Genomic DNA, 72,089 nt, shown 5'->3' with positions numbered 1-72,089 from the left:
AGGTGTATGTTTCAGTAAAAAGCAATATTCGATAGCAGCATGCAGTTAAACAAGCTTTATACCTTAAGCCAGGTCTTGAAATTCCTGTGAAGATGGATGATATGCCAATAGTGTATGAGGATGATTCACATGTTACAGACATTTAAGAAATTTGGAGTCAGTTTAATGATGTATTTTCTGAACGTAAGGGAACAGTTGAGGGTTTCGTGAACAATATCCGTCTTCAACCACAGACCTAACCTGTTGTTCATTAAGTGTGTCCTAGGCCACTCGGGCAAGGATGGACTTAAACAGGTCTTCAAAAATGTATATGCAGAAGGAGTCATCAAATCTTGTGAGCCATCCCAATAGGTTTATACTGTTGTCTTTGCACAAAATAAATTAGGAGAGGTTAGGCTTTTTGCTTATTTGCGATCATTAGACAAACACATTCTTCTAGATTGTCTTCCCTTTCCTAAAATACATAATGTGTTAGCAAGTGTGTGTGGGGTGGCAATTTGTTTTCATTTATTGATTGCCACTCAGCTTGTCATCAGCCATCCCTTTCACCGAAATCAAAGAAATTTACTACGTTTGTGACACCATTTGGTCCTTACAATTATCTACAGCTGCTGTTTTTAGTGGCTAGTGTTTTTCAGAGATTGATGGATAATCTTTTTGATGACAGCCAGGGTGATCAAATGTATTAGGATGACATCTTGGTTTCTGCAAACTATATGGAGAAATATAATGACATTTTGAAAAAAAGCTTTAAAAATTGTATCTTGATAGGGATGACTGTAAGACATCATAAGTGTAAGTTTGGGACACAGGAGTTAGAATACTTGAAAAACATGATTTTGTCATCAGGGATTAAACCAAACTTTGTTAAATTATTGCTATCAGAGATGCAATCTCCACCTAAAGATAGGGATACATTTAATTTCTTCTTAGGGCTTGCAGATTAATAAGCTAGCTTTGTACATGATTACGCTCAAGCAGTTGAACAATTGAGATCTTTACACAGAAAAGGAATAAAATGTAATTGGTCAAAAGAACTGGATGGAGCCTTTAAAAGCGTTAAAAAATTCATTTAAAAGGCACCAGCACTAAGCATCTTTCAAGCGGGTAGGAAATGTATAATTCAGTTGACGTTAGTCTTACATTATTTGGAGCTAATGGGTGTCTGGTAGAGAGCAAACTGTAATATTTGCATCTAGGACATTAAGACATGCAGAAACCCATTGAAGTTCCATTGAATGTGAGGTGCAAGTCTTCTATGTGGGCTGTCCAAAAGTTTAGAATATACATATGGGGCTCCAAGTTTCAATTTTTTTTACTGATCACAAACCCCTAGTTCATATTCTTTGTGGCAGTGGTTCTGATAGGGCGTCAGCTATATTGAATATCAAAACTTCAAGAATACAATTTTGAAATAAACCTTCTGTCTGGAGGGAAGAACCTTCATGCCGAATGCTTGTCACACATGGCATTAGAGGATATGTTAGGTCATGATGATCTTGTCACTGGCACAGAGTGTGTGATAGCAGTTTTGGATGCTGTCAATGTGTGTGAGTTCAAAATACCTGATGAAGGGTGGAGTAATGCCTACTAGAAATGGATCTCATTTTCATAGCTCCTCAAATCATTTAGGTAAAACAAAGAATTGCAAATTTTTAAAACAGTACTATTTGTAGCCTTCTTTTGATGCCCAAGAAAAATGTGCCATTGATAGTTGTTTTGAATGTCTTCTTTCAGATAGTCATTTGAAGATCATTGATATGCTGATGCATCCTGTTCTTTTCCAGGTTCACCATGGGACAAGCTTGTATAAACTTTTTTGGTGCCTATCTAGTGTTACAATATGGCAAGAGGTATTTAATTTTGCTGATTGACTATCAAACTAAATAGATTTACTATTGTTTTATTGACACACCCGGCAAAGAAACCACCTTTATTTTTTTGGAAAATGTGTTCTTCTTAGAAAGGTCACCGAAAAAGATTCTAACATACAATCGTATGTGTAAATTTTAATCTACATGATGTGATGCATTTAAAACTAAAGCTGTATTCTCCTACTTTTAATGGTCTGGTGGAATCAACGAATAAGTTAATGAAAGAAGGTATTCAGACTAACTTGTCATCAGGTCAGAATGTTACGGAATTTATAAAACCTAAAGTATGGAGTAACAATGTTTTGCATCATACTATCACATATGTAGCTCCTTTTTACACTAGTTAGAGCTAGAAAAGTCCTTACCAACATGTATCTTGAGTGGTTAACACTTAAAGGTGATGTTAATTCAAAGAATGGTGTAGTTGCTAACAAAATGCATTCTAAATTTGTTTAAAAACAAATATTTATGAAACACAATTCTTACAAAAAGAAAATATCTCAGGACTTATATGTTAATGACTAGATGTTGATAAGGATACCAAAAATGGTTAAAAAAGGCATGTCAAATTTTTTCCTACCTTTTCAGGGGGATCAAAGTGATCAAAAGGATCAGTTCTATTTGATGGTAAATTATGGTGGAATAAAAGGAACTTACTCTGAGCTATCCAACAACAGGTGGAAATCATGTTTAAAAAGTAGCAAAGAATGTTACAGTGGGCTGTTATTAGAGGGTCGTGGATGTTAAAGTGAATGATTTACATAGGATGCTTAAAGGCTGAATCTGCATTCTGTGTTTTTATTTGGATGGTAAAAAATTGCGCCCCCTTGGGGTGATTTATTTTTTATGTAATAATATTCTAATGCTGTATTTCTTTCACAATATGAATATTTACTACTGATAGAGACGTATTTCTCTGTAATTGGGGAGCAGGGTGGTGATCCAGGGGGAAATAATTATTGGCAAACTTCAATAAAAAAATATTTAAATAAAAAAGGTAGGTCAATTTCAGTGAGTTGAGCACTCAGCTTTCTGAATCCGAATAGAGTGCATACTCTGCTTTCTAGCAGTGAAATGTGATATTGAATATTAAAGAATCCTAAATTTCCATCGCTGAAATATTTGCTAAATCCAGAACTTTAACAGGCCAGCACCCAGAAAACGAAAGAACACCTGCCTCCAAAAGGGCTATTTTTACAAGATCAGCCCACTATAGAGATGCACACACGGGAGACAAAGAACTTAATTGGATTAGAATTGAATAGCTACAATGAATGGGGGTCTGCACCCCAGCTGCAGAAGGAATGAGAGAGTAAGCTGTGTGGTTAGTAAGGGAAAGGAAAATAGCCTGTGGAACAAAGTACATATAAAACAAATGTTTTTCCATTCAATTGCAGAAAAAGTAAAAGGGTGGCAAATACCAGAGCAAGCAGTTCCAAGGACCTGAAATGCTTAGTACTGCACTTGTCTTTCTCTCCTTCCTCTCAGTTCACGAAGCTAACATCACCCAACAACATACATATTCTGTGGCACATTCTTTGTGGCGAAACTGACAAGATAAAAATTCTGACGTAAACAAGCGATTGAAGGAAGCAAGAAATCATCTTTCAAGACACATAATACATTATCGTGTTGCCCATGAGCCCACGTGCACATATCATAATTCAAAGGCTGGAAAAAGAAAATGAGGTTCCGAGAGTAATAGCTTTAAAGCAAAAAGAACCCTTGGCTCGCATTGAACCTGAAAGAGACTTAAAAGAGAGCACGCTTCTCAGAATATGTAAATTTAGAAAATAAAACGTGTTACTTATAGCGTTTCACACCTCTTGAACGAGTTTGTTTGCAAAAGCTTTTAACTGTTTTGCCTTTAGAAAGGACGTGAGCTACTTTCGTCTTACTGTATTATATGTATGTATATGAAGCCTTGAGATGCCAAGGTGAGATTCCGTAGTAAACAAAGGATTTAATCTGAATATTTTAGATGTCCTTGTTTTGGTGTGGTTTCAATCAGAAGCAGTCTGTCACTAGGCGTGTTTTCGGGATGTAATTTACTGCTGCTTTTCTGTGGTATGATTCGTGCTCAACTGAAAAATTTAGTTAAATGAACAGGTATGGCACAAGATGGAGATGCATATATTGCGTTTTTTTTGTCAGTATACTCCAGAAGTGCTTGCATGTAACTTTTGAATGTATTGCAATTATTTTTGAGAGAAAAAAAGAGATATGAACAACTAACTGTGCCTTAATTGACCGCACAACTACATGCGTTTTGTTAAAGTATATTGTGATTCATGGATAGGTGCCAGACCAAACAGACACTCTATTGCCCCTATGATCCTCATCACGAGTTGCTTCTTATTCCGATGAGGCTGGCAGCAACAGGCTCTATTGGAATGATGAAATCCGAGATGGTCACTTTATTTTCACACGAAAATTTGGGCTGTAAAAGAAGCAGAAGTCTCTGTGTGAAAATCCGTGTGGAAATGGTACATTTTCACATTGAGAATCGGAATTACCAATTTCCCCTGCAATTCCTCATTTGTATTGGGACTCTGAGAGTTAGGATAACCAGATTTTGAGAAATGAAAATAGGGACAGGCCGAGCATTGAAGTAGGACCAAGGTCTTTAGTCCTACTTCTTTGTTTAGGCCGCCTGCTTTTTGTATATCTATCCATCCATACATCCATCTATCATTCCATCCATCCATCTCTATGTGTGCACACCATCACAAGGCTAAGATTACATAACGTAGCTGAAAGGTGAACCTCCACCTGTAGCTCCTGCCCTCCTCCCAACTTGGTCTCCCATCCGATGGGCGGAGTCAGCTGGCTTCCTCCTGCTCTGCCTAAAATAAAAAGATAAATAACCTAAATTGTTTGTCTTTAGTGCCAATCAGAACATACGTTTCAATTGCTCTTTGCATGTTGACACGAGCTTTACCCCAAAAACTGGGACATATATTTAAAGTTAAGAAAAGCGTTGGGACGCTGGTACTGTTCTGGGAAAGCTAAGACATCTGATCACCTTTTTCAGAGTCCAATTTGTAATGGACCAGATTTTCCCGCACTGAGAATTGGTAACACAGAGGGTGGGGAAAATCCAGACCATTTCCTGGGCCACTCACAATGAGGGCCTTAGTGTCAGCATTGGACCAAAATGGTCCAGAGTTCATAAGAAAAATTATTATTTAGCTGCACACCCAAAGAACTAAACTGATCAGCTGTCTACTCGGTTCTTGCATGTATAAGAAATAATAAGATCCATTGTTCCTTCTTTTTTTGTGGAAATGTATTTTCTACTTTGGGATCTGAACATTCTTGACAACCAACACGTATCATTCCCTTGTACATTCTTCAAGTTTTGTTGTGAATCTTTTGTGAATTTGATATAAACAACCCTTTAGAGACTCTATGATCAGCTAAACTGAACTGTCCTGACTACTCCAGTAGTGCTATTTGCTTACTACAAAATGTAACTCATAAACCTACTGATGGATATCTCGACCTCGCCTTTAATTTCTGTTCGTAAATCTCCATCACTCTGAAAGAGATCTCTGGGCCCAAAGATAAATGTTTTTGTAGTAAATGTGGGAGGGACTGGGGAATGTTGGGAAAATGGGGAATAATTACTACAAAATGGGTGAAGTTGAGGGGAAATTTAGGAGGTATTTAGGTAGGGACATGCTAATACAGAAACACAGCCACAAAATAGTAAGACAATTGCAATTCACAAAATATACTTATAAATATTATGCCTTAATAATGGAAAAACAAGCTTAAATGTACTCCAGGTCAGCCTTGTAGTAAGTCAATAAGCATACATGACGAACCAGTGGCACTACAAACTAGTCAATTAGAAAACAATTGTTGGAATGCATAAAAAGAACACCCCATAGGAATTAATGTTAGATGAATCCTAAACTTAAAACAAATCTATATATAGATTCATTTTTGTTGACAAAAATAATTTAGAATTAATTATTCATTTAATTTGTTTATACATTTAATTATACACTTAATTTAATAATAAATTGCAAATATGCCGAAAGGCGTAGACCGTCCATATCTCTGCACTGATGGTGATTCAAAATAAATATTGCAAAAAGTCAGCACTTGCCTGGATCTCTTCTTCATGGTGCTGGTGAAGAAGCGCTGGTGAATTATATATATATGTCACCAAAATCTTCTCCTTTCGAAGCAGAGCAGAGGACACAATGGGGTTTGCATTGGTTGTTTATTTAGAAAAACTGGACTGCATGGCCGATTTCGGCTTAGCGCCTTTTTCAAATGCCACAGTTCATAGCCGAGTCACTTGAAGGTTTCTGAAATAGGCTCCTCCTTGTTGAATACTGAAGGGCTCACCTGCGCCACATTAGCCTGCAGAACGTTACATCAGCCCAATGTCTGGACTCCATGACCCATAATGCAGCGAGTTGGCAAATACCGTGTTGCAGCTGGTAGACTCTGCAAAAATACAGGCAATAAAGAACCTTGGGTCCCCTACTTCCAGCCAGTCCCATCCACCAGAACCGAGGCTTGAGACATAAGGACAGTGCCATCGCCTCTCCAAGGAGTCTTGGACCGCCAACTGGCAGCAGCGTTTTGGTCAACTAGAATGTGGGCGGCGGGTCACAATCATCCGATCCCTCTGTAAGAACAAGTTCTAATTGGCTGTGTTGTTGCGACCCAAATTGGAAGGGTCCTCTGTTGCGCACCACGAGCAGCACACCACATATGTCACCAAAATCTTCTCCTTTTGAAGCAGAGCAGAGAACACAACGGCGTTTGCATTGGTTGTTTATTTAGTAAAACTGGACTGCATGACCGGTTTTGTCTTAGCGTCTTATGCATATATATATGTCTTGACAAAGCTATACACATATTTGATCATTCAATGATGCTGCTTGACATGTTGCGATTCTGTTTGGGGATCAACTTTTTCATGTTCAATGAAGCTTGGTATCGCCAGTTAGTTGGGGCTTCTATGGGAAGTTATTTTGCTCCTGGGTATGCTTGTAATTTCATAGGGTGGTGGGAGGAACATGTGTGGGTGGAGGAAAATAAGAGGTGGACCAGACATATTGCATTCTCGACCAGCTAAATTGGTGATCTTTTTATCATTTGGGGTGGACCCAGACAATATATGCGTGACCTTCAGAGATATATTGCCCACAGCAATCTCAAACTAGCTTTCACACACAAGATCCATGCTGCTGAAATAGACTTCCTTAATGTTTCTATCAAGATAGTCAATGGGATGGGTCAAACTAGCCTTTATCACAAGATCACTGCTGGGTATAGTATTGTCCACGCGAATAGTCATCACCCACATAAACTAAAATTGAGCATCCCATGTGAGGAATTGCTCAGTGCGGGGCAAGTTTTCGAGGAAGAGGAGGGCAGATTAATCACTAAATTTGGGGCAGAGGCTACCCCCAGAAAGCCTTTAGACCTGTGAGTGAAAAGGTTGCACTAGTGACAAGGAAGAGCCTACTTACCAAGAGGAATAAGAATGAAAAGGAACCACATACACTCGGATTTATCACCTCCTACAATAGTAAATCCACTACCATAAAAAATGCTTAATAGGCACTGGCATTTGATTAAAGCTGACCCTGTTATAGGGAATAGGATGCCCCCCATCCATTGGTTACATACTGCAAGGACATCCTAGTACACACACAGCCACACAGACACACAAGTGAATACACAAAGCTGGTTACAGGAACAGCAAGGCTTCTACAAATGCCATAGGTGTAAAGCCTGTAAAGAGATCAGTAATCAGAAAATGTACAAACTACCTACGGGCAAACCACAACGCATAAATAAGTTCATCACGTGTGGAAGTAATTATTGTGTCAATGTTTTACAGTGTTAATGTGATTACATGTATGTCGCAGCACGATCTGTCCTGTGAAAAAGAGAATTTTGGATCATTACAGTGCTATAAAAAATCTTGATGTCAGTTAACCGGTTGCAAGGCACTAGGCCAGTGCACATAATCAGAATGCTGATTTATTTTAATTTTTTGGAATTAATAGAATCATTAAAAACGTATGAGGAGGAAACAGGAAGAAGAGACTCAGACTTTTAGACTCTGAGGGCTAGATGTGGGTAAATAATATTTACAGACTCTTAAATACCGAATTTTACTGATTCGGTATTTAAGAGTCGGTAAATATGAAGGGGGGAGATGTAGGACAATCCAGATGTTTTTTTACCGAATCGGTAAAAATCGGTATTTACCGATTCGGTAAATACCGACCGGTAATGCCCAATCATTCCTATGGGCTTTGAAGCCCATAGGAATGAATGGGCATTACCGATTCGGTATTTACCGAATCGGTAAATACCGAATTTCACAAGGGTGCAGGGGGTGTCACTTTGACACCCTCTAGCACCCCCAAAACAGGTTTGGGTGCCATGTGGCAGGCATACCTGCCCTAAGGGCAGGTCTGCCTGTCATATGGCACAGGTGTGCATGCACACATGTGCATGCACACCGGAATCGGTATTTTACCATCAAATTGAATTTGATGGTAAAATACCGATTCGGTAAGGCTTGTGGGACTCAGAAGAGTACCACCTACATATCAAATTTACCGATTCGGTAAAAATACCGATTCAGTATTTTACAGAATCGGTAAATTTACCGATCGGTAAATTTACCGATTCTGTAAAATGACTGGCCCTACATCTCAAAATCCAATTACCGGTCGGTAACGGCCGAATTCGGCCGTTACCGACCGGTAATTGGCCACCTACATCTGGCCCTGAGTACATTATTCTGCTTGGCAGTGATCCAGCGGGACACCAACCTGCGGACAATATTCACTATATACTCATTTGGGCCCATGAACCACACTCACTTATGATCTGGTCGATGAACCCCGCTGGGGATCAATTGTAGGGCTAATTCTACATGTGCGCTTACCTCTCAGTCTTGAGCCTATTTAATACTAAGCTCTTTTCTTTACAAATGGATCTAGTTTAGTTGATTTTATTTGGTAATTATGACAATGAAGCGTTTACCTGTTCTGCTCATTAAATAACCACAGACTCAGATAAGGCTTAAAAGTTTATCTGAATTTTACCATGCGAATCAAAGACAAATAACAGTGTTAACTCTATCATTCTGAAGAGGTAAGATTCGATTTATCTAAATGAAACTATAATTTTCAATGACAAGTACCTCAGGAAGAGAGGATAGAGAGAAAAGGCACATTGACACAATACACAGATTTATATTTACCTAGGATGGTGCAAGATCAGACCCCTCTGGCCAAGAGTTATGGGCCCCTTAGGAAATTCAGGTGATAGGTTCAGGATAGGAATAGGACAGGACAGGTAGCCTCTTCTGGATTCGACGCCTGTGTCTTAACCCATTCCTCATGCTAATTTCCTCTTCGATTCTTCTGTGATCTTCTTTCCAATTATATTTACCTCCTCGATTCTTCCGCAAACTTCTTTCTAATTCTATTTGCTTGAAAACATTTCTAAGTCTGCTTCTTTAGGTATTTTGATCAGCATTCGGACAGCATCTCTATCTCTCAGCGCTCTGGCAGCAACCACAGTGACTAATCTAACTAACTACCCCATTTATACCTTTTTAATGGCATGTTCCACCCCTAAATGTTTCAACCTTATGAAACTCCTAATTCTGATTGGACAAGCTGAGGGGATGATCATCACATCATGCTAAATTTAATACTTTTCTTAAGAGCATTGTCTTCTGTTCCCACCCATTAATTTCTTTCTCCCAAGATGTATTTCCCACCCATATTCATAATGCATTAACAACAATGTATACAGTCTTCTACAGTTGTCCATTGAGCCTTCAGGATGTTCAGCTGGTTCCCAGGACATGCAAATACTTGCGCTCATGGCTCCGGAGTTGTCCCTTCCGCGCATGCGGATGGTCTCACGTGGGTGTCAGCCCGTAGCTCTCTTTAAGACCCAAATACAAATTAATAGAGAGGTCAAAGAGACAAAGTATTAGAATCAAATAAAATGATATCACTGTATACCACTTATCTCTACTCTAATCCCATTTAATTATAAAGACTATTTATACATTAGCACTTAGTATATAACACAGTTTAGTTTCAGCGGAGCAGAGGCCTAGCATGTGAGTTCTTAAGCAACCATTTTAGCTGTTACTGCACAGAAGCAAAATGTTCCCTCCAAACGTTAAGACGTCATGCAGCTGACATATGCGCAGTTTATTTCCCGCGTTAGAAGCCATCTTTAATTCCACTCGGGTTACTGGTTAGTACAACACATAGGCAAGCTTCCCCCTTTTCTAGAAAGTGTAAAATGTTGTGTAAGATTAGTATTATGAACATTATTAATAATTTATTACATGGTTATATGAGAGGATTATATCCGAGCAAGTTGCTTATTTGCGAATCCTTGCTCCATCAATCCCCTCGCTGATGGCATTTATGCCATCAACAACTACCCATACCCAAATCAAATGCCAACATTAGCATATCTCCATTCCGTTTTCTATCTTATCCATTTCTACTTCATTCTTTTCTTTCATGTTCTTCATTTTCTTATATACTTCTCCTTTTAATTGTTCAAGCCTAATTTCTTCAAATTTCCTTTTCTTTCCCTGTTTGTTTACTTCATATTTTCTTCGTTTAACACATTTGCACCAGATCATTATCATCAAATTTGTCATAGTTATTCCAAGTATAGGTAGTATTACTTGAGCCACAACTCCTTTACCCAAAATTAGCAAACCATGACCCTATTGATGTTAGGCTATTTGTTAATTTCTTCCATACACTGTCAACTTCCAGTAGTTTTCATTCTTCTCCCAGATTTGTAATATTTTTAATGTATTTCCCAATTTCTATACTTTTATCAGGTATGTAAGTGCAACAATGTTGCACTGTTAGCATTTTACAGATTCCACCAATTTTGCCAATAATATATCAAGGGGCAAGTTGATTCTGAAAACCATTAATCTGATCGCAACCATTTCGGTATTGATCATCAAAAAGCCTCCAGCAGTATCGTTGATAAACGATCAACCACTGTGGACTATTGACAAATTCTTCGTGAATTCAGAATTACTCCCACTGAAGGTATCAATGCACTGAATATATCTCCTGCTATTTCTGCAAATCTAGCTCTCTTATTACAGATTATTTCATTATTGTTTTCATTGCTTCCAGTGATTCTTTTCACATGATAGACTTTTGGAAATACTATTCCAAAGTAGCAACTTCCATACCATCTTGCAGGTAGCTTAAAGTAAGCTTTGTTCCTACATATATATAAGTCTACATGAGCCCACTTGCGGCCATCGCACGCCAACACAACCTCAACATCATCTCTTACGCCGACGACACCCAGCTGATCCTCTCCCTCACCAACGACCCCGCCACCGCCAGAGCCAACCTACACGAGGGGATGACAGATGTAGCCGAGTGGATGATGAACAGCCGCCTGAAACTGAACTCAGACAAGACGGAAGTCCTCATCCTGGGCTCTTCACCCTCCGCCTGGGACGACTCCTGGTGGCCCCCCGCCCTGGGCAGCGCACCCAAACCAACAGACCACGCACGCAACCTGGGCTTCATCCTGGACTCCTCCCTCTCCATGACCAGACAAGTCAACGCCGTCTCCTCATCGTGCTTCAACATCCTGCGCATGCTACGTAAGATCTTCCGGTGGATCCCCACCGAGACCAGGAAGACGGTCACCCAGGCACTCATCACCAGCCGACTGGACTACGGCAACTCCCTCTACGCCGGAACCACTGCCAAACTCCAAAAGAGACTCCAGCAGATCCAGAACGCCTCAGCAAGACTCATCCTTGACATCCCCCGACACAGCCACATCTCCGGACACCTGAGAGACCTGCACTGGTTCCCGGTCAACAAGAGAATCACCTTCCGTCTCCTCACCCACGCACACAAAGCCCTACACAACCAAGGCCCAAGATACCTCAACAGCCGCCTCAACTTCTACACTCCCACACGCCAGCTTCGATCAACCAGCCACACCCTCGCCGTCGTCCCCCGCATCCGAAGAGCCACCACAGGAGGAAGGTCCTTCTCCTACCTGGCCGCCAAGACTTGGAACTCTCTCCCGACCCACCTACGCCTAACCCAAGACCACCTCGCCTTCAGGAAGCAGCTCAAGACCTGGCTGTTCGAGCAGTAGCGGACCCCCCCTCCCCAAGCGCCTTGAGACCCTCCGGGTGAGTAGTGCACTATATAAATGCATTGATTGATTGATTGATTGATTGATATAATAAATTCCAGGTAATACTGGATCAGTTCCCCCTTTTAGTCCCTATCCCCCAATAACCAAGAAATGATGTTCACATTCACTGGAACCAATAAATATATTATTAAAGTCAGTCTTTAACCTATGAAGACAGATTTTCCCTTTCTTTTCGAAATCTAGGTCCATCGCAGCTTGAGTCTTGGCAGATGTATACATTTTTTCTTTCTCTGCCCATGGTGGAATATGATTTTTCTGTACGTTGGCTTTCTTATAGAAATCCTGTCTCCTTTCTTCTATTAAATTCAAAAATATATTTTCTTCTTTTTTTAGTGAACATGTTAAATTATGCCTGTGAGCTTCTGCTATATCTATCGCATGTTGAGCTAGACAAATTTCACCCATATACTGTGCTGCTAGGCTACTAAGAACTGGATACATATTCCTTCTAACAGGAACTTCTGAAAATATCACATTTAGGTTTGAATAATAATACTGCAATTTACCTGTTTTATAGAATAGACTTGTTGGTACACTACATGAAATCCTATATGCTAGCGGGGAAATGTTGATATGTAACACCTTCTGCTACTGAAGCTGGTAATTTCATACATACATAACAATCACTAATCTCCATAGTATCTACATATTCAAACAATAACTTGGTGAAAACATTTAAGTCTGTGTTATTATCTGTTACTGTGTGATGTATTTCTAACTCATCTGATGCTTCTAGTTCTACTCTTTCTCCCTTTATGTTAGCTAGTTTCCCATTTGTGTCTGTATTATTTTTCCTTTCTATACTCATCAAATATAGTATTGCTATAGTTAAACCTAACCATATTATAATCACTAATAGGATGCTACATATACATATTCTACAACATTTCTTTAAACAATTTCATTTTGGTCTTTCAGCAACTCTATTTTTAGCCATTTTTAAGAAGATATTTCTTCGTTCTTTACCTTATCTCAGAATTATTTTTACATTTTCTAGGTTCGTTTCAAGAAGGTCTCACTTTCCCTTCGTAAATCCCGATCTGCCATTATTTCTTCATCACTTTCTTCATTTAAATCTAAATTTTCAAGTTCTTCAAGAATCACATAGGTCCATTCAGGTGCTTTGAATTTATTTTCAATATTCTTAATCTTTGACTCCTTCGCTTGTGTTTTTTGTTTGTTTGTACTGTTTGATTAGTGACTTCGTTCACATGGTCAGGTTCTTCATTAATTGTCTTTAGATGATATCTTAATCTTTTGACATATCTAGGCCAATTATCACCTTTTCTAACCCTTTTGGGTTGCACTGTACTTTCACCTTCTTCGTCACTCTCAAGTAACCTCTTATTTATAATATGTAGTGGCACAATTAGATTTTCTTCGTCTTCTGAGTCCCTCTCTAACTAACCTAGTTCAGGGCTCTTCGAAGTGGTACCATTCACCTGAACATGTTCTGCTTCGTCTGTCTGTTCCTGTTCAAGGTTTCTTCTAGTTAGCTTTTCTTCCTGAACTTGTTTTTATTTTCCTAACTGGTTCTGCTCAGGTTGTATTGCACTTGACTTGTTTGCAGCCTGAACGTGTTCTTCTACACCTATCTCTCCCTCCTCAGATTTGTGAGAAACTTTGCTCACCTCTGTCCAAGTGTACTTTTCTTTCCTTATCTGTTCCTGCTCAAGATCTCCAATAATCTCGAATTCTATCTCCTGAGCTTGTCCTTCTATACCTGTCTGGTCCTCACTAGTTTCTAGCCTTTCTAATTTTGTTATGCTTCCTGTTCTTATTTTCACATCAGGTATGTCAACTGCTGGTACCCAATCCTCCCGACTCGTGCTTGGTTGTTCTTAATCAGCTACTTCAGAGTTTGTTATTCTTGGCTCTTCAGCTGCTCAACCTTCTGCACCTACGACTTCACTTTCCTGGTGAAGATTTTCCACATCAGGGGCTGGTATTCTTTTGGTATGACTGGCATGAATCCAGTTAGGCAACCCTGCACATTTCACTGATGTTGTTGTAACCAGTATAACCTGTTTTGGGGTACTCCACTTGGGTGCTAGACCCGTCTCTCTGGTGTTATTCTTTACCACCACCCAGTCTCCAGGATTTAGATCATGTACTTGATCTGGCTGCCTGGCCTCTGTGTCTTCTCCAACCTGGTGAGAGACAGAACACACTAGGTCAGGCAATCTTTTACAATAGTCCAATACCAGATCATCAGTTATGCTTAACAGTCTGTGTCCTGGTATGAAGGCTAATCTCATTGTTCTTCCCATGAGTATTTCATGGGGGACTCATCCCTGTGTTTCTGTCAGCATTGTTTCTGAGTCCCATCAGAACAAGAGGCAGTGCATCTGGCCAACACAGTGATGTAGATGCGCACACCTTTGCCAATCTTGATTTTATTGTGCCATTCAGTTGTTCCACCACCCCAGAAGCCTCTGGGCGGTAAGCACAGTGCAATTTTTGTTCAATTTTGAATGCTTCACAGATCAATAGAATTATTTAATTATTAAAGTGAGATCCTCTATCTGATTTCACAGTTACTGGAAAACCAAAACGTGGAATAAATTCCCTTAACAGTAATTTGGCAACTGTTATGCTATCATTTCTCCTGGTCGGATAGGCCTCCACCCATCGTGAGAAAAAAATACTATGACAAGGATGTTCTTTAGTCCTCTACATGGTGGTAACTGAAGGAAATCAACCTGCAATTTACAAATGGTCCTCCTGCCTTTCCAATTCTTCCCCAGCTGACCACTGTCTTCCTACCTGGGTTATTCTGTTGACAAATTAAGCACCTCGAGCACAGGCTTCCTGCAACAATCCTAAACTTCGGGTTGAACCAGTCCTATATAAAGAGTCCGATCATAGCATCTCTACCTATGTGGGTATCTCCATGGTACATTCTTGCTAGTTGTGAGAGTAAACAGTCTGGCATGACTGGCCTGCCATCTGGATAAATCCAGACACCATCTTCTTCTCTCCTTTGACATCTTGTTTTAATCCACCCTTCCTTTTCACTTACTACTACCTCATCCTGTAAATGTGTTAAGGGGTCATTAGCATGACGGGCGGATCACCACTGCCAGGCAGGCGGTGGTCACCGCTGGCCCGGCGGTGGCGATCCGCCCGCCAGATGGCCCTCTATCACCCCTGCCATATTTGGATGGCATGTGGCACCGCAGCGGGCGGAAAGACCGTCCACTGCTTTTCTGGCGGTCAGAATGCCGATAGGGCGGAAAAGCCCCTTAATATGGCCATCCAGAATAGTCTGTGGCTATTACAATGCCTTTCCATGACGGAGACTCCGCCATGTAAAGGCATGTGGATTTTGCAGTGGGGGCCCATTTCAGGCCCCCAGAGGGGCGGGGGGCTGCACTTGGGGGACTTGGGGGGTACCTATGGTTCCCCCCAAAATTGGCATGCACAAGGTGGCAGGCACCACGCAGTGCCTGTCACTTTGTGCATGCCAATGCACAACGTGACTTTTTAACATTGTGGTGGGTGCTAAATACAGCACCGCCCGCCACAATGTTAAATATACAGGATGCGACTGCCATGGTGGTGGTCGCATCCTAATAGGCACAGCGGGACCACCGCACCTCTTGCGGTCGGTCCTGTTTACCGTTACGGTGGCGGGCGGATAATGTCCGCCCGCCATCGTACTGGGCTCCTTACTTCTTCCCATATTTCTATGGCTGAGATGAGCATAAGTTGGTATCTGATTCCTGTTCTTTCAATTTTCTTGTTTACTGCCATTTTAGTACAGTACTGAGCAACTTGGTCAGCATAACGATTACCAGCAGTCACATAGTCATTTCCTGACTGATGTGCAGCACATTTGGCCACAGCCACTTCCTTTGGCAATTGTATTGCTTTTAAAAGCTCTTTCACATACTGTCCATTTTTGATAGGGGTTCCTAAAGAAGTCCTGAAATCCCTTTGCATCCAAAGTTGGCCAAAGTCATGCACAACCCCGTAACCATGCTGGTTATCAGTGTAAATGGTTACTCTCCAATTTTTCCCAATTTTGCATGCTTTAATTAAAACAATCAATTTGGCTATTTGTGCAGACTTTACTCCAGGTAAATAGGATGCTTCGACTATTCCAGCAATTGTACAAACAGCATAAGCAGCACTCAACCCTCCTTCCTTATGCCTCATGCATGAGCCATCTACAAATATCTAGTTTTCACAACTGTTCAAGGACTCTTCCTGTATGTCTGGGCGAGGTTTGGTACAATATTCAGTAATATCAAGGCAGTCATGTTCATCATCCCTCACTTCTTCTCCATACACATCAAGTGATAAAGTAGCTGGATTTAAAACAGTATACCTGATTACTGTTACATTTTCTGCTCCTAAACTAATTATTTGATATTTTGTCATTCGACTTGGGGTAAGATACTGAGTTTGGGTTCTGGTCAAAAGAATTTCAACTGAATGAGGGACATATACCTTCACAGGATGTCCCATCACAGTAGATTCACTTTGTTCAAGACTTGTGCAAGCAGCAGCTACCGCTTTTAAACAACCAGGTAATGCAGAGGCTACAGGATCCAAAGTAGCAGAAAAATATGCCACCAACGTCGCATCGAACCATGTCTTTGGGTTAATACTGATAATGTGCAATTATCCAGTTCACAACAAAATAATGCAAATTCTTTTGTGTAATCTAGCATTCCAATAGCGGGGGCTTCACACAGACAATTTCTTAATTTTATAAAAGCTCCCATTCCACAGGGTCTGTTGCTCGTTTTCATGTCATTTGTATCAGTGGTTTAGCCAGTAAAGAAAAACCTACAATCCATTGCCTACAATATCCTACAACACCAAGAAACATTTTGATTTCTTTCTGGGTCTGAGGTAACTGCATTTGTTTTTATTATTTAAATTCTTTCAGGTGTCACTTTTCTCACTCCTCTTTCTAATTGAAGTCCCAAATATTTAACTCTGGTTTGACAAAATTGTAGTTTTTCTGGTGGCACCTTATGCCCTCCATCAGCCAAATGGTTTAACAATACAATAGAATCAAGGACACAATCTTCTCGTGTTTTGGATGCAACTAATAAATCATCTATATATTGGACCAAAACTGAACTTCTGGGCATCACTAATGTTTCTAGACACTTTTTCAAAATCTAAATAAAGATTGAAGGGCTTTCTGTGTACCCTTGAGGAACTCGAATCCACACATAGATACGATTTTCACATTTAAATGATAAGAGATACTGACTATCTGGTTATAACGGGATGGAGAAAAATGCATGACACAAATCAGTAACTGTGAACCATCCTGCATTCCATGGTATTTGATACAGAATTAATGCTGCTGGGTTTGGCACTACAAGACAACAAGGCACCACTATTTTATTTATTTTTCTCAGGTCTTGCACTATCCGAAATTTCCCGTTAGGTTTCTTAATGCCAATTATGGGTGAATTACAAGGACTGTTCATTATTTCCTTTAAGATGCCTTATTGAATTATTCGCTCTATTTCTGCTATGACACCTGATTTAATTTCTGGGCACATTTTATACTGTCTCGGAAAAATAGCACCTTCTTTTACGGTCACTTTTACTGGGTCTACATCTACATCTGCCATTAACCCTACTTCTTTTCCAGTGAAATCCCACACTTCTGGGTTTACCGTCAATTTTTAATTCATCAGGTAGGTCATCCTTTGTCATCAATGAATACATTTCATCTGCCTCCGTACCTTGTTTTGCTAGCATTCATTTGTAAATACTATCTTCATCAGGGGTCTGAATGTTTACACCATGCGGTGTACAATAAATTGTACAGTTTCTCTTACATAGTAAATCTCTGCCTAACAAATTTATGGGACGGGAATCACACACTACAAATTTGTGCATTTTTCTAAAATTGCCAATTCACAACTCCATGGGTTCTGTGACTGGCGTTCTGATCTGTCTATTTGAAACACCAACTACTTGGATTGCTTCACCTGAGAGGGGTGGGTTTGGGATGTCTGCTGTTCTCACAGGAGAATGGGTAGCACCAGTGTTCAATAAAAAAGTAATATATTTTCCTTCTACCTTTCCATCAATATGTGGACCTGACTGATCTACCGGTAAGAATGTTCCAAGTACGCATTCCTCTTCCCCCCTCCTCATGCACTGTCATATTTCACCATCCGATGAACTACTGTTCTGTAAAAGAAATTGTGAAATTATTGAATTTAGCTTACCACTTTCTCCTTGAAATCCGGTGTCCACACTACTTTGTTCACAAAATTTGGCATAGGGGCAGGTGGTAACTGACTCTGTGGATTTACAATCAGTTGTGGTTTAATATCACCTTATTCTGCGTCTGTTGATTTAAATTTTGATTTGGGCCATTATTAGGTTGAATATTTTTACACTTGTTTTTCCAATGCCCCAATTTTCCGCACCCATAGCAAGGAAACTTTTTGTTTGCTTCCTCTCTACTCATTTTCCCTCTAGGCTTTCCCCCTTTATTTTCATTCTGTCCTAATCCTCTATTTTGTTTGTTATTCTGATTATTTAATTTGAGTTGTTGTTGTTCTGCCAATTTTACTTGTGCCCACATTACTTTTTCATCTAACTTTTTCCATCTATTATCTATCTCATCTCCGCAGTATTTTGCATACTTTAAGATTTCTTATATTGGTTTCCCTTGCCAACACAACATATGTGTTTGGATCATCTGACAAATCTCTGGTCTTAATCCAGATACAAATCAATTTACAAAATGTACAATAACTTTGTCACCAATATTCTCGAATCCACTATACTGCTTGAACACCTGTAACAGATGCACAGTCTCATTCATTTATTGTTTAGTTCTCTCTGTTTTTATCCAATCTGTCTTTTTGTGGGAATTGTTCCTTCCAGGAAAGTAATCACCTGGTTATATTTCTTCATTACTTCTTCTGAAGGTGCACCTGTTTTCTCATCTCTTGGGTACTCATCACTAGGCCAATCCACTGTGATTTTACATTCTGTCCATAAATCAGCAGGTACCACTATGTCAAACAGACCATCCAAATCTTTCAATAAAACTTTAGAACCTTTCACAAGCCGTTCATCCAGTCTGTACCATTCGACTGGTTTTTCTCTTAATTTTGGGAAATCATTTGTAAATGATAGAATATCTTGCCTAGTCCATGGAACATGTACATATCCTCCTCCTGGTACTTCTCTCATGGGCCATAACCTTTCAGTCTTTTTAAGTTCTCTTAATAAGTATTCTGATGCAGTCCTGTTTGCCTGCGCTTCCTCCTTTTTTTAAGTCCACCTTGTTTTCCACCTGTCTAATTCTCCCCATTTTTGTATAATTGTCATTAGTTCTTTAATCTGTAATTTCCTTCCTGACACATTCGTATTTTCTAAATCTTTGTCAGTAAATTCTGCTCTGTAAGGTTTCTGTACTTTGGATTTCCTTATTTCAATTCCCATCTCTGAAGCAAGCTCTGTTAATTTTTCGTGAAATATGTTTACATTTCTAGTTATGCTTCTACATATGAATAATAATTCTTCTTCACAGTAAGTATTTAGTCTGTCTATTCCCACATTTCCAACTATCATTTCTTCCAATTCTACCTTTTCTATAAATGTCCAATATCTTTGGCCGTGGAACTGTTTTGTCCATTCCCTGTGCCCATCTTTCTAATTCTTCTGGTGACACAATTGTAGCACTTTTAGTTCCTGTGGAGGTTTCCATTCGTATTTCTTTTGAACAGCTAGGTGTAAATCTTCTCGGGGTTTCATTTATCTGTTCTCTTTTTGGTAGCGCCATTAGTGATATTACTGATTCATATTCACTAGCTTTATCCTCAATTAGTATGTTCTCCTTTATCAGTTCTATTACAGGAGTGGCCATAACTGGTGGTCTTCTTTTATCCCCATATAGTGGGACAACAGGACCTATAGTCACTAGTATGGTTAATGCTTCAGGGTGTACACTCAATTGGGTTATTTTCTAGATTAGTTCATCTTTATTTCTATTTATTGCTTCTCTTTCTTTTTCCTGTAATATTCATTCATTTAATTAATCATGCAAAATTTGAGGAAATAATGGGGTCTCTAAGGCAGGACCACTCTGTATATTTCTATTGGGGCCTTCCTGATATGGTTGAGGATTCTTTGTTAGAATATCTTCCATAATCTCATCTTATGATTCCCCACAAGCTGTCATATTTTTAGTCTTTCTAGAATACTTGCCACCAGACTGCTCATCTAACGTTAATACAGGGTACAGACCTGCTGTCACCATTGCCTGTCTCCCTTGCTTCATCCGTTCCTCATGTGACACACGCATTGATTTAGGATAAAATCCTCTATAACCTCTAGTACTTCTAGATCTGTCTCGATCAAATGCCTCCATTTCTCATTCCTCTAAGGCTTCATACGGTGTCAACCTAGGTCTGGGTTCTAACTCATTCATTCTATTCCTTAAATTCTGAAGGATTCTACCATTGAATGTACCATTTTCTGGGAAAGCCAATATTCCGTCATCTTTTGTATACTCAATCCAAGTTTCTAACCATACACAGGTATGATATCCCCTTTCCATCATCATAAATGAGGCAGGAGTTTTTGGAGGTGGGATAAGAATTCCTTCTCCAGTCTTAATAGGTTTATCCTTCTTGAAATAATTTTGGATTTTCTGCATAAATGACATTTTTCTTTTTTCTCCGTACATTTTATGAATTGGTCTTCTTATGTATTCTTGTCTAGCCTAACCTAAATATCTTCTATCTGGGCGATTTCCTATTAAGGTTGGATTGCATTTCCATATACAAACTCCACTGTCTATTATTATTACTGCCTCTAATTTATTAACCAATTAAAATATTTTGTTTAGACTCAATCTCCAATCGTATAGCAGCTTTTATTCTTTTATGCAATCAAGCTCTAGTTTGTAAAATTCGCTTAAGCCAATATTTGCGCGGCTCTAATGTGACGTCAGTATTCACTCCTCACTACTGACCCCTCCTTTACAATCCTCCGTAAATCACACGGCTGCTGTTTTGACCAATCCCAAGGCAGCACCTGATAAGGTCAGTGCAACAACTGGCCCCTCCTTTACAATTCCCTGTCTTGTTACCCACACCCGCTGACTCAACCAATCCCAGCGTCAGTCAGTGCAACTCCGGCAGCTGACCCTCCCTTCACAAGGTAATACTATAACTTATTTTCTTTTAATCCCTCAGCAAAGTTTTCATTAATAACAACAAAAAAGCATTTGCTACTCTGTTTGTTTTATAAAGCTAATTGTTGATTTCTTTTACTATGAGTAAAACCTTCTGCTTACTCTTCATACACTGCGAGTAAAAAATATCCTGTTTTTTACTCTTCAATGAAGCTCAGAAGAACCTGCTAATCTTCCAGTGTTACCCATTCTAGGTGATAAAACACCAACATTTTCACCAATGAACTCTTTGCTACCAATCACACTCACTTTTTCACAACTTCATTTCTAAAACCGATGAGTAACTTCACTGCAGTGTGATTTCCATTCATTACCTGCTATACACTTTCCCTGGAATTTCCAGACAACATAAAACAATATACAAACGGGTTTGTTAATACATAAATCTATAACCAATAATCATCAAACTAATCGATAAAAACCATACCTCTGCTACCAGCAAACTGATCCAGCGGGACACCAACCTGTGGACATTATTCACTAAATACTCATTTGGGCCCACGAACCACACTCACTCATGATCTGGTCAATGAACCCCGCTGTGGATAAACTTTAGGGCTAATTTTATATGTATGTTTACCTCTCAGTCTTGATCCTGTTTAATACTAAGCCCTTTTCTTTACAAATGGATCTATTTCAGTTGATTTTATTTGGAAATTATGACAATGAAGCATTTACCTGTTCTGCTCATTAAATAACTACAGACTCGGATAAGATTTAAAGGTTTCTCTTAATTTTACCATGAGAATCAAAGAAAAATTACAGTGTTAACTCCATCATTCTGAAGAGGTAAGATTTGATTTATCTAAATTAAACTATAATTTTCAATGACAAGTACCTCAGGAAGAGAGGATAGAGAGAAAAGGCACATTGAAACAGTACACAGATTTATATTTACCTAGGATGGTGGAAGATCAGACCCCTCTGGCCAAGAGGGATGGGCCCCTTAGGAAATCCAGGTGATAGGTTCAGGACAGGACAGGTAGCCTGTTCTGGATTTGACGCCTGCGTCTCACCCCTCTCTGATGCTAATTTCCTCCTCGATTCTTCTGCGATGTTCTTTCTATTTTCATTTACCTCTTCGATTCTTCCACGATCTTCTTTCTAATTCTATTTGCTTGAAAAAACTGTACAAGTCTGCTTCTTTAGGTATTGTGATCAGCATTCCAACAGTATCTCTATCTCAGTGTTCTGGCAGCGACTGCAGTAAATAATCTAACTAACTACCCCAATATACCTTTTTAATGGCATGTTCCACCCCTAAATGTTTCACCCTTATGAAACTCCTAATTCTGATTGGACAAGCTGAGGGGATAATCATCACACCATGCTAAGTTTAATACTTTTCTTAAGAGCATTGTCTTATATTCCAACCCATTAATTTGTTTCTCCCAAGATTTATTTTTCCACCCATGTTAATAATGCATTAACAAAAATGTATACAGTTTTCTACAGTTATCCATTGAGCCTTCAGGATGTTCATCTGGTTTCCAGGACATGTAGAAAGAGTGTCCTTGGCGGGTCCCAATACTTGAGCTCACGGCTCCGGAGTTGTCTCTTCCGCGCATCCGGATGGTCTTACGTGGTATCAGCCCTTAGCTCTCTTTAAGGCCCAAATACGGACTAATAGAGAGGTCAAAGAGAAAAAGTATTAGATTCAAATAAAATGATATCACTGTATACCACTTATCTCTACTCTAATCCAATTTAATTATAAAGATTATTTATGCATTTGCACTTAGTATAAAACACATTTTAGTTTCAGCGGTGCAGATGGCTATTTCCTGTGTTAGCAGCCGTCTTTAATTCCACTCAGGTTACTAGTTATTAAAAAAAATAGGCAAGCTTCCCCCTTTTCTAGAAAGTGTAAAATGTTGTGTAAAATGAGTATTACAAACATTATTAATATTTTATTACATGGTTATATGAGAGGATTATATCCGAGCAAGTTGCTTATTTGAGAATCCTTGCTCCATCAGCAGCACGTCCTCGGGAGGCCACAATGAGGATGAGGAACTGCATGTACACATCAGCTGATGAGGAAGTATTGCATATTCTGACCCAGTCCTGTTGGTGAATGCATTTCAGTTTTGTTTTGCTTTACTTGTTGTTTTATAGTTTTTGTGTCTGAGTTCTTTGAGAATTCTGCTACAATAATGTGCCCTAAATCTTGATTGGCATAAGGCTGTGAGAAATCGCAGCCTTTGGACTGTTCCCCCTCTTCCCTGATCTACCACGATTAGTTATCATTTTATATTATTTTATTTTTAGGACACCGTTAGTGCCTCATATTCTCCCAGTAGCAGCAAATTTTCATATTGTGCTAATATTAATGCTATTTGTTGTGTGTTTGAGATTTTTGCAGTTTTTCCACGTTGGGTGTGACCAAATATGCTGTCAGTATGAGTGTTAATAGTGTTTGTTTTTTCCTATAGGCAGGGATAAGAGATTTGGCAATGTGGTGTACCATGCAGACACTAGGCTTCAATTTTATTTATTTTTTCTTTTTACAACAGATTTTATTGTTGACAGACAAAAGAAAGCCCAGGAGGGACCGGGGCAGTACATCGCATACATCGTATGGCATTGGTAAAGATGTCAACTTTTTACAGTGAGTTCGTCTAGAACTTAAGGATACATAGGACAGAATCAGTAAAGAATACACATTTTAAACAAAGAACAAGTGTCACATGATCTATGTAACTAATATTTGAAAATGGCTCCAGTCACGATAGAATAGTATATGTACAATACGGCCCAGTGTGCATCCCCAACTTTAAATCATCATGGCAGATCATCAATACTTCGTGCAGGGGGTTCAGGTTCAAGGTAAAGACCGTGATAGTCGGCCCATCGCTTCCATATTCTCTGGTGTGTCTGGGGGCATCTGTGTGCTTTGAAAATTGGGATTTCTAGCCCCTTGGAAAAATCAAGCCACGCTTCCAGGCCCCAACTGAGGGGGTAGAAGCTGCTTTCCACACTCTGACAATGTTGCGCTTAGCAAAAGTAAGCCCTAAGAATAGCAAGTGCCTTCTGCATCTACTACCGCCGATCTCATCAGTAATGTGGGGCATGGTTAGGTGCAGAGATCGTGATGTCCCATCCCAGGACCTCGGAAAGGCAAGCCAGCACCCCGCGCCAGAAACGCAACAGTGCGGTACAGTCCCAAACCGTGTGAAGGAAGGTGCCCTCGGCCGACCCGCTGCACAGGCACAAGGGTGATGCAATCATCCCAGCACTCCTGAGTCTACAGCAAGTAAAATATGCCCTGAGGAGGTACTTGAATTGTATAAGTCGAAGATGCGCTGCTATGACTGCGCCGCGCGGTGATTCAAGAGCCTCCACCGAGTTGTCCTTGTCATGTGGACCCAGGTTGTCCTGCCAAGCCTCCCTAGTCTTGTGAAGTGTGTCATGACTATTAGTGACTAAGGTGCGGCATAATGCTGTGATTTTGTGTGCGCCCATCTTGCCCATGAACACCTTGGCCTCATTTGGGAGTCGGCCTGTAGTTGTTGAAATGACTTGAGGGTCTGGCCCGGGAGGATATTGCTGACTGTTGATACTCCAATAGCGTCCCAGCCCACAAACCCTGAAAGTTCAAGCAATTGCAGTAGGAGGCCATTATGCCAGAGGGGAAGTCTCCTTGGTAAGTCTGCCCCACCAATCGATCTTACGCACAGCTTGCTGCCAAATCGTAAAGACAGTCCAGGATGCGGGCGGTAGCGTTCTAAGCGCTGTGTTAGAGTATGGAATCATGTGAAGAGATTTAGGGTCCTTTAGCCAAAGTTCGAGTGCGTAGGCAGGGTCGCACCAATTGCCGCACCACCAGTCGTTTAGGACGAGGAGGTGGGACGCTGCATGATAAGTCTGGACATCTGGGGTTGTGAGACCCCCACAGTGCGCGGACTGGAAGCATGTTCGCAGGGTGACCAGCACATAGCCGCCCCCAGAGGAAATGAGTTCAGTTGTCAGAATCATGTGTGTGGTATTGGGTATGGATAGTTTTAGAGTTGGCATAGTAGATTAGGCAGCGAGACCATTTTAAAAATAGCCGATCTGCCAAGCAACATCAGGCGCAAGGGCGACCAGGAGCTCACCTGTTATCTAATCTGAGGCAGTAGGGGGCCAGATTTTTACACCAAGAGTCAGTGTTGAGACGACAACAAGAACACCCCAAGATATTTAAAGCCATCAGGGACAACCGTGACTTGTTGCGTCCAAGTCCAAGCTGATCGCTCCCATGCAGAGGCCATAGACAAGACTTGTGATTGTTCATATATAGGCCAGAGTTTGGGTCAAAAGTGTCCATTATTCGGAGCAGACGGGGCCAGATCGATTTGGATGTGTGAAGACAATAGGACGTCATCAGCGTATAGCGCTATACGATCGGACAACGCGCATGACAACTCAAAGCCATATGCCTGAGCATCGATTCGCACCCAAGCCGCAAGTGGTTCCATGGCGAGTGCGAACAAAAAGGGAGACAGAGGGCAACCCTGTCTGGTGCCCCTCCCGACATGTAGAGGCTGCGAGCTGGAGTCAATGATTCGCATCGAGGCTGTAATGTCAGTATATAGGAGATGAATATATTGAAGAAGTCTAGGGCCAATGTTTAAGGGGACGAGGAGTGCAAACAGATAGGTCCAGCTGAGGGACTCAAAGGCCTTGTCCATATCGGCAAGTAAGAGCGCGGCTGGCTCATTTAGCCAGTCTACGGAGGTGATCGGGTATGTGCACGACGAATATTGTGTCAAGTAGCACGATTGGGCATGAAGCCCGCCTGGTCAGGATGGGTGAGTGTAGTGACATGCGGGACAATACGGTTGGTGATAATTTTGCCAAGTAGTTTGGCCCTTACATTAAGGAGAGAAATCTGTCTGTAAGAGGCATGCAGCTCAGGGGGTTGACCCGGTTTTGGGAAGACCACTATCTCAGTGTCACTCCAGTAATCCGGGAGACGGCTATCGTCAACCGTGGCCTGAAGAGCTGCCAAGTAGTGCAGTGATATTTGGGACGACTACTTCTTGAAGAACCCACACGGAAATCCGTTCGGACCCGGTGATTGACCCGAGCGCATATCTGTAAGGGCATTTTGGACTGCTTCCACGATGATAGGGGCATCTAAATCGTCCCGCAGGTCATCAGATAGAACCTGTGGGTGTAGGTAGGCCAGGAATTGGTCGATGGTGTCCGCAGGGAGAGTCTCTTGCTGGGCGTATAAGTTTGCATAGTAGTCTGCAAAGCTAGCGGTGCAGCTAGCGGGGTCCGTAAGGACCTGGCCTGCCGGTCCCCGGATCCCAGGAAGGGTCACGGGGTGAAGCATCTGTTGGCACAGGTGGTGCAGGAGAGCACTGGATTTTTCCCCCCATTGATAGATACAGCTACGCGTGGCCAGCCAGTACAGCTTGGCCTCATCTAGTAGGTCACTGGCATATAGTGGTAGGCGAGGGGAGCTGGTGACGAGCTACTGTACCATCTTCTTCTCTACTCCTGCGTTCCACGTCTAGGTTTTGCGCTTCCGAGTAAACCAGATTCTCATAGCGCCGCCGACACCGTGTGGTGCAAAAGGCAATGTCTACCCCACAGAGTTGGTTTCATGGCCTCTCACAGGGTCCCTGAAGAATCCACAGTGCCAATATTATGTGAGAGATGTTCAGTAAGGGCTACATAAATCTGTTGGTGGTACAAATCGTCCTCTAGTAACCATGTAGGGAGGCGCCAGCAGTGTGGAATGCGAACCGGGCCCAGCTGCACTACTAGTGTGATGAGAGAGTGATCTGACAAGCCTCTGGGCAAGATCTCAGCCTTCTCAATCTTGTGGAAATGTGAAGCAGATATGAATATATAGTCCAGGCGTGAGCAGGAATTGTGTGTGGTCGAAAAGTAAGTATATTCGTTTGCGACAGGGTGTAGTTTCTGCCAGGTATCAACCCACCCCAATCCCTGAGCTAACGTGTGTAGTTTTGACTCGGGCAGCCAGTCGTCGGCCCTGTGCTATGCCATCTATCCAGTGAGGGACACATAACATCTTTCCAGTCACGCCTGGCTAACGGCAGGCCAGGAGGAAATTCGGCCCAAAGGGAAGTCACCCGTTCCACCAAGGATGCATACATACACCAGCATGAGAGGCTCACCATAAAGCATGCCAGATACCTCTATAAACCTGCCTTCGGGATCGGTTCAAGGACTGTCGAGGACAAATGGCAGTCTGTGATGAATCAATATCGCCACCCCCAGAACCCCCTAGTGAAGCCTGAGTGATAGGTCTGAGCAAAGCCAAAGCTTGCCAGGCAGAGCATCTTATTGCCCAACTGATGTGTTTCTTGCAGCATGACAATGTCAGTATTGTATCGCCTAGCCTGACGGAGTACTTCCCCTCTTTTAACCTTGTCCAGTATGCCCCAGACATTCAAGCCAACGATGGTTAAACACCAAGCCTGAGTGAGCGTTATGTCGGGTTAGCATCACATAAATGGACCAATGATTGGGTATTAGGATGCGTGTGAACTCTAAGCAGGAGAGAGATCAGTGTGACACTATCAAACAGCAAACAGTTCCTACAAAACCCACCCCTCCCCCCCAACACCTCAAAACCGTTGAAGCATTTGTCGCGGTATGGCGAACGTCCTGCCCCCAACGGGTGGTAGGATCCGCACCCATCCAATGAATCCTAACAAACCATAAAACATACATCAAGGCTACTGGCGTCTTGCCAAAATTTACAGAACTATGCAGCCCAGTTTAGATTGCCATCGAGATGTAGGTATCTTATCTAAAGTTCGGAAATGTTCAGTCATGTCGGGGACTGGGACTGCCGACCATCCGTTGCGTGTCTATGAGAGCTGCTGGGGGCTGGGATCTTCATTTCGAGCGTGACTGGCGCTGGTGCTTCCCAGTGGGCCTAGGCAGGTCCCGGTCAGAGCATGCCGATGTAGCATCCGAGTCCATTCCAGAGGGGGTATTGACCTTCAGTTTGACAAATTCATCTGTCCAGTTGAAAACCTCCTCCGGGGAGTCTAAGTAGTAAGTCCGTGATTTAAATGAGACATGCAAACAGGCCGGGAATAGTAAGGAATACTGGATTTTCAGGCCACGCAGACGGGCCTTGGCCTTGGTGAACAACTGTAGGCGCTGCTGGACTAGTTTGGTATAGTCTGGGAAGATCATGATAGGCTGTGAGGCATAGGTGAGAACCCCCTTGATCCGGGCCTGCTGGACAATCATATCCGGGTCCCTGTAGTTGAGAAAACGGGCAATCAGTGGACAAGGGCGAGCTCCCGGCTGTGGCTTCTGTAGCAGAACATGATGCACCCGTTCGATGACAAAGCAGGGGGACAAGGATTCAGTAGGAGGCCAATCCATAAGCCATTTGGTCAAGAAAGTGGCAGCGACGTTGCACTCACAGCCCTCGGGAAAACCCACAAAGCAGAGATTATTCCTCCAAGGTTGGCCCTCCGCGAACTCCACCCAGTCCGTGCGTCCGTGCGTCCGTCCAAGTTGGAAACTTTTTTCTGGAGGTTGGTAACGGCATCCTCCATCGCAGATAGCCGCATTTCTGTTTCAGTGATCCGTTGCACTGCATTGCGAAGGTCCTCCGAAGGAGCATGATGTCTGACCCCAGAGTGCTGATTTTGGCTTCTAGGCCATCCCTAGATTGTGTGATAGCCCCCAAAAGTGCGGCATTATCAGGGATGGCAGGCGCTGTGGCCTCCAGGCTGGGATGTTGGGCAGTGGCCCCAGTGTACTTGTCCATGGTAGATTGCTTGGGTGTGGCCCCGGTAGGCTTGCCTTAGCCATTATGACGATACTGGGGAGGGACAGTTCAATGGAGGAGATCACTGGAAGTGAGAGAATATCACAGCCCCCACCGTGGGGACACACCTCTGGTCAGCCGAAAACGGTCTCCGGGGGAGAGCCTGACACCCACAAGCTGCACCAGGTCCTAGCCCGGCCGCCTCTGCAGGTGGATACCCCCCACCTAGTGGGCAGACCCAGGTAACGGCGCCACCCAATCACAGGGAAGGGCTTATGCCACATAGGGAAGGCACCCCACTGGCTGGTGTGGCGCTACAGGTGATATGGCATTCTCCACGGTGTAATGTAGTAGAAGGTGTGCGGGGGTCAGGTCACCCACCAGGATGATGACAGGAGCAAGTAGGTCTCTTAGATCCACCACAAGGAAACAGGCTCCACTGGGATTGCAGGCGAACCAGCCACCAAAGATCAGGAGAAACCGCCCGCCCTGAGGACCACTACTGAGGCCTCAGGCCACCAGGAGTACAACAATAAGAGCAGGCAAGGAGGCAGATGGTTGCGCACGCCAGGCCTTTCACAGGCAGGAGGAAAGGGGGCAGGAGCAGTACATCTGGGTCCTTTTCGTGACTCCCCAACCAAACCTGCAGCCGCTCAGGGCGTTTCCGGGAGCCCAAGGATGTATTCCGGGTTTGGGAAGGGAGGTGGCACCGTTTCAGCCGGGTCTGACCAGCAGCACCACAGGCATTCGCAGGCAGAATCTCGTCAAGGTAGCGGAGCAGGGAGTACGACCCGACGCTTACAAAATGGCCGTTTCCAACCGCCGGTGGCTCACTCCCTCAAGAAGCTGGTCACCGGAGGACTTGGGGTGAAGGGCAGCTGCCGCAACACCCCAGGCAGTGTCCAGAGGGTCCCCAGCATGCAGGCAGGGCACAAACCCCTCCGTGACCATCGGCGGAAGGTCCACTACACCGGAGGCACAGCACGTTTAGGGAGAGTCCCGGGCCCAGCCTCACCAGCGAATATGGCAGTTCCACAAGGGCAGGAGGCACCAGGCATAGGCACAGCGGGTACCCCGTCAACTCCCCGTGACTTGTGGGAGGTCGATGTAGGGGTAGCTACGATAAGATGGCAGGATTACTGGAGGATTGATGGTGGTCAGCGAGAGCGATGTTAATGCGCATCCGCCATGTCGGACCATTTGGCCACGCCCCCTTCAATTTTGAAGTTGAAACACATTGGGAAATACACTGTTTAAAGATAGTTTTATTGCCACTTCATAATTATGTTATTTACTTTGTTTACTCACATACCCTTGTGAAAGATGTCATTAATGCTATATCAAAAGTAGGTTATTTATTTTGTTTACACATAATCTCTTATGAATCAACTAGGATAATCTAAAAACATGCATTATTTGTACTGTGAGCCACTTGGTGGGAACATATATATCAAGAGATGGACTCCCAACAGTATTAAAACGGCGCAGAAATTGCATGGGCGAATATACATAATATATACGTATTTGGGTTTTTGGACGCCTTATAGTCTCTATGAGTACGGTCATATATGCTTTGGCTATTATTTCTGAAATCCTTTTCTACACACAACATAAATGTAAGGATTTATGCCTAATAACTTGTGCACATGTGTAGATATACCGCCCGGCAGTAGGCGCACTGTACTAGCAGTGTTAGAAGTGGTTTAGCTCTGCTTCAATTTATGATTTATGATTATTTTAAATTGCTACTTTTTTACTTTAAATGACTACTCTTTCAGAATGTATTTCACAATTTTGATGCTTATGCCAAGTTACCTGATTGTGTAATACTTATATTAAGATTTAATGCTCTATGAGTGCTTGCAACAGGGACTTTTTTCTATCTCTATAGATTCTTTAATTTTAAGGGTGATTGGACATATTATGTTTGTAATAGGCCGTGACGTTACCCTGTGTGAGTGAAACACATTGCTGAATACATTTCAGTGGAAATTGAATCCTGGAGTTCGGGTTTTCTTGTGTCATTATCCTTGACGCTGGATTGTTTTCTGATTTATTTATAAATGACTGATACTTTTAATGGAGTGTATCTATATATCTTTATATCTATGTATCTATATCTATACCCTGAGAGAGTTCGAAACACATCTTTTGTTGTGCCATTAAAACCAATAACTTGCACCCTCATATATATGTAATATTAACCCCGGGCAAAGCACTACGGTACGCTTGCGAAGTTTGCGCAACTTTGCACTACGCGAACTGCGCATAGCAAAGTGCAAACATGCGTAGCGTAGTGCAGCGGTAATTTTTTGCTTGCTTGCAGTCCTCAACGTCAAGTTGGTGACCGCGAGCAAGCAAAATGACATTCTCGCGAGACTTTTTTCTTGTTTGCGATCAGAAACATCGAGTTGCCGATCACGAGCATGGAAAATAAACCTCCCGGCGAGATTCTCAACGTGGGAGTTCAGGTTTCTCATTGCGACTGGTCGCGCATGGTCGCGACCGCTCCCGATGAGGAACTACCAGTCCGCGTTGAGAAAGCTGCAGCTCGAGTAAAAATCTACTCGAGAGGAAGAAAAGTACAGATCACACTGTGCAAGATGTCATTTTCAATGCTTGCACAGTGCCGGATGCTTGCCCGCACTGTGCAATCATTGAAAACGACATCTTGCACAGTGCGAACATGCTACTACGCAGTTCGCGTAGTGCTACGCGTAGCTAGCGTATTGCGAAGGGCACTTTGCGTAGCTACGCCTAGCGCTACTTCGCGAACTTTGTATTTCCTTTACCCTGTGGGGCGTTCCTCACGCACTCCCAGAGTAAATTAGCGATGTCCACACCATAAGATGTAGTTCAGTTCTTTTAATAACAGCCAAGCCAGCAGCACAACTCTACGCGTTTCGGTCTCTACAGAGACCTTGCGCACGAGACTGCTTGAAACCACAATGTTTTCTTACGAATTAATTAATAAAGTAAAAAAATAGGATATCAAATTAGACTGCTGGTTCAAACGGAATTTGCTGGACAATGACTAAGTTAAATATCTAAAAATAGCCTACTGTGCAAACGCTCCCTGTGGCGTGTTCTAAATTGGGAGATTAAGTCCCCTTGAATACTGGGGGTCCCTGGGTGCCAACTAGCCCACCAGGAACCACCACTATGCGCCAGGGGGCTGCATTGCAGAGAGGTGTAGAAAGGGGCGTGGCTTCTTTACACGTCTCTGCAACGCAGCCACCTGCCGCATACTGGAGGTTTCTGGTGGGCTACTTGGCCCCCAGGGACCCCCAGTATTCAAGGGGACTTAATCCCCCAACTTAGAACGTGCCACGGGGTGCATTTGCAAAGAAGTGAAGGGAGGAGCGGGGCTTGAGGCGATGTGTGTGCAAACACGCCCTGTGGCGCGTTTTAAGTTGGGGAATTAATTCCTCTTCAATCCAGAGGTCCCCTAGGGGCCAACTAGCCCACCAGTTACCTCCAGTAAGCGTCACAGAGCTGCGTGGCCTCTGAACACCTTTCTGCAACGCAGCTCCCTGGCGCATACTGGAGGTACCTGGTGGGCTAGTTGGCCCCTAGGGGACCTCTGGATTGAAGAAGAATTGATTCCCCAACTTAAAACGTGCCACAGGGCGTGTTTGCACACATCTCACCTCAGGCCCCGCCCACTTCCTTTACTATTGAGCAAAATATTCCTCGAAAATCAGCCGACCTACGAATTCCGATTTACTCACCTGTTATCAGGAGAGACCTCAGTGCTGCATCTTTCAGCCCACTAATGACCCTGAAAAGTAATTCTAAACATACTTACAGTAACTTGAATTTCCTTCCATAGGCTAACATTGACTGGTTTCACTTGGAAATTCTTCTAAGTGTGGAGTTTTGGAACTTTAAAAAATTCCTCTAAAATCAGCCGAACTACGAATTCCGATTTACTCACCTGTTATCAGGAGAGACCTCAGCGCTGCATCTTTCAGCCCACTACTGATCCTGAAAAGTAATTCTAACCATACTTGCAGTAACTTGAATTTCCTTCCTTAGGCTAACATTGACTGGTTTTACTTGGTAATTCTTCTAAATGTGGAGTTTTGGAACTTACCAGTAACTTGAATTTCCTTCCATAGGAGAGGTGTGGCTCACTGGTTAGAGGCGGCAGACCTGCAAGCACAGAACAGTCCGGGACCAGGGTTCAATTCCCGACGCGGCAGGGTCTTGGACCAGGGTCAACAGACTCGATAATTCTCGCCTCAGTGCCTACTCTAACCAGGGAACACACTCGGTAACTCTGGGCATTAAGCTTGCCTCATCTCTACAACGGCCCCCCACAGACGCCGGGGATTCCTGGTTTCACCCTGGAGATACCCAGAAAGGGACCATCTCACAGGGAAAACCAGGACGGGTTCCCCAGCGGTCTACAGCGCCAGGACACTCGGGTAGAGTAACAGTGCGCTTTACAAGTATCCCACATTTACATATCATTGCCTTCTATAAAAAATATATATAAATTAAAAAAATATAGAATAAAAAATCAAATATTACAATTTCAATATTTTTAAAAACATGTTTTTCAATTTATATTAAAAATATGTAATGTAAAAAATGAAATATCTAAAAAAAATACTTTAAAACAATGTAGTAAATCAGTATAAAAGAAATATAACAATTAATACATTTAAAAATTATCATTTGCAAAACCTTAGAAATTCATTGAAAAAACCATAGGTTTCAGCCACGTTATAATTAGGAATTAGCATTTAAAAAACCTTAGAAATTCACTGAAAAAACCATAGGTTTCACACATGTTATAGTTAGCTGGACATTTCACTCATACAAAACCATTGAAATTCCCCTGTTATAGTTAGTTCAGCTAACTATAACTCTCGCAATGCACTGCTGATGATGTCACATATTACATCACTCATGACATGGTCAGTGACATCACTCATGACATCATTGATGACATCATTGATGACATCTATAAATCTATCTCAAAGCTCCATGCTGTCCAAAAAAACAGAACTACACTCCAATGCAGGCGGGACCAGCATCCTCCCGCAGGTTCCTTTATTCATATAAAATCAGCGAATACAATTGGACATTCCCAAAGCCCAACGCATTTCGGGATCCTTCCCCTTGATCACGGGCATGCTATAGTTGGATCACGTCTGCACTCAAAGTCCCACAAAATGTATAAATCCCGCCCACAGATGGGCCTCCTGGGACTTGTAGTGTCACAAATTTCCCCGCAGATAGGTTCCACTACCTCAGGCAGAAATATTGTCCTTTACCAAAGCTCAAATGAGCCTCCAATTAGTATCGCCAGCAGTTTTGAAAGAGACCTGCACTCTGCCTCACTTTCCGAGATCCTGAAAGCAACAGTCCTCCCCCTTATGGTGGCGGTGCAGTCCCCCAACCTTGGACAGGCCAGTAAAATCAAAGCTCCATGCTGTCCAAAAAAACTCCAGCTCCCTGGGGGCAAAAAGCCATGCCGCAGGAGGCGGAAGCTGGCCGGAACCGCGGGGGCCTTCAGGCTCCCTCGTAGTGCCCAACCAGCTGTCCATGCCCTGCTTAAAATAATATAAGAAAAAAGGAAATAGCCTGGCCCAGGAGGATGGGGTCCTGGGGCTGTAAATGGCCCAGGAGGGGGCCGCACGCCCCCCTTTCCCTTTGTAACGAAAATTACAAAGAAAGGCCTAGCCCTGGGGGATGGGGTGCCTGGGCTGAAATCGGCTTCAGGAGGAGGGCCAGGCAGCCCCCTCCTTTTTTTATTTCACCTCATGGCACACAACTGGTTGGGGTAGGAAGTCCACTTTATTCCAGAGGGATCTGGGGCCAAAAAGCCCCCCTGATAGCTCCTGTATCTCCTACACAGCGGAATTCCTGAGAGCTTGTTGGAGGCCCAGCCCCTTTTCGACACCATTCTGCAAACGTGACTGCTAGTTAAAAAACCTTAGAAATTCATTGAAAAAACCAAAGGTTACAGGGATGTTATAGTTAGGAATTAGCGTTTAAAAAACCTTAGAAATTCACTGAAAAACTACAGGTTTCAGGGATGTTATAGTTAGGAATTAGCATTTAAAAAACCTTCAAAATTCACAGAAAAAAACACAAGTTATAGGAACGTTATAGTTAGGCTGACATTTCACTTGTACAGAAGCTGTGAAATTCAGCAGTTATGAGCTAACTATAACTCGCGTACCTGAAATGCACTGCTGATGACGTCACATATTACATCACTGATGACATCTCAAATTACACTTATGATTTGTTACTTCACACACTAGGATGACTAAGGAATCCTGACATAAGGGGACGTGACTTTGATCTCTACTTGCTGCACCCTTTTGAGAAGACAAGTATTATAAGTCCTGATGAATTGCCGAGATCCTGTTGGACTTTTTAATAGGCAAGAAACATGTTGACCCTTTGCACAACTCACTAGAACTGACAAAGGTATAATTTCCCCCTCTCAGTTCACAGGAGAATCCAGGAGCCGTTTTTAAATCACACCCACATAATCCCACCTCTACTCACTTCCAATAGGTTCGCCCTCACATACTACCATCTAGCTTCATGATGGCAAAACCGAGAAGACCATTGCGGGCCCCGTGGGCATTGCAGCACCTGGCCAACGAGGAGCTGCCCTATGATGAAGCATGACACCCCTCGAGTGTGTGAGGGCCCTTGCTCCTTATTGGAGCTATCCCTGGATGAGCACTAGCTTCCTTGCTCTCTGGAGCACCTACGAACAACTGCCATTACCGACGTGGCCTGACTGCTCTTATCCTCCCTCTAGCCCCCTAAGAACAGCATACCTTTTGTCTTTAATCCATGAATTAATGCAAAAAAGTGCAAAGTTATGTTAATCAGATTCAAAAACTGTATAGGATAATGTTGTGATGCCAAATAGATACGCAGTTGTTATTTTGTAGAATATTAAATGAGAGGCACAGAGAGGAAGACAAATATTGGAGTGCATGAGGGAAAGTATAATCAATACATCCAACATTGGGGGTAGCAGAATATTCTCACTTATAGTGTTATGGCCTATTCGGGAAACCAGTCTTCCTGGAGGGCAACACATGGATTAAAGATGGTTAAGAGAAATACTGCAATTGGTGGAAGCTTTTATAAATCCCTAAAAAATGTCTAAATAATAGCCTGATTGTTCATTGTAATCTTGATTACTCCTAGCCCTACTCATTGTCATCCCAGTCTTTACTTATCAGGTGACCCTACTTCCACGAGACAGGAAATGCTGGAAAAAAAAACACCCACACAACTGTTTGCCATAAATAGGCTTACAGTTCCAGTATTCTCCTCGCGCACCAAGCCTAGATGAAGCCTGTTAAAATCAAGGGAGGGAGGGTGGTTTGTAATGACTCAGTAGGATTAGGAGTAATAAAGATTACGAGTAAGTATTTAGGCCATAACTCCTGCATCTCTCGTCCTCATTCCAGAGATTACTTATGAGGAATGACAAAACAACAATGGCTTCATCAATATTAAAAACAAAAGTAGATGTCATTACACACCCAATGATATATTGAAAGCCACAACATATAATATTACCAAAGCTTAACACACCAGCCCCAAAATGTTTGTCCATACTTTGCAGCCTATAAAGTCTATAATGATGGGCAAAAGTTTGAAGAGCTGTCCATGTAGCTGTTCTGCACATTTTGAAAAAGAGAACATCCTTAAATTCTGCCAGGAAGCAGATAATTATCCGGTAGGCCAACCCTGCATTCTCATTGGTACAGAAATTTCTGCCACAGACTATGGCAAGGCAATCACAGATCTGATCAAATGATTGGGAAGAAGAAGCTCTTTTTCTTGAATTTAAATTCCAAAAGTCACAATAAGGTTGTTACACTTTCAAAAAAAATGGGACCTGTCTATGTGGATGGACAGAGCTCTGACTACATCCAAAGAATGAAGACATTGTTCCTCAGGAGAAGAAGGAGGCTCATATAATATTGGTAGGATCACCTCTTGAAATCTGTTAAAAAGGAAGCCCCTTCGCCAAAAATGAATGATCTGTTTATTAAAAAAACTGCATCTTTTGAAAAAGAGAGACAGGGAGGCCCTCCAAAAGGGTTTCTAGTCCTCCAATCCTTCTAGCTGACATTACAGCTACTGAAAAGCAGACTTAACCCGTTGGCTGCTGCCGTCGGCCAGTGACCGACAGCAGAACTACCTCGCTGGTGCTGCCGTCGGCCAATGGCCGACGCGACCTCGCCCGTTTTATAAAACGGCCGCACTGCCGCAAAAAAGCGGAAGCAGCCAACGGGTTAATTATCAGGAAAATAACATCCACAGAATTCAAAGTTTTGAAGGGATGAGACAGCAAAGCCACCAAAACCATAGGGTGGTCCCATGAAGGAACCAATTTTTTAACATTAATATTTGATAAAGAAAAACTCTGAAACAGTCTCAACAACATGGATTCCCCTTCTTGGAAAGACCCCATTGCCTCTCTAAACACTCAAATAGCTGATCCTGAGATTTAAGAGTCGAAAAAAACAGATTGAGATTGAAACTATCTCACAAGAACTGCAAAATATCAGGAACCCTTCACTGTTCAGGAACATCATCATAAAAATATTCACACCAAGCATTAAAAGTCATCCAATGCCTACCATGGGATTAAGAGGAAACGGCCTCCTAGAATTCTGGATAACCTTTACTAAATGGGGGAACCCTAATGCTGCAACCCTCTATTTTCAATTTCCAGACGATTAAGGCAAACCGATCTAGAGGTGGATCTCCCAGCTGTCGAAAAGGAGAAGGAGCGGTGGGAATTTGCCATGTTTCCTGAGTCACTAGGCACCTCAGAACAAAGTATCCATATTGCCTGGGTTAGAAAGGAGCTACCAGATTAAGGTCACTCTCTATCCCTCATAACTTGATTAACCTTCTGGGAAAAAGAGTAAAGGGGAAGCCTATAAGTAGATTTAGCTGCCTAAATTACTAACAGGCATTAGTCTGGGAGGCTGGAAGGGTGGGGGCTGGTTTTGGAGCGGTGGGGGCTGGTTTTGATACTGGGGGCAGGTTTTGCACTAATGCTCAAATATCAGCCCCAGTAACAAAATCAGCAGTGCTGGGGTCTGGTTTTGTTAAGCAGCAGTGCTTCATGCTTGCCCCCCTCACCTGGCGGTGGGGGCCGGTTCAACAAAATTGCCAGGGCTTCTTTGAGTTTCTACTACATGACTTCTGGAGCAGACAAAAGGAGCATGCATATTGGACCTGGTGGACAACCAATCTTTTTCCAGAGTACCAAACCTTCTCCAAATCTCTTGAAATATTAGTGTCATCAGAACCAGATCTGGGGAGGCGATACATTTCCTTTTGAGACACCCCTGATAAGAACCTCCCTGAATTACAACAGGTGATTCTCTGGCCTGGTACTCAGAAAATACCCCACTACACTCAGGGAACTGGTCTTGATTAAAGAGACTGTCACCTTATTGTTATATCCTATCAAATTATGCAGTTTAAGGATGAACATCTTCAATAATTTGAAACATCTGAATTGGAACTCAAAGAAGCTAGTTTACTCAGAGCATGTGTAAATATTCACAGTCTCTGAAAAAGTGTTTGGTCATTCATTAGAAGGGAACCCGATATTCTCCCTGACATGAGACATATTGGGAAACTCTTTCCCAATATATCCCTTTCCTCATTTGGAGTAATATCAAATTCACCACTTTTACTTCAGAAACATCAGAACTGGACCCTAAAGAAGTCAGTTTACTCGGATCATGCATTGGGTTTTACTTTTTACCCATCTCAGCCAAAGTTTCTAATATTATTCACTTAACCCTAGCATCATCAGTTTCTTTTGAGACAGAAATGCTCCTTTTCAAGAGTAGGGAAGGAGATCTTGACTTCTAGGTGGCTGAAGAGGAGGGAGAAGTATGCATTCCTCCTCTTCCTTTCGTGCTTTCACACGCGGCATCAGATAAATGATAAATCTAGGAATGACCGTTCTCCAAAAAAACATTTACCTCTTTGCCTCTCAGCACTTGCACAAGGAAATTCCTCATCTCTTTACTTCCCCAGCTCCAAAAAATGAAGGTTCACACATGCACAGACACTCTCCATTCCACTGTGCATACACATCACTGAACGATCCCGAAGTTTCTTCCTCTAACATTAAGGACTGCTACCACAATGGAAGACAAAGCAGTACCTTCTCACTTCCTAGAACAGAGCTAAGATCCTCTTTAAATATACCCAAAAAGTAAAGTGGTTTTATTTCCTTCCCAATCCTCACAGAGCTGGGACCGAAGCTCCCTACAAGCCAAGTCGTCGATCCACTGCCCTTATTACAATGCGAAGTGTATATTTTCCATTGCAGCTTGTGCTGCAAGCTGCAGCTCATGCCTCAAAAGAAAATGTACACTTTAAAAATATCCCTGCACTGTGCTGCAGGCACCATGCGGTACCTGCCACACGGTGCAGGGTTGTATAGGCGGCACCATGGGTGCCCCCATGCCCAGTAGCAGAGGGCCAGGGGGAAAGGGGGCCCTACTAGGTGCCCCCAAAGTCACTTTTTGTCTGCCTCTTAATGACGGGTAAACTGCCATGAAAAGGCAGGTGGAGAGGGACATTGTAATCCCTACTGCGGTGCCTGTGCAGACACTGCACCTATTGTAGGGATTACTGACCTTCTGACGGTCTGATGGGCTTCTTGAGCACATCAGAAAGCATTGGAATGTCCCTTCGCCCGTTACCTCTGATCACACTCATTGTAATACGTCAGTCGGACCGCAGCAACAGATGGCAGTTGAACTGCATCTCATGAGCCATTGGATACGGTCTGTCAGCCATCAGAATAACCCTCTCAGTATTTGGTTAGAAAATAGTTTTGTGGTAAAGGATGTCTGATTTTGCAACCCTTTCCCCCTTCTAATTGCTAAATCTGCATATCAATTGTGGGCACTGTCCTATAATACTGATTATGAACTCCTCTGTTTATGCACTTTATCAAATAATTGGGTGACTTGGTTTAGAAGGCTACAGCTGTTTTTCCCTCTCCCCAAAATATGCACTTTTGGCAATGTTTGAATATTAAATCTGCCCTTTCCCAATGTTTGTGATATTGTAGATTGAATAATGAATCTGAATTCACTTTACTTATGCACTTTTTGCAAGGTTTATTGGCCTTAGTTTAGAATTATAAATCTGATCCCTCCATTTATACACTTGAACCAGTATTGTCTGTCTTGCTGTATTAGAGTTTGAATAGTAAATCTGATCCCTTACATTTCAAAGTGTTTGCTGGACTGGAGAAAGAATAGTAAACCAGGCATCCTCAATATAAGCACTTTCTCCAATGTATGCGGTATTGAGGTCTGACTAGTAGATCTCACCTCCTACATGTATGCACTTTCTACATTATCTTGTTGGGATGGAATTTGAATAGTAAATCTGATCACCTCTATTTATCCACTTCCCTCATTGTTTGTTTGGCTGGAGTTAGAATAGTAAATCAAACATCCTCAGTTTATGCTCTTCCTCCATTGTTTGTTGCACTGGAGTTTAAATAACACATCTGACCATCTACATTTATTCACTATCTCCAGTGCTTGTGGTATTTGAGTCTGTATGGTAAACTGTATCCACTTCTTTAATCCACGTTCCACAATCTTTGTGGTTTTAGTGTTAGTGTATTTAATATAGCCACATATATGTTCACCTTCTCTAATGTTTCATGAAGTCCACTTAAAATATCAGAGTTGCATATATTTTGTATGTAAATAATGGAAGCATTTTCAACACTTTAAAATTATGAACATTATTCAAATAATAACATCATAATTTCTATTTTTTTAAAATAGTTATTGACATTGTTTTAGATTGTAAATATTGACATTTATTTTAAATATTAACTGAATTCAACTATTTGCATGAGATTTTTCTGATATTTTAAAGTAATGGATGTCTTTGTTATGTTATGACTTGTTGTAGAGCTCACAACTCACCTAAGAGGCTCTCAGGGAGCTAGAAAAGCTGGGTGCTGAGCTGGATATGTATGAGGTCTAGGTCCTCAATTTCTTGTGAAATTCAAGGACTGAGGAGGGGATTCTGATGTGCAAGGGAAGGTCATTCCAGAACTTGGGTCTTAGGTATAAGAAGGCATTGGCTCTTCAGATGTTGGGCTGTGAACCAGCAGGAGATTGGATCTCAGGTTTCTGGCCGGGTTATGGAAGTTGACGTGGTTGTTGAGGTAAACAGGGTCTCGGTATTGCAGGGCTTAGTATGTGTGGGTAAGGAGTTTGCAGCGTAAGCATTTGCAGATGGGGGGCCTTTGGTACTCTTTGAGGTGTGGGCTAATGTGCGTGCATGGTGGAAGCAGGAGGGTGAGTCTGGCCACTACATTTTGTATGACCTGATATCTCCTGCTCATTTGGGCAGTGATGCCCATATAAAGTGGGTTGTTGTAATCTAGTATGCTGGTGATAATGTCCTACGTTATGGTTCTATGTGTATTGATTGGGAGCCATTTGAAGATTACTCTGGCAATCTTTAGGGTGTAAAAGAAGGATGACTTTGCTGGTCATCGAGTGCTGGTTGTCTACTACTATGCCCAGGTTCTTGGCTTTATTGGTCAGGCAGGGTCTTGGTCCAAGGCCTGATGGCCACCAGTTAGTGTTCCTTGTTGAAGTGTTCTTGCAGAAGAGTCTCACTTCTGTTTTGTCTATGTTGAGTTTGAGACAGTTGGTCATCATCCAGCTGGTGACTTTGGACATGCATGAGGTGACATTGGTCTAAGTATTGGATATTTCGTTGGCAAGGGTGAGGATGAGCCGGTTGTCGTCGACCAGGAGATTATGTTTATTTGCTGGGACTGGATGGCGTTGGCAACTGGTACCATGTAGATGCTGAACAGCATGGAGCTGAGAGATTATCCTTGGGGTACTGCCCAGATGAGTTTAGGGTCTGATGAGGTGTAGGAGGCCAAGCTGACTGACTGGGTGCATCTGATGAAAAGGAGTAGATCCAGCAGATGGTGTGCCCTAGTATGCCGACCCTTTGACGGTATTTAATGAGTTGTGGGAGACGATGTTGAAAGCAGCAGTTAGGTTGAGTAGGATGAGAGGTGTGGTGTCTCCTCTGTCCAGGATCAGACTGATGTTGTTCAGGCAGCCATGAGGGTGGTCTAGGCGCTGTAGTTGGGCCTGAATCTGGATTGGGTTGTTTCAAAGAGGTTGTTGCTGTTCAGATGATCGACCATTTGTATGTTCATGACTTTCTCCAGGGCTTTGAAAACATAGGGCAGCAGGTAGTTCTGAAGGTAGTTGTTCTTACGGTCTGCTGAGGGTTTCTTCAGATGGGGGAGTTTGGTGGTTTATTTCCAGCAGTCCAGGAAAGTTGCTGTGCAGACGTTGTAGAGTATAAGGGCCAAGGCTGTGCAGTTGGACCAGTTATTTGATGAAAATGAAGTGTGGGCAGGGATCAGAAGAGGCTCCAGAGTGAACGTATTGCTTAGTCGCTGAGATTTGTGCTGTGATGGCGATGGGCCAGGAGGTCATGATTATTATTTATGTCAATGTAATATGTGTTTCAAGCGTTCTAAATGTAATTGAATATGTTTTGACAAGTTTACATTTTTAGTTAGTCAAGATTGAAATTATGCTTTATTTTTCACTTTTGGTTTTTGGTTTGATATAGCTGGTTACTTTATTGTTATATTTTGAAAAGTTGGTTTGCTTTTTTAGTTAGGCTGGAAGCAATTGGCTTGTGCATTATCAAATATGAGGACTTTCTCTGCTATCATAGCATGCATTTGTTTGGTTGATTTAGATCTTTTGGATTAAGAGTTTAGGCTATGAATTGTTTCATTCTTTGCTCCTAGTAGCTTTTTTCTAATAACTGAATTAATTGATAAGGGGTAGGCTAATATCTGCCCTGGGTTTCTTGGAATGAGTTATGCCACCCTTCTGTTGCGTTATTGGTTTTAAATTCTTTGTGCTTTGCAATAAATTTCATGACGGTATGTTAAACTTGTTTGTCTGTCTGCATCCTGACCAGTGCATGCGACCAATACATGCATCTTTAAAATAATCTAACCATGGTGAGATGAGCTCTTCATTGCTTTTGTAGTAATTTGAATCAGTTAGTTGGTCGTAATATGAAGGGCACAAAAGCAAAGGCTATTAATTTTTAAACCCCAAATTTGCTGTTTGTGGAATATTATACTACATGCTTTGATTGTTTCCATTTCACACCAAATAGATTGGTTAAAATGAAATAGCAAGATTAGGCTTGTGTCTTTAGTTAGAATTTAACGATACCTGCTATGATTGCCTACTTAAAGTCTATAATTATTAATACCGGGGTAAATTATTTTTTTCTTGTTAAATTACTGGGATGTACTCATAAGCGGAAGATTGTTTGTTCGGTAATGAAGCTTAGATTAGGGGAGAATTGTTATTGATGTTTTGCCCATGAATTGCGTTTATTTCAGTAGATGGGTGGGGTAGTATGATCCATCCATTAGCCAGATGGGTGTCAGGGTGAAGGTTTGGATAATGCTATCAATACTGAAAATAATTATTTTTCTTTTCTTGTTTTTGTCATTATATGAAATCTTCTCTTCTGTGTAATATAATAAGGATGAAGTCTAGTTCTTCAAATGTTTAGATTGCTGTTGTAGTATGCCTTTTTATTAATTGTTGTCTGTTGATTGTCCTTTTTAAATTTTAGGCAGGCAACATTTGGTCGTCTAACGCCGCTCATTAAAATCTTCGCATTCGAAGGGAGGTGGCCGAGTGTCTCACACTTTATACAGATTTGTTCACTGGTTTGCATGCCATTAACACTGATTTACATAGCGGCCTATTTACTAATTCACAAAATTGCATTTTGTAGTGCATTTAGAAGTGCTACTCACATACTACAAAATGCTTTTCACTAACCTGCCTCTGCCTCGCCTATCTTTTATGTGTGAAGATCCCCACCTCGATTATAGAGATCTCTCCATACATAGGCCCCCGTTTTAGTAGTAAATGTGGGAGGGACAGGTAGGAGTTGCTTAGAAATGGGGACTATGTGCTAAGAAATGGGAGGGGTTATGCATGTGGAAAAGAGGAATTAAGGACGGGTTTAGGCAGGGACATGCATCCAACCACAAATAAGTAAGCCCAATGCTATACAAACTGTAATTCTATTGTTACTACAGTAAAAAAAGACTCAAAACAGTTGTAAATGTTACTTAAGCTCAGACCTGGAATAAGTACAGCACCACATCTGGCCATACAAGGGTACTGCAACACTCACTAAATAAAATGTATATAAACTTTTTAAAAACATATCTTATTTTAATGTAATGGTAAAAATTATTTATAAATAATAAATACATATTTTTTTATTTTAATAAAATAACTATTTATATAAATAAAGTAAATGAAATTCATTCAGCACAAACATTTTGGTAACTTTTAAAACATAAAATACAATATAAGCTTTTTACTTTTGGTGGTTACATTTTTAATACATCTTTAATTTAATATATTTAAAGTAAATAAATATTTAATGCAAAATTTAGGATTGTATGTTTTATTATGTTCTGCATTTAATATATATATATTGACCGTCCTCCTTTGTCTGCACGATGGTGTTGAAAGAATAATAAAAAAAACCTACCTGAAAAACGAGTGTTGGACCCTGTTTGTGCTGTGGTGCTTCAGACACTCTGGTTGTGAATTGGAGCTGGTCGTGTCCGTTCTTCATTGAAGATATATATATATATATATATCCACAAACAATTCTTGACATGTAGCAGCAATTTTGTGGTATATGTTTTAGAATGCTCTAGTAAACTAAAATATGTGGGCAGTACCATATGTATGGTGAAAAAGCGCGTCCAGGAACACCTTCGGGCAATTACTAATGTTGATAAAAACTATCCTATTGCACGCCACTTTCAGATGAAACATCAGTCAAATAATGCCCTATTGAAATACTTTGCCTTAGAACAAGTGTACAGAGGGGGCAATAGACTATTAGCCTTGAGAAAAAGAGAATCTCGCTGGATAATGGAGCTCTAGACTGGATTCCCGGGTGGGCACAATTTGGATGAGGAACTAGCAATCCATCTCAATGAAACTTGAAGAGTAGGAATCTAGTATTTCTGTTGATGTAAATATGTCTGTTTCAAAGGTAATTTGATGATATGTATGATTATATACATGGTTTTTAACGTTGTTTTAATATATTCCATTTTTCTCTCTGTTTATATTTTGCAGGAGGAAAAGGAAGGGACCTTTTTCACAGTTCACTTTTGTAAGATGCAGGGTTCCCTACCCTTTTTCTTCACAAGACTAGACCTTCAAAAGGTACAAGATAAGAAAAAGGCTACTATCACTTTACTAGCACAATAAGAATTTACTTCTCTAATTTTTATTTTTTGAACTACGAGTCGGTAGTTAAAAATATATATATTAATTTTTGTTAAAAATCACTTATCGTCATTTCAAATCTCTGCACAGGGGTAACTCGAGGTTGTTTTTTATTCTCTAAGAGGTTTGACAAACCATTACCGGTTGGTGATGGTACAGTATGTTCTGTGACTGGCGGCTGCCAGGTACTTATAAAGGCACTAGACCTAGAGCATAGAAATTATCGGCACTAGTCCGAGTTAAAAAATGTTGGTTAAATTCATAAATTATAAAATTATATTTTTTGGCCAAGCGTAGGTAATAGGGCACTAGCTACATTACCTGGCATACAGCTACAACAATTAGCTGTTTTTTCCTTCGCCTACTTATGGACAGAAAGGAATACTTGTGTATAGGGTGGTTTGAAAGAAGAAAGAAAAAAAAATGATTACAAAAATGTGGAAAGTTACAATTTGCTTTCACCAGCATTTTTATGTATGATTACATTTAGGTATGAAAAGAATACATTATGTAATCATATAACACACAATATGTGCTTAACAATGTATTCTGTAATACGCTTGGGACTTAGAGACTCTGTTCCAAGATGGCCACCATGCTTTCAGTCATAGTATTTTGTTTTGCAATGCCTCTTTTATGTTTACTCACCTAATCACTTGGGTTGTTTGAAAACTTTATTTATGCACAATGCGTGTGATCAAGAGACCGGTGGGTCTCGAAACGCGTAGCGGTAACTAAAGAATAAACTTGGTGTTTTCCACCCTCTTTCTGAGTGCGCATTAAATCCTTTGTGGAACTTTGGAATTTCATATATATATATATATATATATATATTCAATCAGAACAGGTAGCCTTTTGGGAAGCACTGCCACACGAAGTTTTTCAATAAGCACGTTTATTTGAATCCATTTCACTTACTCGATCTCCAGCAGATTTCAGAGTCTCCTTCGAACATAAAAGCCTGACGCGTTTCAGGTATGACCCTTTCCTCAGAGGCAATGTTCATGAAGGTCAATCAAACAGTTTCTGGTAGTGTCCACTCAAATAGCTCTCACCTGCCTCTATGGGTGTGTCTCAGGCACACTGCATCCTGGGCTTTGTAGTGCACTACATTATAACCCACAGTGGGGCTGCTTCTTCAACCTTGCAATTGGAACCAATATTCTCCCAGTGGAGCGAGGAGAGCACTGGAACCTGTCAGGAAGCGCACTTGTAGCAGCGAAAACGTGTCCAAGGCAGCACCACCTGTGTTGGCGCTGCACCTGCCTTCGTTCCAACACTGCAAGCTCTTACAAAAAGCCTGCATGGACCCTCATTCAAGGTGGGACTTGCTTCTCGACTGGGCAACAGCCGAAAAGTATTCAATCAGAACAGGTAGCCTTTTGCGAAGCACTGCCACACGAAGTTTTTCAATAAGCACGTTTATTTGAATCTATTTCACTTGCTCGATCCCCAGCAGATTTCAGAGTCTCCTTCGAACATAAAAGCCTGACTGGTTTCAGGGATGACCCTTTCCTCAGAGGCAATGTTCATGAATGTCAATCAAACAGTTTCTGGTAGTGTCCACTCAAATAGCTCTCACCTGCCTCTATGGGCGTGTCTCAGGCGCACTGCATTATGGGCTTTGTAGTGCACTACATTATAACCCACAGTGGGGCTGCTTCTTCTTTTATATATATATATATATATATATATACTAGCAGCCCGCCCCGGCGTTGCCCGGGGCAGAAGGGGGCTGGGGGCAGCATTTTCGGCTTTTGTGCAGTCACGGCCGGTCCCCCGCCCGGCCCGACATTGCCTAGACCGCCTCCCGCCTCTCGCCCCCCACCCGCCTGCCTCCCGCCTCCCGCCCGCCTGCCTCCCGCCTCCCGCCCGCCTGCCTCCCGCCTCTGCCTTACCTGAGCCGCGCTCCGGACTTCACCGCCACTCCCGGGCCCCCGCCAGCCCCGACATTGCCCAGACCGCCTCCCGCCTCGCCTTACCTGATGTGCCGCTCCTCCCCGAGCTCCGGACTTCACCGCCACTCCTCTCTGCTCATCACCGCTCCTCCCCGCCTGTCGTCATCACGCACGTCTAGGTCGCGGTCAGTGCTACGTCGCGGCCGGCGCTAGTTTTAGGGGACTACTTTGTTTGTAAATTTTAATTTTTTAATTTACGTTTATTTTTTATTTTTTGTCACCTATGTCCATCTACACACCCTGAGGATTCCAACAATGTATTGAGTGTGTGGATTGGAGCTGTGGTTCCCGAGTTTACCTTGCCAAAAGGTTTCTGTTCTCTCTTTATACTAGTAGTATATATATATATATATATATATATATATATATATATATATATATATATATATATATATATATATATATATATATATATATATATATTTTTTTTTTGATATTCATAAACACATTTTTACTATTTTATTTTTGGTTTTCTTCTACTTTATAATAGACAGATCTCCACCTTGGTGCCAGGAAACTCCGCCATTGTTACTGGTAGTAACTTTACACTCGTAAATTCGATTCCATTGACTGAATTCAAGGAGTGGAGACAAGTAAGCATACTGTTTGTAATACATTTAGATTTGTAAATAGTGAATAACTGAAAGTAGTATATTTACTATAAAATCTAAGAGTAAATGTACAAATGTAGATTTACCCACTTGTAAATTTACCTTTGTGAATAGGTTCCACTGTAATTAGAACATGTTCAGTGTGCTCTAACTGCATTTTCTTTGTAACATATGCACCCCATGTAAGTCAATACTGGTTTTCACTTTGAAATGTGGTGTAGCTTGGGGCAAGATGGCGGTCTGTCCGTAGACCGCGAAAGCAGCACCGTGTCTAAGCTCCGCATGAAACTGACCGATTGAAGGATTGCGATAACTTTTTGCCGACTGCTGACTGCTGACTGCTAACTGGGTAGCTTACCGCCATTGAATCGCTCGAGCCGGGAGGAATTTCTATGCTTCTCTTTAAAGTTTACGACCCATGCGAGCGGCTCCAGCCCTCCAGTGTCCCGGGAGCCCTGCTCTGCTTCGCCGCGGTGCCGCAAGCATTTTCTTCGACGCTCCCGGTCTCGGCTGTCGCTTGCTTCTCGCGCTTGGTGCTCCTGGGCGGGGCTCACCTGCGGTCTCCGATCCCGCTGCAGAATCGGCCTCGCCCTGACTTCGCTGATTGCGGAAACATTGTTGCAGCGGACTCCTCTACTGAATGCAACTCTGAACTAGCTATAGCAGTATTTGGTGGAGCGGCTCCCGTGACTCCCGTGATACAAACAATAAAACTGCGGAGGGTGAAGAAAATATCCTACATCCACTTGGGTTTGGCTAAAAATATGCCGCCAAAGACTTCTGCATCTGCCGCAGCAACTAGAGCACGGGTTGCTAAAGCAGCCAGGATTCTTCGCAAGGAAGCCGAACGCCAGCAGCATGAACAACTCGAGGAGCTGCTTGACGATGATGAAGGAACACGTTTACCATCTAGCTCCGGGAAATCCAAGACGCGAAGCCAGCAAGCTATATCAGATCTTACAGCAAGACAAGATCTCCATGCTGCCCGTAGGAAACTAAATTCAACTGGTGGCACGGTTTTGGATCTGTTTCTTAAGAAAGGTCTTCTGAGTGGTTCCAAGAAGAAAAATATGACAAAAGAAACCCCTATCTTATCTTCTACCATCACCACCGTGGAAATGGGACAGTCCTCTGAAACCTCACTCGCAGAAACTTGTGCAACTCCTGAACTACAACCTCCCTCAGCGGGTCACGAAACTGTGAGTAACACTGAAGAGACAGTTCAGGTTCCTCTCTCTGATATATTGGGGATCCCAATTAGTCCAAACCAGGTCTTAGAGCCAGTGCGACATTGTATGTCTTTTTCAGGGGCTGAGGAAAATGTTTTGGGGGTTCAAATAGATTCAACCCCACCAGGGACTGCCCAACCCAGTCAACTCTCTCCTATTAGGCTCCATACAACACTTTCTGAACTTTCGATCGCATCCCCTGTACAACAGACTGCCAACTGTGAGGACGCAGATTTACTGGAGGGGAGCCAGCCATTATGTCAAATAGCAACAGGGGAGAGCTCTTCTTTAAAGATTCATTTACTTGAAGAGAAGGAGCCTAGTGAGTTTTACTCTTTCTCTGATGAGAATGGACTAAATGTTCAGGAGGAGTGGTCGGATGAAACTGACTCTTTGGAGGGCTCAGTAGACGTAGAATCTGAGTCTGAACCACCGCCCAGTTCCTATGGTGAAAGCACAGATGAGCAAGACTCAAATATCAATACAATCAGAGCCAGACCTAAACCCACCACTAGGATATTGGAAAAGGGCTCTAATGATAATCGGATGGCTCCTAACTTACCCTCACAATCAGCCGCAACATTAAATCCCTCAGCAAACCCGGAGGTATCTCAATCAGCTGTAGAGAGTATTTTGCAGGCTATAGCGGCTCATAGAGAAGAGACTGCTCAAGATAGTAAGAGATCCTGAGCCGCACGCCGTAAAATGCAAGGAGTGGTTAGAAAACTCTCTAAATTATGTACTTTGATAGGTGAAAGAGTCACTGAGATGGAGGCCAGGGTTGTGACAAATGAGAAGGAAACTATCTTGAATGCTGAGCGTGCCAAACTCCAAGATGCCGAGCTTGTTGATATTAAGTGGAAGCTGGAGGAGTTTGAAAACCGGCAACGTCGGAACAACCTCCGTATTTTAGGCATCCCGGAGAAACTTGAGGGGGGCGATACCCGAGCATTTGTGGTTAAACTGCTAGAAGAGTCCCTTCCAGCCCTCAAAGATTGGAACTTGAATGCAGAGATTCAACGAGCCCACCGGTTGCCATCTAATATCCCTACGAAACCAGGGGTATATCCCAGAGCCATTTTGGTTTATTTTGGGAATTTTTTGGTACGACAGATTGTTGCCGATAAAGCTAGGCCTGACCACAAAGTACAGTATAATGACTTTTCATATTTTTCTAGACCAGACTTCTGCCACGTTACTGTGGAAAGACGCTGGCGGCTCCGATCTCTGATCAAACTGTTTCAAGATAAAGGCGCACAAGCGTATCTCAATAACCCTGCAAAGTTAAAAATTGTACATGGCGGCATTACAAAATGTTTTCAGTCAGAAATTAAAGCATAGGCTTATCTAGATCAGATTTCTTAAAATTTTCAGAATAGGAATGAAATAGAAACCTTACTTGTTCTCTGTAATATGTAGTAATTGTATGAAAGAAGCCGCTTGTTTGTTATAAATTAACTAATCGCTTAATACATCCTTAGGTGATGCTATATATATATTAATATTTGCTTTATCACTGGTGCCTATCACTGTTAGCGTATCATTTATATTATACTTCTATCCTTCTCTCTATGCTTTTCTTTTCGTAATTCTAGGATTTAAATTCCTTATAAAGCGGAAGCTTAGATACTATGCTGTGACTACATCACCCAGACTCTGTGTGAGTCTGATTGCCTACTTAATGGGGGGGGGGGGGCTCAAGGGAAGGGTGGGGGGGTTGTTAAGGGGGGACACGGGAGGGTCACCTAGGGGGGTGAAAAACACAAAAGGAAAAAAAAGAACCAGGTTTTTCAGCTAAAGAAACACTCAAAAGGGTACCAAATAGAACAGTAACAGATCTAGATAATTGTTGTATAATAAAGTTCTATATACTTGAGGCGATGCTACAACCATTTCCTATAAATAATGGGTAGATTAAGTATTCAAACTTGGAATGTTGGAGGGCTATTAACAGGGGATAAGCGAAGACGTTTGGCTGAGCTGCTTAAACTAAACCCAGTAGATGTACTTTGTCTCCAAGAGACCCATGTGCCATGGACAAAAAAATCGTGGTTAAATATGAATGGGTACAAACTATTGGCTGTTTCTACACAATCCTCGAATATAAGGGGGGTTGCAATATTAGCAAAAAACAATCTTGGATCAGGGATACGACACCTTTCAGATCCTCATGGTAGATGGGCTATTGCTAAACTCGCTTGTGGTATAACTATTTGTACTGTATATGGTTCAAACCAAGATGACCCCACAATCTTTGAAGAATTAGAGATCGAATTAGCCACTTGGCAAGGCCCGTTAGTTTTGTGTGGGGATTTTAATATCTCATTAATACCACCATTATTTAATATCTCCTCCAAAACAAAATATCGAGGAAGTAAACCCAGAGTATATAAAGTTATTTGGAGGCTTATAGTTAATCTTGGTTTAACTGATATGTGGCTACACAACAATTCACATGATCAAGGATTTACCTACTTTTCTCACCCGCATCAAAAACAGGTTCGAATTGATTACATGTTTGCTACTGGAGCACTTATTCCCCATTCAAATATAAAAACAATTCCAAGAATAATTTCAGATCACAATGCACTAATCCTTGCAGTTACAATCACTCCTCTTCTTACTCAACAACGGTCATTTGACAGGAAATTACTGTCCAATACTGAATTTATTTCACACATTAAAACATGGACTGAGGAGTTTTTTAATATAAATCGGTTTAGTGCGTCTAGAAATGTAGTTTGGGATTCATACAAATCTGCCTTAAGAGGAGAGATCTCCAGTTTTCAATATGCCGCACGAACCAAAACAAGAAACTATCACGAAGCAAAGCTGTCTGAACTGGCTAAAGCTGAACTTGAACACACCTCTTTGATTGAACAGGGCAAAGAAGCCAATAATCAATGGCTTCAGGTTGCGGTTTTAAAAGCTGAACTTAATACTGATCTTAGTCAAAAAGCCGCTCAGACTTATAGAGCCTATAGAAAGAAAGTTTACGAAAGTGGGGAAAAAATAGGTAAACAATTGGCATTACGAACCCGTCAAAAAAAAATTCTAATAATATTACCACTATAGTAGACGGCGGACGGACTTATGTCCAGCCGATAGATATTATTTTACAATTCCAACGATATTATCAAAACTTATATTCTGAAGAACTGACCAATTCGGAAGAAGATATTGATACCTTCCTGGCTGGCTTTCTTAATAATTCGGCAGCCACCAGCTTATTAGACGACGTGGCTAGAAAAGAACTTGAAGCCGAGATCTCATATGATGAAGTTGAGGTAGCTTTATCACTTTTATCTTCTGGTAAAGCAGCGGGCCCAGACAAATTGCCAATTGAAATCAATAAAACCCTTAGTTTCCAATTAAGCCCCCTACTATTGGACTTATTTTTGGGTGTTCAGTACAATGGTATTCCCCCATGTTCTTGGGATGAGGCTAGTATTATAGTATTTCCTAAGAAAGGAAAATCGCCCGAGCAGTTGACTTCGTATCGCCCAATCTCTTTGATAAATTCGGACTCCAAATTATATGCCAAGGTGATGGCTCTCAGACTCAGCGGGATCATTGGGCACCTGGTCTCTCCTTGGCAGCATGGCTTTGTTCCGGGAAAAGGGACCACCGATCATACTCGCCGGGCTATTGCCCTATTTGATGCCATGTCTGTCACGGGGGGCCAGATGTCTATGATCCTGCTTGACGCTGAGAAAGCCTTTGATCGTGTTTCATGGAACTTTTTGTGGGTTGCCATGGCACACCTCAATTTCGGCCCTAAATTTCTTAAATCTATAAAATCCATGTATTATCAACCTAAAGCAAGAATATCATTGTCAGGGTTAGAATCCGGCTTTATTAACATTACAAGAGGTACAAGACAAGGGTGTCCCTGCTCACCTCTACTCTTTGCCCTTTATATTAACCCCCTTATCCTAAAATTGTTAGAAAATAATAACATCAAGCCAATTCTATGTAATCAATACGAAACTAAAGTTCTGGCATACGCTGATGACATCGCGGTATTAACATCTCACCCGATAGAAGCGCTGCATGAAATCGAACAGCTCTCCCTGCAATATGGTAATTACTCAGGTTACTCTTTGAATAGGGGAAAAACCATTGTATTGTGCACCGATAATACTGTATGCTCAGACACAAGAAGAGCCAAAACTGCTACGTATCTTGGAGTGATCATGTCTGCTAATACCAAGATTCTAGTTAAAAATAATTTTGATCCACTCATAGATAAGATTAAGACAGATTTGGGCAGGGTAAATGGCTTATATCTTTCCATTATTGGTAGGGTGAACTATTTGAAAATGAATATTTTACCGAGATGCCTATATCTTTTTCGATCAATCCCTCTAAGTGTAGATCATAAGATAATGATGTCAATTAACAAGCTTGCATCTAAATTTGTTTGGCAACATGGGAAAATCAGACAGTCACTTTCCTATCTATCTATTCCTTTCAATAGAGGTGGGCTTACCGCTCCGAATATTATCCTGTATCATTGGGCAGCTTTTTTAAAACCTCTAAAACCAATGATTCATGAATCACCGTTTGTTTTTGGGCCAACTGACACTACAATCCCTACAATTTATGAACTTGTACTTGGCCAAGAAGCCAATGGCCTTTTATTAAGAAAGACTGAAAATACCTATTATAAACGATTTAAGGGTGAAATTATTAAAAGCGCCTGGTTAATTTGGAATCAGATACTCAAACATATGCAGATAGGCAAAATAAACCGATACACACCTCTATTCCAATCCACTATTACCTCAGGACTTGATTTTGATTATACGGCTAAGAAATGGCAAAGATTGGGCATAAAAACTGTTAAAGATGTTTGGGTAAATGGTCTACATACTACATTTCAAGATTTAAAAATAAAAATTGGTCTTTCTAAAGGGGACTTTCTCAAATTTGCTCAGCCTCATGCGAAATTAAAAGCAAAAAGGGACTTAATCAGTCTCCAGAAGAATGACCTAATTGAAGCATGTGCTACCTCAAAAACTAGGTTAGGAACATTCTATGATATTCTTTTAACAAATATTAACGATGACATCGAGAAAACAGAAACTAAATGGGCGGTGAAATTAAATAACCCCGATATTGATATAGATAAAGTACTTGATATGAGCATTAATTTGTTTATGGCTAGCAATTTAAGGGCACAATTGTATAAAACTATACATGATCTATATTTTACCCTGGCCAAATTATTCGCGTGGGGTAAAAGGGAGACCGATTTATGCCCACGTTGCTCACAGGGCCCAGCGACTTTAGCTCATATGTTTAGTAGCTGCCCCAAACTCCTTCTCATAAAAAGTATGATTGCTTATTTTTGGGAGAAAATTTTCCACCATAAACTTCCTGAATCTGATACCCTTTATGTTTTGGGATACGATAGCTCGCTAAGCTTAACTAAAACTGAACAAAGATTAATATTTATAGGCACAGCTGTACTGAGATTAATTTTATCTGCTCGCTGGAAGGATGATCTCCCCCCTAGCTTTCAAATGTGGTTAGCTCGCTTTCTTGCTGTCTTTAATTACGAATCTGCAATATTCGCCACAAGGGGATTTAAAACAAAACTTCGTGGTGAAGAACTTTGGCGTCCAATTTCTATTTGGAAAGAAGGTTTATTTCCTAGTGGAATTGGCTGAGATGAATGAGACTTTCTCGAGTTATGTTTTTAGCTTTTGTTAATCCCCGTCAACACATTTGTTCTTCTGTTTTTTGGTTTTCCAACTTTTGTACATAATATCTGTTATTGGTATTATCATTATTATTTCACTGATCCCTAATGTATATACTTTATTCAATATTTTTATGTTAAATGTTCTGTCTTATGCTGATACTGGTTCTTTAATAAATAAATTTAAAAAAAAAGAAATGTGGTGTAGCTTGCTTCATTTGCTGATATTTTGCTATACTTTAAAAGAAGGAATATTTTAATGGTATATTTTTAAATATTGGACAAAGTTATATCTGTTTTCTAACTTTTTCAAAACAATAGGGAATTGTATGTTTACTCACTGTATACTTTGCTGTGAACAATCTGGTATTGCTCACCATCTTTTAGAATTACTCTTTATATTCTTGGAAATTATATGTAACTGCTTGCTTTTTCAAATGTTTTATCTATCTATAAAAATAATATGGGTACAATTAAGCATGCTTTATTGGCGGCTTGTGAATTTCAAAGCTGGTAGGGCAGAAGTCTAACTCCTAAATTTGCTTGAACGATTGAAACACAGTTGCCTCAAGGGGGTTAGTAGGGATGAAAGAGGTTGCAAGAAATACCGAGCTCATATCAAACCACAGGCTCTCTCCCTTGCCAATACAGACCAAGAAAAGCATGATGTAGGAAAGTGGGTTTCTGTTGCAGTAACGCTCCACTTTTTGCCAGCCTACTGATGCACTTTTTCTTGGTGTGCCCTGGGTGCCTGCCAATCAGGTTCCCAGGGCCTATGTTCTTTCCCCAAAACTAACCCAATTGGCATCTCTGGCCACATGTCAGCCCTGGTAAATGGTACCAGAGGTACCCAGGGCACTGTGACCAGAGAAGACCTCTACGGGATTCAGCACTTATTGTGCCACCCTTAGAGGCCCTGTACCCTGACACTCACACTCTGCCTTTGCAGGCTGTGTCGTGGTGCAGAACAAAGTGAAGAGTCAACATGGCACACATCCCTGTGTGCCATGCCCACCAACCACTGCTCTGGCGTACATCAGTCACCCCTCTAGCTGGGCACCCTATTCCAGTTGTTTGGGTACAGGTGCATGAGAACTGTACCCCTACAGTACACAGGTCCATTCCTGGGCACTGTAAGTGCAGTGCTGCCATTAAAGAGTATATGGTGCTGGGAGTTTGTCATTACAAATTCCACAACACCATAATGGCTACACTAAAGACTGGTAAGTTTGGTATCAAACTTCTCAGCACATTAAACCCACACTGATGTCAGTGTGGGATTTAATGTAAAATGCACCACAGAGGGCATCTCAGAGATGCCCCCTGGAACTCGATCAACCTCTAGTGACCTGACTGAGTGTCTGCTTAGACTTCCACTACCAGACATGTTTCTGGACCCCTGGGTCGAAAGCTGCTGCTCTCGGGGGCCTGAAACAATGCACATCCTGGGACGAGGTGCCAAGCCTCCTCCCCAGGATGGGCAAGGTTCACGAAGGAGAAGCTTCAAAGGCAAGCCGCGTTTGTGAGCCTCTCCAGACCATTTGCTGCTTTCAGCAACTGGTCCCCACTGGTTCTACCCCCACTTCGGGCGGGAGAACCAGCGGGAAAAAACAAGTGAGGAAGAGAGGTGTACCCACCTCTGCCAACTGCACCCCTAAGTTTGGGGAGGCGAGGTGAAGCACAACCTCGATTCCCTGCCATCTTGAGGATGGGGGGACCCAGCCAACCAGGGACAGAATCCTGCCCCCCTCCCACCGGAGAGTGGCAGAATACGGGTTGTACCCACCCCAGGGAAGGGACCCATTGGTACCTGCCCTTTACCTTCGTGTAATGCCCCTAAATTTTGTATTTAGGGGCATCCTGAACCTTCCATCCTGAGATCCAGAAATCACAAGAAAAGAAGATAAGAAGAAGGACGAAAAGCTTTGCAGAGCTAACAAGAGGACGCCACGCACTGACTTGGCCCCAGCCCTACAGGCCTGTCTCCCTTCGAACCTGCTCCTGCGAAAACCCCGGTGTGTCCTCCAGCCAGCAACCTCAAACACCCTGGAGGACCTGCCTGCCTTCACTTCAAAGACTGAATCTCCCGCGAACACCAGACTTGTTCAAACTGCAGCTTCTGGTGCCAATCAGAAACAGCGAATCCATCCCCCTCTGCACCCGCCGAACCCGGCCAGAGCTCCAAGTGGAAAAATACCACGAGGAGGTCCCCCTGGCGATCCTGACCTGAGATCCGGGGACCCTTGACCTGCCTCAAGCCTGCAGATGACGCCTGCAGCCTCAATCCAGAGAATCCCCCTACCGCGACCAGAGCGGGTAAGAAAATATGACGTCCCAAGGCACCCATGCACCCGATGCCCCATGGCCTTGTGTGCCCAAACCAACAGTGCCTAACCAACCCTCAACATCCCAACTTACCCCTCGAAGTGGTGGTCACACCTGGAAAATCCTCGTCCCGAAGCAGCAGTGTTTCTTTGTCCGGGAGGTTCTCCATTGGAAACAACAGGGCACCTGACCTCAAAACAGCATCCTGCACCTGGCCGCCCTAGTACAGCTGAGGGTGCACCTTTTGTGCTACTTTTGTCCCCAACTTGCCCTGAGCTAAACCCTAGGAGCTTTGCTCCCACAGCCTTGTGGCCTGCTTGCCAGCAGCCACCAACCGGAGACCCCCTATCCTCCGTAGGATAACATTGGGCCTCAACGCTCTGCACCCGGCTGCCCCAATGCCGCTGAGGGTGCAATTCCAGTGCATCACTGACCCTGGGAGACCCCTGAGTCTAATCCCAGAACCTTAACTCCCACAGTCATTTAGTTACCTGCAAACCGATAACTTGTTTTTCCTCCATAGGATAACGTTGACAATTTTCCCTCCAAAAAAACGAGTTGTGGAGTTTTGAAAACTAAAGCTATTCTTTAAAATTCGTACAAATAACCAAAACTTGTTTTCTCACCTATTTGCAGGACATGTCTCAGTGCCGAATCTAGGCATCCAGCACTGAATTAGAAAAAGTAACATAAAAGTAACTTACATGCAATATGTTGACAAAGCCTATTCTTTTGAATGTGCTGCTCTAAAAAGTTTCTAAGTGTGGAGTTTTGAAATCTGAAAATATTCTTTAAAAATCTCACGAATAACAAAAATGCATTTACTCACCTGTTTACAGGAAATGTGCGAGTGCTGAATCTTGGCATCCAGCACTGAGTTAGAAAAAGTAACGTAAAAGTAACTTACCTGCAATTTATTGGAAAAGCCTATTCATTCCAATGTACTGTATTTGCTAAGTGTTGCATGCTACTGCTCCCCTGTAAATCAAACAAAGTACAATTTCTATCCATTTTCAAACTTTTCTATATCCAATAATCTATTACTGAAAAGTGTTTAATACTTACCTGTTCCAGGCTTGCTTGGTTCTAAAAATAAACAACAGTATATTTTTTATACAAAAACAATTGGCCTAGAGTTCAGATCTTGAGTGTGTGAATTCATTTGCTGACTGTGTGTGTACATCAAATGCTTAACACTATCCTCTGATACTGCCTTACTGCTTGACCAAACTACCACTACTAGAGATTAAGGTTCTGTTTAACTTTAACCTCTGCGTACCTCTGGGGACACTTGGACTCTATACACACTATACCTCATTTTGGTGTAGTATATATAGAGCCAGTTTCTTACACATGACTATTACTTGCCCAATGTATAGTTCCTGAAATTGTGCCTCACAAACCTATGACAATTTCTGAGCCAGCTTGGTTATTATGACTGATAGACCACAAAGTCTCATATAGAGACCCAACCAGAAAAAGTGCAAGTGAGACACCCGAGGACTGGTCCGAATGTGACTTTGAGAGGACTGTGCCTGGGAGCGGGAAAGTCCCAGCAGCCAAATGTACCGGAGCCACCAAGGACTGCTTCCAAAATACGGTGGTGCCTGGGTCTAAGATACCCCAAATACTCATAATGGGACAACGATAAAGACTGTTCCTGAGAGCCTGTGGTACTGGTATTTGTGTTAGAGAGAGGGCCTGTGCTATTTGTCCGTACTGAGAGACGGCGACCGGGAACTACAGGAGGAGGGATCCAGAGCAACAGCGCACCGCCTGTTGTGAGACGCACCAGTCTCTAACGAGTCCTTAGATAAAGAGAGAAATAACGGATCCCCTCCCGGCTACCTCCTGACACACCAGGACTAAGAGTGAACATACACAGAGAAGTGTGACACTCGATAGGCAGACTACCATTGTGTAAGCCTTTTTTCACTGGACTATCGTAAAGGAACAGACCGTTTCTGGATAGCCGCATTAGAATTGTGTCTCTCTCCGAGAAGTAACGTCCAACATATGGATAATTGCCCAGACCTAGTGATAAGCATCACGAATATACTAATTTTCAAGCCCTGAAGAGTCGTGTTGACTCAACTGTACACGACGAAACACGTGTCGGCTTTGCTTCACATGACTTGAATCTGGAGAGAATAAACCAACGTTTTGCTACATTTTGTACACACCAAAGAATCTGCTTCTGTCTCCTTGAATACGTATCAGTGATTGTACTGCTTGTGATACTTTTTGTAGTAGCGAGAGCACAACTGTATATGCCTGTGCTATTTGTGTTTGAGATGCCCTGAGGACTCAGACTAACACATGAGATGCCTCATGTCTTTTCCTGGATGGAGATATCTGAGGGAGATATTAAGAACTGTTTCCAAAACTCCCTGGTTATTGTGCCAGAGGCATTATGATGACTCAGTATGAGGCACCCACAGAAACTATCTTAGGGTCTTAGAGAGTCTGAGGGCTGTGTCTGATAGAGAGATCCAAACTACTTTGCCTTGAAGTGAGACATCCAACTGATGACTGTGCCTGAGACACTAAGTACTGTTTCCAAGACAACCTTGTGACCTTGGGACACCCTTGGTACTCAGAATTAATCAGAAGGTTAGACTACTGGAACTAGCCTATCCTAACATTAATAGCATATAAAAAATCTCTCACACACATTACACACATAATTACATTTACGTGAATGCATAGAATAGTTTGAACAACAAGACTATTTCTAGTGAGAATTTTTTGGTGGCTTTCCGTTTCACCAAATAAATTCCACATTAAAATAATTTCAATTTTTTCCTTTGGTCAAACCTACAAACATACTTCTGAGGAGCCTTGAAACCCCATGACTAAACTGTTTGGTCAAAGTAGTACTTTCATTAACAAAAGGACAACACGCTAAAAATAACAATAGACCTCACACTGAACATTTCCATATATGCTACATCTTGCTGTGTCATGATTCTGGGAGAGGTCTTTTGATGCTGCTCTGGTGTTCTACCCAGTATGTGTATCTGATCTAAGGGAAGGATCTCTTTCAGAAGCGCACTCTCTCATCCCAGAAGCAGCAAGTTGATGAATAGGTCACATGTATCTTGGACACAAAAGGAACACTTAATAAGGCACTCTGGGAACACATCACGAAACCTCATAGAGCACCTAGGATACCTGGTGAACACCAGGGGAACACCTCACAAGGCACCTGGAAAACACCAGGTAAGAGACCCAGCAAATACCTCATAGGACACTCAAATAACTCCTCACAAGGCACCTGGGATAAACAGGGGACACTTCACATGGCACCTGCAACACACAGGAATAATTCAGAAGACTTCAGTGGAATGCCTCACTGGATACCTGGAGAACACCTTACAGTTCATTCGAGGAACAATGCCAAGGAAACATGGGACACTGAAATTACACCTACTGAGTACACCAATCAGGGGTCCTGGGCACACATGCTCACAGGGCACCTGGTGATCACCTCAGCAGACCCCCAGGGAAAACCTTATAGGACACCCAGGACACAGTTGAAATAGCTCATGGAAAACTTAATGTACCCTTCCAAGGACACCAGGCAAAAACCTCACAGAGCACCTTTAGAACACTTGATAGCGTACCTAGGGAACACTTCACGTGACACCTCACAGAGCATGTGGGATATGCTGGGAACACTTTAGGGGCACCCAGGAAAAACCTGACAAGGCACTAGGAGAATTTCTTAAATGGAACCTGGAGAACATCTTACAGGGCACTTGAGACACTCGGGAAAATTCAAACAAGGCACCTGGTTAACAACTCACAGAGGAAGACCTAACATGTAGGAAACACATAGTGGGGCTTCAGGGACACTGTGGGAACACTTATCTTTCTCCCACACTCTATAATTCTCTTTCCATGCTGCCTTGCTCCAAGCAGCCCCCATCCTCACATGAGGAATGTGTGTCATATATATCACCGTGGACAGCCTGTCTGTCAGCCTTGTGTTCTCCTCAAACATTTCCAAACTCCTCCCAGGGTTGTAGGGTGCCATGAAGGTTTGCTAATACCATTCTACCTTGTGACAATTTCAAAAATGGGTGGGATGCAGGGCAGTGTTCACACTTGCTGATTGACAAGCAGCCTCGCAAAACTCAGGGCTTCTCTGGTCTATACAATATCCACAGCGCTTCTTCAGGACAAAGGCAAGGGTGAATTAACTACCCTAATTTAATTTAACGTGCTGGGTCCCCCCTAAGTGGGTTCTTACTGTTTCATGTGATAAGAGAGATTGTCCCACCTACAAAGGTAAGAAAGAGTGAGAGAGGAGATAATAACAATCATGAGCTGTGCATTTCATTTCTGGCATACGCATGGGTGGACTCATATGTGTGCCCAGGGTTGATCCCTGGCATTAATATATCCAGAATCCCTATGTCCAACACATTACTAAGGATGTATGACATTACAGCGCATGCTTTTACTACGCATGCCTTTACATCACAGATTTTACAACGCATGCTGTTACAACGCATAGCGTTAAGGGGTGCTGGATAGTGAATAGTTTAATTTACTATTCCAACTCCAGTCCCTGTGGATAGTAGGGAAGGTGTTGGATAGTAAATTAAATGCATTCCCTATCCTAGAGCGCCCCCAGTGCAATGCGTTGTAATGACATGCGTTGTAATAGTTGCGTCCTACAGGCACTGCGTGGTAAAAGTTGCGTTGAAAAGGATGTTTCCCCATTACTAATATTTTAATCGTGATTTTCAGCATTATTGTAAAAAGCATTATAATAAAATAAAAAGCAGCCACATGCAATCATTTGTGTGTCAAATCACTTGTTACGTTCTCACATTTGTTGTCAGGCCCCATAGCCTGTGCGGAGCATTCAGTATATTTGTGACATGGTGCATGCATCATATAGTAGGTAAGGCTTGCACTTGTGCTCATCATCGTACTCCCCGTGACCTGATTGGCATAGCCCTACAGGAAGGGTGGCCAGCTATGACCTATCGGTCAGGGCATGGGACACACACTGTATGTCGGCTGCATAGAAGGAAGAACGGACTATGGGGAGCAAGAGGAGAGAGGTTAGCCAAGCGATAGCCAATAGTTAATGTAAATGTAGTTGAGCTTATATAGCGCACAGCTACCCGCAGTGGGTGTCCCGGCGCTTGCTTAGGGAACCCTTCCTGGTATTCCCCTGTGAGATAGCAGGGTATCCACAAGGTGAAAGTCAGGCATCCCGCCGCGAGGGGCCGTTGTGGAGATTAAGCAAGCTATTGCCCAGAGTCGCAGAGTGTGAACCCGTGAGTCGAGGAGGCACCGGAGCGAGAATTATCGAGTCCGTGGAATTTTTAGCCCAAGACCCGCCGAGGCGGGGAATTGAACCCTGGTCCAGGACCGATCTTAGCTTCCGGGTCTGCTGCCTCTAACCCCTGAGCCACACTTCCCCACAATAGCGGCCTATGTTGTCTTTGCGTGATCCATGTGGATGTAGTACTCACGTATTTTGAGTGCTGTGTCTTTGGTACACCTAACCTGGCCCTCAGCTCGCCTGGGTCAAGGACGAGTGTTGGTGGTGTGTAGTATTTGTAGGCGTGTACGTATTTATCAGAAAAGAGATCACTGTGCATGTCTGGTGGCCATATTGTAGTGGTGTGTACAGTAGTAACTCTCCAACTTCCTCACAGAGTTTCATGGCAATTATAAGTATATATTGTGTATATTATTATCCTCACTATTTTGGCAGCGTTTCCTTCAGAATGTATCATGGTTAATTAACCCATATGTGTTGAAGGATGTTGCTACACTTAACACTGGAAGGGGGATCACAGCGTAAGTCTGGCTTTCATGGTGTCATGGTCTCTCATAAGTAATAAATCATCCGGCTCTCGTAACTGTCTAGCAATGTTCTATATTATGAGGTTTGGCCATGTAAAGTTTGTGTCCCGTCTTAGAGTTGCACCAGTTCCAAACTGATCTGTTACGAGTTCATATTTCTCATCATAGCCAAGATCAATCTCACAGTCTGAGGGGTCATGTTAAGATTGTGTATGTGGCCGACCATGCAATATGGGGTCAAATTTGTTAATCCTGGACTATTTCAATAAGAGTCATTGTTAGCGAGTAGAGTAGAGGTGAGGTTGTAGTCATATATCATGCCCAATAAAATTGACTGCACTGGTACTTTGTTGATGTGTCATTTGTTTGTAAGAGATTTGTACATAGTCATAGTTCAATCAAGGGTATCTCGTCATTAAGCCTTGTTTATTATGTACAGAGACAAAACACTCATTGCTGTTCTCTTTTGAGCAGCGATGTTGCATTCCATGAAGTGTTGGCTTCAAGGACTGTCCACCTAAGATCATCTGGTATGTGTTTCAACTTCTTAAAATGGTTGCACATCCTGGTTGCACTGCCTGCACAACGCATGTTACTCCTATGTTCCCCAATCCTGGTCTTAATGACTCTCGTTGACAACCCTACATAAGGGAGGTTGTATGGGCAAGTGATGAGGTACACACAGTTTTTAGTGTTGCAGTTGGTGTGTTGCCTTTGTGTCCTGACAAATTCATTGGCCAGGTTCAGTTCTTTTGAGTATGGGGTGAGAGGACAAACACTACAGGATCGACATGGGTAATGCCCAGTCACTGGGGGTAGCGCCCATAGAGTGGTTTGCGTTGGATCTCTTAGATTTTGGTCTGGTGTGTACCAGTTGGTCTTACAGATTCTGCTTTCTCTTTAATGCGAATCATAGGCGTGCCAAGTTCATACAGCTTGCACTTAGAATCTTCCTGTGTTTCATGACGATGTTTTTGATTTTGTTAGACAAAGGTGTGAAAGTGGTCACACACGTGATGGTATCTTCCATAGGTCTTGTTGTGTTTTATAAAAGGGCTTCACGGTTATTGTTGAGGGCCCTTTTCTCTGCTCATTTGATCACTTTTGGTTTAATATGCCCAGACTGTTTTCAATCAGGGAGGCTGCACTAAGTCATTGAGGGCAGTGGCCTTACAATGTTGCTGTCACAGAGGCAGTGGCGGCTCCTCCGCTAAGGCGGAGGAGCATCGCCCCACTGCTCTCCGAGCAGGAAAAAGGAAAAATAAAATGATAATAATATAGTTATCATCCTTTTATTTTTCGTAGCTACGGGGCTGGGTTAGAGTGGACGGGCTAGTGTTACAGGGGGAGGAGATGTTCATGTACTTAAGTGCGCATGATGGTTTGGTCGGCCATCTTAGGCTGGCCAAACAGTCATGCGCACTTATCATGTTCTCCACCGGGCTGTAATACACAACCTGGGTGGAAAACATGCACAGGCTTCCAGTCTCCATCTGAGCGCCGAACCACAGTGCTTGTGATTAACTTAGAGAAGCCAGTGTGTTTCCTAGGCTCGCCGGTGGAGAGACGGCAGCCGTGAAGAGGTAAGTGTTTTTTGTTGTATTTTGTTCCCTCTCCAGCTCCGCCACACCTGTTCCCTGCCAGCCGCCGCTGCACAGAGGCACTAGGTTGATATCAGGTAAAACATGTGATGTTAGGCACAGGCGCAGGAGTGCGTATCTTTCCAAAGTGCCTGATTCTGCTTGACCCTTGCGCAGAGCGAGGGTAATAGATTCTGAATGTACAATAACTTTATAGATGACAAAAATATAAAACATAGAAGGCGATAATTGAGGTCGGGCGGGGCCCCAACAGCCCTAGTAAAAGGAACCGCTCCTGGCATGCTTGTAAGAATGAGATGACAGATTGACTAATGCAGCCTTGAGAATCACAAGAATAATAAAACTTGTTATTTTCACATCGCATTTCCGGCACTACAATGGGTTGTATTTCAAAGGCTGGACAAAGTGGTGTATGCTTAAGAATAATGAATGAACAGCAGCACATTGCTTAACAATACTTGTGTTCGGTTATGTAGCGTATCCAAGCATTAGTAAACATAAAGGACACATGTATTATCAAGATTCACAGTCAGACAGAACAGCGCGTTAACAAGCTATCAACAAAAAAGCTTGGATGAAATATTTGGCGATGAAGTAAACAAAGTCATTTTTGCAATGTTCCTGATCTTGAAAGGAAATTATGTATTTGTCAAAATGAAGTCAATTTGTCTGGAAGAACAAATTGATATCCTATGCAGAAATTATTGTAGTTCGACATTTTTGGTTATTCCAGCCTTATTTCTGTAATTTGTGAAATTCTACTTTACAAAATTTACATGACGTGTCAGAAATCACAGGTTTGTGATATTTTGCACACTTTTTTGCTGCAGGGGGGTGACTCGAGCAAAATAAATATGCTGCGGGAGACAGGTTCGAGTAGAACATTTTTTATGACATGAGACATTTTCTCAAGAAACCAGTCACCTTAATGATTTCTCAAATGACCTTTGACCATGGGTATGTCCTCACATTCAATTTTACTCAAAATACTCCAAAAAAGACTAATACGTTTGTGTAATTTTTCCAACATCTCATGCAATTTCATGAAAAAATGGTCGGATTTTCAACAGCCATAATGGAGCCTAAAGCAATTGCGACTCTTCTGGTGGGAATTCAGTATCTGTGAGCGACAGTATGATCGTTGGTTTGAGAAAAAAATAGGCATACGCTCTGAAAACTGTGAACTGTAATGTGCTTTTTGTAGCTCCTTTTTGCTAGCAGTGCCAACATCAGATGCCGTTGTTTCAGAGCACTGTCCACTTTGTTGTGATTAGCGACCACGCAGGTAGGCTCAATTAGCTTTTGTTGAATAACATTGAAAGCATTAGGGTACTAATTTATAACGGATGCCTCTGACAAAAATCGCTAGATTCCCTACCATTGAACTGGAAGAAACTAAAATGTGCCCGAGGCACATGGAAAAAACATTGAGCATTAAGAACATTTTTGTTTTTGTTATTCAGAAATAAACACCTACCAAGCAGGCTACCATGACAGGGTGGATGGCCCGCCTGGCTTTGAATGTTTGACCCAAACGAGCTCTTGTTGTGCCTGCGAGAACACTTTTGGCAAATATTCCTGCCCGAAAGGAGGGGTACTTAAAATATGGCTGGTCGGATGCTGAAATGAAAGGCTCACAGATTCAGGGCATCCCCCATTCCATTGGCTTGGCAGCTGGCAGGTTTGAGTCTGAATGACCCTATTCGTCTTGTTTCTGGTTTAAGGGGAACAGGGCCTATTAACAAAACTGAAACCTAACATGTTGTGCTATACTCTTATTCTAGAAACTATTCACAAATGTGTTTCCCATGCCAGTAACATAAATGCAATTCCACGGTTTAACAGGGCACTACATTTTGGATGTGAGAATGCATGTGGCTGTTGATTTAGTTGCAATTTGTTAAGAAGAGCTCAGATTGCAGGTACCATGTGGTCGCCCATATGTTTTAATGGATGCATTGATTTTGCAGAATCAATTTGGTTTATTTGTGCTTAAAATAATATGTTAATTTGTTACTTGCATTACCTTTAGCTAACATGATTTACACATGGTTTATTCATTATGTACTTACATAATGCCACTTATTCATTTTCTTGTTCATATTTAGATTTAGCAGAATGAACCACATATTTCACTAACTTTAGTTATCTAATGGGGAGTGGGCCTTGGTGCTCCAGGCCATTTAAAAAAAATAAACATTGTATTTCTGTATGCTGTGCATAATACTCTCTGTTTCAGATACCAGAGTCTGTGTGCTCATTTAAAATGTTCTTCCTTGTGAAGAAGTGTAATCTTGATCCCATTTGGAGATAATGTAGGAGTGCACCATATTCACACATAGTCAGCACTCAAATATACTCCATTGTTACTTATGTACTAAAAGGGAGAAAAGTACTATATGCTAAAGGGTATTTTTAAAAAAAAATAAATGTATTTAGAATGTGATTAATAAAGTTGCGTGACAAATTAGGTATTAATGCTACAGGAGAAAATAACATGAAATGTCATATTATGAGATCTTTAATTAGGCTTTGGTCAACTAATGTGTAATGTTTATACACTTAAGTTAATCAAGTGCAGATGCATTTACACAGAGACGTTTATAATTCATTGCATTCATTCGTGCTTTAAGCAGTTGTCTTTAAATTTCTTGTAGAAAGGTGCACATATTCTATAACACTGCATATGTTAACTTATTAAAATTAGGCCTTGAGGAGAATCAGTTGCTGCTTACATTAAGATTTTAAATGTAATTCAAGTTTAGCCTTCATTGTGGAATGTATGTGGCTGCGTTCTTTCTATTACAGCTGTGGATAAGACTCATTATTTAGAATAAAGGAGTTTTCTGCATAGAGATGGCAAAGTATGAGAAAGTGGAGTCGGCTGAGGGAATCGAGGTAACAAGCGAGAAGAGGAGTTCTCATTGGAGAGGAATGGCCAAGGACTAGAAGAGATAAAGTGCTGTCTGTGTGGGGAAGGAGCTGAAAGTATCCAGTTGTGCCAGAGTTAGGGAAATTTCTCAAGGAGGAGCCACGTGAAAATGTCACATAGATGGCAGACGCTATTATGTGCTGTGTTTAGTTAGAGAGAGAATCCATCTTGGGTTTCCTATGCTACTGCTTGTCTGACTTTAAGCTACTTTACCCATTGTCTGAGTTTTTATGTAGAAGACTCTGATGGCTGACACCTTTCTTTTTCCTTAATTATTTATGTCCTTACTCAAACGCTTTAGTTTAGGGTTGCCCTTTTAAGGTAGAGTAGGGAAAGTTAGGATACTTATGCTCATTAAAGAGAATCATCTGATGCATTTTAACCCTCTTTTTTTCTTTCTTATTTCCTGCATCGTTATTTTAAAGTTAATCATTTGCTTTGTGCTATATAGGGTACATCTCTGAAGGAGATTTGGACTTACTTCAATCTTTTTGTATTTTTATATGATTATATTGAGACTAATTTATATTGATTTGTTTCTGTACTTAAAATTAAATTTACTAAACTCAGATTGAAGAGTTAAGATGTTTATGTGTAGCCACATTGATTGCACCGTACTGAAATGATAACCAGTGATTTGATTTCTTTCACCACTCACTCTACTAGAAAGACCTTTCTCCTCTGGAGGGTATTGTGTAAATGTGCCTGGACTTTAACAATTGGTAGAATTATCGGATGGGTAGTTAGTGAAGTGAAGGGAATTAAAACTTGACCTGGAAAATCTGAATCTCACTATAAGTGTCCCTAGTTTAGAATCCATGATCGGAGCATGAAGGACAGAAGGGGACGATGGGGCCCAAACGGGGAACTAACACAAAAAATCCCTATCGAGCGCGGAGTCCGCCAAGGCTGTGTTTTGGCCCCCACACTCTTTTCACTCTTTGTGAATGACATCCCAAAATTCCTAGAAGGATGCACTAATGACTCACCCAAATTAAATGGCGAAAGGGTGACATCATTATTGTTTGCCGACGACACTATTTTGATTTCTCAAACAAAAAGAGGTCTCCAGGCTTTACTTAATTCTTTTAGTAGTTACTGTAGGAAGAAAGGCCTGGAGATAAATGGGAACAAGACCAAATGTATGTCCCTTAATCCACAAAAAACAGTCAAAGGATACTTAATTCTGGATGGAATTAAACTAGAATCTGTCTCGCACTTTACGTACTTGGGTGTTACTCTAGACTCAAAATTTACCTGGAAAGAACAAAGGGAAAAAAGTAAGCTAGCATTTATTCAGAATGTTAAGCCAATCCTTAAAAAACAAAGTCTGAGCACTAGCAAAGCGGTTTCCCCAGTAGTTGAACTATTTAAATTCAAGGTTCAACCGTCAGCGCTGTATGGCGCAGAAATCTGGGGGCCAGGGTCAAAAGACTCCTTTCGCCTCCTGGATAACAACTTCATGAGGAGTTTGGTAAGAGTCCCAAGAGGTACTCCTTTAGTACCACTTGAATTGGACCTGAACATCAAAAGAACTGACCACTACACCATAATCCGCCCGTTGATGTTATGGGTTAGATTATGGAGAGTGCCCGAACTACAGGACTACAGGGATGGGTTAAAAGAAATTATGGAATATGGCAACTTTTTAACTATCCCATGGATAAAGCATGTCAAGATTTGGCTCACTGAAATAGGTCTAATTCATTTCTGGGAAAATCCAGAACTTCTACCGCCCAATGCAAAATTAATCTTAAAAAGGGCATTCTGGAGTTGTATGGTGAGCAGGGCAACAAATGCTTCTGTTACTGGAACACTGGTTGCAAAATTTTTGAGCTTTAAGGACGAGCCTCTTTTCGAGACCTTTCTCGATGAAATAGAACCACCTCTAGCCAAGACCCTTTTCCTAAAATTTAGGTATGGTAATTTGCTTATTCAAAGTACATTAGCAATATGGTCTAGGAGGACAACTGACCCTTCCTTGGATGCTGATGATTTATGTACCATGTGTGAATGCAAACATCCTGAAACAGAGGCTCACATGTTTTTTATCTGTCCTGCTTATACAATACCCAGAAAAAGATGGATTAAACCACTATGCTTAATGCTAGGTCTGAACTCATGTAACCAGGCTCTAAGAATAATCAAAACGAACACTAACCAAGTAATAATATTTAGTGTCAGCAGATTTCTACACTCAATATTCTTTTTAAGGAAAAAAAAGGGACAACAGTTATAAACGATTGATGTATATTTCCATAATTGAATCAGCAGATGATTACCCCAAAACGGGGGATATTGGGTATATTCTAAAGGATGTGCTTAAATTTGACTTATTAATGTAATGTCTTGTGCTTGATCTTTTTATGGCTCTTTTTGCCGAATTTGTCCAAAAATGTTTTTATAAATGTAATGTTTTGTGCTTGACTCTTTTATGGCATTTTCTGCCGAAATAAAGAAAATTTGAACACTAGAAGAGATAAAGTGCTGTCTGTGTGGGGAAGGAGCTGAAAGTATCTAGTTGTGCCAGAGTTAGGGAAATTTCTCAAGGAGGAGCCACATGAAAATGTCACATAGATGGCAGACGCTATTATGTGCTGTGTTTAGTTAGAGAGAGAATCCATCTTGGGTTTCCTATGCTACTGCTTGTCTGACTTTAAGCTACTTGACCCATTGTCTGAGTTTTTATGTAGAAGACTCTGATGGCTGACACCTTTCTTTTTCCTTAATTATTTATGTCCTTACTCAAACGCTTTAGTTTAGGGTTGCCCTTTTAAGGTAGAGTAGGGAAAGTTAGGATACTTATGCTCATTAAAGAGAATCATCTGATGCGTTTTATCCCTCTTTTTTTCTTTCTTATTTCCTGCATCGTTATTTTAAAGTTAATCATTTGCTTTGTGCTATATAGGGTACATCTCTGAAGGAGATTTGGACTTACTTCAATCTTTTTGTATTTTTATATGATTATCTTGAGACTAATTTATATTGATTTGTTTCTGTACTTAAAATTAAACTTACTAAACTCAGATTGAAGAGTTAAGATGTTTATGTGTAGCCACATTGATTGCACCATACTAAAATGATAACCAGTGATTTGATTTCTTTCACCACTCACTCTACTAGAAAGACCTTTCTCCTCTGGAGGGTATTGTGTAAATGGGCCTGGACTTTAACAATTGGTAGAATTATCGGATGGGTAGTTAGTGAAGTGAAGGGAATTAAAACTTGACCTGGAAAATCGGAATCTCACTATAAGTGTCCCTAGTTTAGAATCCATGATCGAAGCATGAAGGACAGAAGGAGTTCCAGTGCCGTGTGTTGAAATGGCAGTGAAGGTGGAGTATTAGAAGGGAAGTGTGTGAAATGTATGCTCAGCTTGTGGTACAGTGCTGACTGCGTGATGTTTGGGGGAGATGTTGTGAGAGTCGTGTGAATTTGGTACTAAGTTGAAGTTGTTATCAGGTCCGACGTGAATGTAGATCCTGGAATATATAATAAAGGTGCAAAGTACACTGTGTTGTGATTGTCTGCTAAGGTTTTGTGGGGTTTGTTGTGAGATGTTGTTGGCCCAATTGTGATAGGAAACTTTTGCATGAAAGCTAGAACTGTAATTAGTGTGGTGGACCTTTGTGCGCAGAAGAGAAACCATACTGATTTGGGTGATTCCACGCTGATCGAAGTTTCAATTGTGGATGTGTGTTTTTTAGGCAAGTGATTCTATCAATTTTTTTAATGCAGCAGAAAATTGTTAGTTGTTGTTTTTGTAAAAATAGAAGTGAACGAGAAGGAGAGTGTGGTAAAGATTGTGAAGGAGGGTGAACTGCTGCGAGGAGTGAGAGTGACGTCAAAGTGTGCTGCGTTGGAGTAGGTCAGTTGGTGTAACACCACACTGGGATTGGTTGAAATTGTTCCTTGGATGCTGTGATGTTATTAGTAATCGTATTATTGCAGAACTTAAATGTTGTTGCATCTGGATTTGAACTAAAATTGTTGAAATAAGAGATTGAAATATGGGATGTTTTAAAGCAATAAGAGATATGATAAGAGGAGATGTAGAAGTGCCTACTAGAATGGGCGTGGAAGCACCACAGAAGGACATACCAGCACAATATATGGAAACAAAAGTAGGAATTCATACTATTGTTTGGCTTAAAAATTGGCACAACATCACAAAGAAAGAAGATGCATTGCTGTTTACCCGCTACGGTACTTTCAATTTGAGAATACTTGATCATTTGAGAGGGATATTATTTGCAATGAAACCATTACCTAAACCCACACAAATTGAAACGCTTAATGCATGAGAGCATGCGGCGCATGAAAAGGAGAGAGACAAATATCAAGGGAGAATGACAAAGACGATGCATGCATATGCAGATGCCAGATGGGATGACCAACAAAAGAGATGAAAAGTAGACATGAT

The sequence above is a fragment of the Lissotriton helveticus genome, chromosome 6 (assembly GCF_964261635.1).
Source record: "Lissotriton helveticus chromosome 6, aLisHel1.1, whole genome shotgun sequence".
Taxonomy (NCBI): domain Eukaryota; kingdom Metazoa; phylum Chordata; class Amphibia; order Caudata; family Salamandridae; genus Lissotriton; species Lissotriton helveticus.
Note: the sequence above shows the minus strand (reverse complement) of the source record.